The sequence below is a fragment of the Rhinoderma darwinii genome, chromosome 2, assembly GCF_050947455.1.
Source record: "Rhinoderma darwinii isolate aRhiDar2 chromosome 2, aRhiDar2.hap1, whole genome shotgun sequence".
Lineage (NCBI taxonomy): Eukaryota > Metazoa > Chordata > Amphibia > Anura > Rhinodermatidae > Rhinoderma > Rhinoderma darwinii.
Genome location: NC_134688.1, coordinates 72,825,281 through 72,897,369, shown reverse-complemented (window position 1 = coordinate 72,897,369; position 72,089 = coordinate 72,825,281).

Below are 72,089 nucleotides of genomic sequence, written 5' to 3'. Positions count from 1 at the left end.
ACTATAGGTCAGTGCGAGGCGCGTGAAAATCACGTGCGTTGCACGGATGTATATCATGTTCGTCTGAATAAGCCCTAACAATAAGGCCAAGTTTTTAGGCCTTGATATTGACTCGGACACTGCGTCAGAATCAGCGCCAAACAACTTCCAAAACCGCCCCCCATTGATTTCAGATGAAATCAATGGGAGCCAGTCGCGCAAAAAATAAAAAGCAGCACGTCCTTTCTTGCTGCGGTTCCGCCTCTGACCTCCCATCTAAATCAATCGGAGGCAGAAAATGCATTTTTCGCAGCGTTTTTTGTCTGCTGTCCTCAATCCAGGCGGGCAAAAAACGCAGCAAAAAATGTGGCAAGATAGTGTGGGCAGGTCAAAATCTGCCTCAAAATTCTTTAAGGAATTTTGAGGCAGATTTTTTCTGCCTGCAAAATACTCTGTGTGAACAGGGCCATACATAATCAGCAATTTCAGACACTTTACTTACTGTGTCAGAAGAGCTGCTGACTCCCACTCCAGTCCTCGTTGTCAGGCGATGTCTTCCAGGTCCAGTCTTCCAGGTCCAGTCCTTCACCTCCATCCAGGCTCCAGAAAATGGCGGGGATCGGAGAAAGCCTGCCGCCGCGGGCCCCCATGATGAAGGTGTGGTCTGCAGCTCACGACATTCTTTTGGTGAAAAGAATGGGCCCCATTGCAGGGGCCTGTTTTTTTCTACCAAAGGCAAGGGGCCGGGTCCCCCTTTCCATTAGCTTTGGCCGGGTCCCTTACACCAGTACCCCAAGAACTACCCTGGTCACAGTGGTACAAGAAATACTTCTTTGCTTTTTGAGTGGAAAAAATCAAGCGACCATTTCAATTCACAGCACAAAAGAAAGAGCTACGCCCTTGAAAGACCTTAGTGAAACAAGTAAAAACCCACAATTTCTTTTTGGTGGTAAAAATAGACTGCAATTAAAGCATTCTAGACGAATGACACATACCAGACAGGTGATTTTTGCATATCAGTGTATTTATCTTAGATCAACATCTTGTTAGCTGATACTTGCCATGACTCAGCAATGCTTTTCATTCCATTTAAAATCGTATGAGCTGCTTAAAAGATTTAATTTATGAAAATTGGCTTGAAGTAATTTTATGTACACCTACTAGGATGTTTTAATATGTATAACATGTAGGTACTGCTATGCTCAACTTTTCCCTTTGCAATTAGCGGCTTATGAAAAGTATTCAACAATTAAGAAAGCTTCCAAAAAAATAAGGTTAGATATTTATTTTTGTTTTAAAGGTACAAAAAAACTTTAAAAATATATAAAAAAATGACAAAATCCAATTCTATTTAAAACTGTTAGAAATATATAAAGAAGTCTTCTAAGGCCAGAAAAAATTGGTCTCAACATTCCTTCAGGCCTGCACTTTCTTGCCGCGATTTTTGCAGCATTTTTCACTTCGTTTTTCGCCCATGACCATTGACGGCTGCAACGAAAAATGCTTTATCTGTCTCCCATTGATTTTAATGGGAGCTCAGAGGTGGAAACGCGACAAGAAAGAGCTTGCTACTTTTTCTCCCCCGCGAGCAGTTAAAAAAACGCCTCCGTCTCGGATTCTCGGTTTCCACATCAAAATCAGTGGGCCTAAATGTGTCCTAGGAAATCAGTCATTTTCTCCTCCGCTTTATCAGAAACCTGTGTCTGGCTGTAAAACACGAAGAACAAGTCCCACCGCCTTAGTTAAGCCGCACCTCTTAGCATCTGTCAGTCTAAAAAGAGAAAAAAATCTGAGGGAAATGAAGATTGTATGTTAACAGAAGAACATGACTGTTTTCTTCCAGAACAGTGCCACTTTTGTAGATAGGCTGTCTGGTATTTCAGCTAATGGATAAGAGTAGAGCTGTTTCTGTAAGGGTATGTTCACACGACAGCGTCCGTAACGGCTGAAATTACGGGGATGTTTTCAGGAGGAAACATCCCCGTAATTTCATCCGTAACGGCATGTGCGGGCGCTTGAACGCCGTGTCCATTACGGACGTAATTGGCGCTGCTTTTCATTAACGGCTCCAATTACGCCCCAAGAAGTGACAGCTCACTTCTTTGACGCGGGCGTCTATTTACGCGCCGTCATTTTACAGCGGCGCGTAAATATACGCCTCGTGTGAACAGAAAAACGTCAGCCCATTGCTTTCAATGGGCAGATGTTTGTCAACGCTATTGAGGTGCATTTTTCGGACGTAATTCGGGGCAAAAACGCCCGAATTACGTCTGTAATTAGTGTGTGTGAACATACCCTAAGGGTCTACTCAGACAATGCGGTTGAGGTGCGGTTAGAACCGCATAAAAAAAAACACGTCTGAAAAACCAATTTTTAGCACGATTTGATACGTTTTTTTGATGCAGTTATTTTTTTCAATACATCGAAAAAAGCATCAAACCACAGTAAAAATGCATAAGGTTTTCAGATGCATATTTTTGATACAGTTATAACCGCACCTCAACCCCAACATGTGAGTTGACTCTAAGACTGGGTTCCGCAGGTCAAATATGCTGCGTAAAAACTATGACCTGGAACGTGCAGCACCTTCTGTCCGAAAAATCACACCACATTGTGGTGTGGTTTTGCGGACGGAATTTCTGCTGTGGAAAGCAGCGCTTGAAATAAAAACGTCAATACTTACCCCTCCCTTTTCTCTGCGCGTAGTCTGGCCTCCTATGATGACGTTGCATGCCATGTGACGCTGCAGCCCGTTATTGGCTGCAGAGGTCACATGGAGGCCAGACTGCAGGAAGCTTTTATTTTTTCCGGACTTGCGATTTTTGCGGGGTAATCGCTGGGATTACGCTGTAAAAGTCGCAACACTTGGCTTTCTGTTGTGGGCTTTGCATCCCCAATCGATTTTAATGGGGAAAACCCGCAACAGAAAGTCAATGAAGACACAGCATAAATTGACATGCTGCGGAATTAAATTCCGCATTGCATGTCAATTTATTAACGTTTACGCTGCAGTTTTTTTCCGCAGCGTGGGCATGGGATTTTCTAAATCTCATCCACTTTGTTGGTACTGTAAATGCTGCGGAATTTCCACACACAATTCCGTTGTGGAAATTACGCAGCGTTTACGCTATGTGGGAACCGGGCCTGAGGCCTCAGTTTTTGCGGACTGCGATTGCGGTCCGCAAAAACGGACCCATTCACTTCCATTGAACGTGGACACCTTTCCGTATCGATACAGCTGAGTGTCTGTGCCGCAAAACTGTGCCGGGAATTATGGAGCATGTCCATTCTTGGTTCACAATTGCGGCACAGACTCCTCCATAGAAGTCTATGGGGGAAGCCAAAATTGCGGATGCTACGGAGGTGCGTCCGCAAATACGGATAGCCATCAGCAAATACAGAAGTGTTACTAAGCGACACAAAGGGGATTTCCCATTCAGGCCCCATGCACACGACCGTAAAAAATCTCCATTTTTGCGGACCGCAATTGCGGTCTGCAAAAACGGACCCATTCACTTTCATTGAACGCGGACACCTTTCCGTAGCCCTACGGAAGGGTGTCCGTGCCGTGGAAATGTTCCGGGAATTATGGAACATGTCTGTTCTTTTGCATTTTGCGGGCCGTGCTCCCATACTTTGTATGGGAGCACGGCCCGAAAATGCGGCTGCCAGTTGGCGGCCGGCCGTGCCTGCAATCGCGGGCCGTGATTGCGGGCACGGTTGTGTGCATGGGGCCTAACAAGGCCTCTTTTTTTGGGGGGCGGATCCGTATATACGGATGCACTTGGAGTGTATTTGCGGATACCATTCAGCAGAAATGGGTACTTTGCTGATGATTTGCTGATGACTATAAAGCAATACGGAACCGTATTTAAGGTCAGTATTTGCGGATACGGTCGTGTGCAGGAGGCCAAAGGCTGTATTCACACGAGCTTTGTAAAATTCTTCAGTGTTTCATCAGGGAAAAACTGTACATTTTACTTCATAGTTCAATTGGTATTGTGTCACAGTGCATCCCGTGTGTCGTTTTCAATGTCAGTGTACAGTAACATCAGTGATCATCAGTTTAAAAATCAGACGTGAATCAGCCCATTGACTTTAAGGGTATGTTCACACGCAGTGAGCAAAAACATCTGAAAATACGGAGCTGTTTTCAGGTGAAAACAGATCCTGATTTTCAGACGTTTTTGTAGCAACTCGCGTTTTTCGCGGCGTCTTTTACGGATGTTATTAGAGCTGTTTTTCAATGGAGTCAATGAAAAACCGCTCCAAAAACGTCCCAAGAAGTGACATGCACTTCTTTGACGCGGGCGTCTTAGTACGCGCCGTCTTTTGACAGCGACCCGTAAAATGACACCTCGCCTGAACAGAACATCGTAAAACCCATTGCAAGCAATGGGCAGATGTTTGCAGGCGTAATGGAGCCGTCTTTTCAGGCGTAATTCGAGGCGTAAAACACCCGAATTATGTCTGAAAATAGGTCATGTGAACATACCCTAATGGGTCAGTGTTCAGTCCATGTGCTGTCAATTATACACTCGGACAGCACCCGAACGTGAACGTCACATGTCTGAATAGGCCCTAAATCAGGGGCATAGCTAAAGGCTCATGGGCCTTGTGGCAAAAGTCTTTCTTGGGCCCCCCAAACTTCTTCTCATGGCCTATGGCCTGCAGCTTTCAGCTGCAACGCTGGGTCTCCTAAGTGACCAAATGATGCAGCACTAGCAGCCAGGGGTGTCGCTAAGGTCTTAAAATGTCAGGGGCAATAGCCCAATACACATGTGTCCCCCCAAAAAAATGTGTGTGTGTGTGTGTGTATATATATATATATATATATATATATATATATATATATATATAATTATATATAATATATTAATTTGTTTCAGTAATTCAATTCAAAAAGTGAAACTCATATATTATATAGATTCATTACACACAGAGTGATCTATTTCCAGCATTTTTTTCTTTTAATGTTGATGATTATGTCTAACCGTTAACGAAAACCCAAAATTTAGTGTTTCAGAAAATGAGAATATTATAGAAGCCCAATTTCAAAAATGATTTTTAATACCGAAATGTTGGCCTACTAAGAACTATGTACAATATATGCACTCAATACTTGGTCGGGCTCCTTTTGCATGAATTACTGCATCAATGTGGCGTGGCATGGAGGCGATCAGCCTGTGGCACTGCTGAGGTGTTATCAATGCGGTGTGGCTTGGAGGCGATCAGCCTATGGCGCTGCTGAGGTGTTATCAATGCGGCGTGGCATGGAGGCGATCAGTCTGTGGCACTGCTGAGGTGTTATGGAAGCCCAGGTTGCTTTGATAGCGGCATTCAGCTCGTCTGCATTGTTGGGTCTGGTGTCTCTCATCTTCCTCTTGACAATACCCTATAGATTCTCTATGGGGTTTAGGTCAGGTGAGTTTGCTGTCCAATCAAGCACAGTGATACTGTGGTTATTATACCAGGTATTGGTACTTTTGGCAGTGTGGGCAGGTGCCAAGTACGGCTGGAAAATGAAATCAGCATCTCCATAAATCTTGTCAGCAGAGGGAAGCATGAATAGCTCGAAAATTTCCTGCTAAAAAATGATCGTTTTTCAAAATAAAAACCACTGCTGTTATCTACATTACAGCGCCGTTAAGATTATGTAAGAGATAGGGCACTTATAATCTGGTGACAGAGCCTCTTTAAATACAGGACCCCAACAGACAGTAATATTATACTTACCCTCCTCTTCAGCTCTGGCTACAGCGGAGGTCCTGAACTACCAGTGTCGCGACATTGTGCACGGCACACAACTTTGTGACGTCATGACACAAAGAGACGTCAGGACCTCCGCTGCGCTCCGGAACGAGGGGGGTAAGTATATTGTCAGTTACTATAGTAACAGGGGCCCGTGTAGTTTATTGCATAGGCCCCAGTTACTTTAGTAATTTTTAAACCGTTAGTGACCGCCCATTAGTGTTTTTACGGCGGCCACTAACGGGTTTTATTCCGATACAATAGCCTTTTTACGCCGCTGCATCAAAATAAATAATATAAAGCAGGGAGCAGTTAAATCTCCCTGCTCTCAGCTACCAGAGGTAGCTGAGGGCTGGAAACAGCCCTGCTTTAATGGGCGAGATCATTATCAGTATCGATCTTGCCTGTTTAACCCCTCAGATGCAACACTCAATAGCAAGCCCTGTATATGAGTGGTTTCGGAGGCAGGGAGCCCCCTCTCTCACCCCACCGGCACCCTGCGATAAAATCGCAGGGTGCTAGTGTCTTCTATGGCAGCCGGGGGCCTCATAAAGGTCCCCAGGTCTGCATGGCCTAGTAGATGCCTGTCCGTTTTACACAGACAGGCAGTAATAGACTGCAATACAGAAGTATTACAGTGTATTATAAAACCGATCAGATGATCATATAGTGAAGTCCCCTAGATGGAATAGTAAAAAAGTAAAATAAAGTTGAATAAAGTTAATAATAAATAAATAAGTGTAAAAAATTGAAAACTTTTTCAGCGTACAAAATGCTTTATTATTATTTAACAAAAAAGTTAAAAAGTAAAAAAGTTACACATATTTGGTATTGCCGCATCCATAACGGCCCCAACTATAAAGTTATTACATTATTTAACCCGCTCGGCGAACACCGTAAAAAATAAAATAAAAAACAATGCAAGAATTGCTCTTTTCTGTGATTCCTGCCTTAAAAAAAATTTGATAATATGTGATCAAGAAGTCACACGTACTCCAAAATTTTACCAATAAAAACTACAAGTTGTCCCGAAAAAAAAAAAAAAAAAGCCCTCATACAGGTGCATCGACAGAAAAATAAAAAAGTTATGGCTCCTCAAATATTGAGACAAAAAAACTAATAATTTTTGAAAAAAAAAAGTGTTTTTACTGTGTAAAAGTAGTAAAACATAAGAAAACTATATTTGGTATCGTTGCAATCATAACAACCCGCTGAATAAAGTTATTGAGTTATTTATACCACACGGTTAATGGTGTAAATTTAGGATGCAACAAAGTGTGGCAAAAAAAAATTCTATCTCCCCCTAAATAAAAGTTTAGAAAAGTTAATCAATAAATTATATGTACCACAAAATGGTGCTATTAAAAAATACAATTTGTCCCACAAACAACAAGACCTTATACAGCAATGTCGACGTAAAAATAAAAAAGTTATAGCTCTTTGAACGAGACGATTGAAAAAAGGAAAAAAGAGCTTGGTCATTAAGACCTAAAATAGGCTGGTCACTAAAGGGTTAATGGACGTGGTGCGGAGGGGCTGCGGGTCCCCCTGGCTTTGGGGTATGGGCGCAATTGCGACTTATAGGTACAGCAACTGCCCTAAATGTAATGTTACAGATCCACTGTCAGAATATTAGGCAGAACCTTATAATCTTCAGACCTCCTACACACAGATTTTTCTAATTGTTTAAACTGCATGAAAAGATGCGTGTTAACCCCTTCAGGACGCAGCCTGTTTTGGCCTTCAGGACACAGATGATTTTTTCAAGTCTGACATGTGTGACTTTATGTGGTAATAACTTCAGAATGCTTTTACCTATCCAAGCGATTCTAAGAATGTTTTCTCGTGACATATTGTACTTTATGTTAGGCCTCATTCACACGGCAGGGTTTCCCGGCCGGGTGCCGGCCGTTCATAAATCGGCCGGCACCCGGCTGCATTAGAAATAATAGACCCCTAATGGGGCTATTCACACGACCGATTTTTTGACGGCCGGGAAAACCGCCCGTCAAAAAATAGGACATGCTCTATTTTCGCCCGGGTACCCGGCCGCCCGGCTCCCATAGAAGTCTATGGGGCCGGGTAATACCCGGCCATCACCGGGATGTGTCCCGAGTGACGGCCGGGTTTCCCGGCGCTTGCGCTCTATCTCCTCCTCCTCACAGCGCAGAGTGCATGTGAGGAGGAGGAGTTGATGCCATTCTGACGAATGGCATCGCTGTACACGGTGTGGCAGGGCCGGGGTGTACAGCAGGTGGAGGGAGCGCTGCGCTGGCTCCCTTCTCCTGCTTGCGCCCTGGCCCGGCGACACCTTTGATGGCGCCGCTAGCAGCTGCAGCAGCTGCTGCTGCTGCTGCTGCTACTACTGTAGCGACGCCACTATAACAGAGCAGGGAGGTATCTCCCCGCTCTGCTATGTGCTAGCCGCACTTTAGCTCCTTGAAGGAGCAGAATCCCCGTGTGTTCGGGGATTCCGCTCCTGGACAGAGCGCTTGATGTCTCTGTCCATATCTGGGCAGTGACATCAGGGGAAACTCCTGAAGCGGAATCAACGAACACATGGGGATTCCCCTTCAGGAGTTGCCGCTGATGTCACTGTCCGGATCTGCCCGGCCCGGCACGGATGCATAACTTTATGCAAACCGGCCGGGCAGAATGGCCGATTTTACCGGCCGGCACCCGGGCTCGGACACGACCCGGTCGTGTGAATCCCGCCTTAGGCCTCATTCACACGACAGGGTCCGAGTGTCGGCCGGGAAAATCGGCCGTTTTTGGCCGATTTTCCCGGCCGGTTTGCATCCGATTTGCATGTTGGTGATGCCACCCTGCCCCCTGTAGGTAATGCCACCCAGCCCCCTGTAGGTGATGCCACCCAGCCCCCTGTAGGTGATGCCACCCTGCCCCCTGTAGGCGATGCCACCCAGCCCCCTGTAGGAATACCACCCTGTCCCCTGTAGGTAATGCCACCCAGCTCCCTGTAGGTAATGCCACCCAGCCCCCTGTAGGCGATGCCACACAGCCCCCTGTTGGTGATGCCACCCTGCCCCCTGTAGGTAATGCCACCCAGCCCCCTGTAGGTGATGCCACCCAGCCCCCTGTAGGTGATGCCACACAGCCCCCTGTTGGTGATGCCACCCTGCCCCCTGTAGGCGATGCCACCCAGCCCCCTGTAGGAATACCACCCTGTCCCCTGTAGGTAATGCCACCCAGCTCCCTGTAGGTAATGCCACCCAGCCCCCTGTAGGCGATGCCACCCTGCCCCCTGTAGGTGATGCCACCCTGCCCCTGTAGGTGATGCCACCCACCAGCCCCCTTTAGGTGATGCCACCCACCCTGCCCCCTGTAGGTGATGCCACCCACCCTGCCCCCTGTAGGTGATGCCACCCTGCCCCCTGTAGTTGATTCCACCCTGCCCCCTGTAGGTGATGCCACCCAGCCCCCTGTAGCTGATGCCACCAAGTCCCCTGTAGGTGATCCCACACAGCCCCCTGTAGGTTGCACCCATCCCCCCCCCCTTTCCAGGAGAAGTCACTGACTTCAATGTCCATATATGACTTCTCCTGAAGAGGAATTCCCTGCCACAGGTCGGGAATTCCGCTTCAGAAGTGAGTGACGCCACTGTGTCCATATATGGACAGTGTAGTCACTCACTTCTCCTGTAGCGGAATCCCCGGCCATAGAGTCGGGGATTCCGCTGCAGAAGTACGTGACTTTGCTGTGTCCATATATGGACAGTGTAGTCATGCACTTCTCCTGTAGCGGCATCCCCGGCCATAGAGTAGGGGATTCCGCTGCAGAAGTGCGTGACTTCGCTGTGTCCATATATGGACAGTGTAGTCACTCACTTCTCCTGTAGCGGCATCCCCGGCCATAGAGTCTGGGATTCCGCTGCAGAAGTACGTAACTTCGCTGTGTCCATATATGGACAGTGTAGTCACGCACTTCTCCTGTAGCGGCATCCCCGGCCATAGAGTCGGGGATTCCGCTGCAGAAGTGCGTGACTTCGCTGTGTCCATATATGGACAGTGTAGTCACTCACTTCTCCTGTAGCGGCATCCCCGGCCATAGAGTCGGGGATTCCGCTGCAGAAGTACGTGACTTTGCTGTGTCCATATATGGACTGTGTAGTCATGCACTTCTCCTGTAGCGGCATCCCCGGCCATAGAGTCGGGGATTCCGCTGCAGAAGTGCGTGACTTCGCTGTGTCCATATATGGACAGTGTAGTCACTCACTTCTCCTGTAGCGGCATCCACGGCCATAGAGTCGGGGATTCCGCTGCAGAAGTGCGTGACTTCGCTGTGTCCATATATGGACAGTGTAGTCATGCACTTCTCCTGTAACAGCATCCCCGGCCATAGAGTCGGGGATTCCGCTGCAGAAGTGCGTGACTTCGCTGTGTCCATATATGGACAGTGTAGTCACTCACTTCTCCTGTAGCGGCATCCCCGGCCATAGAGTCGGGGATTCCGCTGCAGAAGTGCGTGACTTCGCTGTGTCCATATATGGACAGTGTAGTCACGCACTTCTCCTGTAGCGGCATCCCCGGCCATAGAGTCGGGGATTCCGCTGCAGAAGTGAGTGACTTCGCTGTGTCCATATCTGGACAGTGTAGTCACGCACTTCTCCTGTAGCGGAATCCCCAATCCCCGGCCGGGGATTAGGGATTCCGACTCCTACAGCGAGCAATAAAAGACCCTCCTCCTCCTCCTCACATGCACTCTGCACTGTGAGGAGGAGGAGAGAGAGTGCGCGAGCGACGGTAGACCCGGCCATCACTCGGGACACATTCCGGTGATGGCCGGGTATTACCCGGCCCCATAGACTTCTATGGGAGCCGGGCGGCCGGGCACCCGGCCGAAAATAGAGCATGTCCTATTTTTTGACGGCCGGTTTTCCCGGCCGTCAAAAAATCGGTCGTGTGAATAGCCCCATTAGGGGTCTATTATTCCTAATGCAGCCGGGTGCCGGCCGATTTATGAACGGCCGGCACCCGGCCGGGAAACCCTGTCGTGTGAATCCCGCCTTAGTGAAAAACTTTGGTCGATAAATTCAATATTTATTTGTGAAAAACTTAAAATTGTAGCAAAAATTTGAAAAAATTTGCATTTGTCTATATTTAAATGTATCTACTTGTAAAACAGATAGTAATAACACACAAAATAGTTACTAGTTAACATTTCCCATATGTCTACTTTATGTTTGCATAGGTTTTTTCACGTCCTTTTATTTTTCTAGGACGTTACAAGGCTTAGAACTTTAGCAGCAATTTCTCATATTTTCAAGAAAGTTTCAAAAGGCCATTTTTCAGGGACCAGTTCAGTTCTGAGGTGACTTTGAGGGCCTTATATATTAGAAAGTCCCCATAAATCACCCCATTTTGAAAACTGCACCCCTCAAAGTATTCAAAACCGCATTCAGAAAGTATTTTAACCCTTTAGGAATTTCACAGGAATTAAGGAAATATAGAGGTGAAATTTACAAATTACATTTTTTTTGCTGAAATTCATTTGTAATACATTTTTTTCTGTAACACAGAAGGTTTTACCAGAGAAACGCAGCTCAATATTTATTGCCCAGATTCTGACGTTTTTAGAAATATCCCACATGTGGCCCTAGTGCGCTAATGGACTGAAACAAGGACCTCAGAAGCAAAGGTGCACCTAGTGAATTTTGGGGCCTCCTTTTTTTAGGAATATATTTTAGGCACCATATCAGGTTTGAAGAGGTCTTGTGGTGCCTAAATAGTCGAAACCCCCCAAAAGCGACCCCATTTTGGAAACTACATCCCTCAAGGCGTTTTTCTAGGGGTATAGTTAACATTTTGACCCCACAGTTTTTTTGCAGAATTTAGTGGAATTAGTCTGTGAAGATCAAAATCTCCTATTTTTCTGCCAAAACATTGCATTTTTTCATTTTTACAAGGAATAAAGGAGAAAAAGCAACCCAACATTTGTAAAGCAATTTCTCCCGATTACAGCAATACTCCATATGTTGTCATAAACTGATGTTTGGACTCACAGCAGGGCTCAGAAGGGAAGGAGCGCCTTTTGGATTTTGGAGCACAGATTTTGCTGGATTGGTTTTCGGTGCCATGTCGCGTTTGCAACGCCTTGGAGGGACCAAAACAGTGGAAACTCCCCAAAAGTGACCCTATTTTTGAAACTAGACCCCTCAAGGAATTTTTCTAAAGTTATAGTGAGCATTTTGACCCCAAAGTTTTTTTTGTAGAATTTAGTGGAATTAGGCCGTGAAAATGAATATCAACATTTTTGTCCACTAAAATGTTGCATTTTTTAATTTTCACAAGGAATAAAAGAGAAAAAGCCGCCCAACATTTGTAGAGCAATTTCTCCCGAGTACGGCAATACCCCAATACCCCATATATGGTCATAAATGTTTTTTTTTTATTAGAAATTAATTAACCCTTTCAGGACTGATCCTTTTTTTTTGCTTTTTCATTTTCATTTTTCACTCCCCGCCTTCCAAGAGCCCAAATTTTTTTCTTTTTCCATCAATAGAGCGGTGTGCAGGCTTAGTTTTTGTGGGAGGAGTTGTAGTTTCTATTGACACCATTTAAAGTACCATAAAATGTACTGGGAAACTGAAAAAAAATGATTTGCAGGTTGAAATTGGAAAAAAACTGTGATTCCTCCATAGTTTTTGGGGTTTTGTTTTTACGTCTTTCACCGTGCGGTAAAAACAACAACTTTAATTTTATTCTGCGTCTCAATACGATTACGGTGATACCAAATTTATATTGTTTTTTTTTATTTTACTACTTTTACAAAGAAAAGACTATTTTTAAAAAAAAAATTATTGTTTTGTATCATCACATTCTGAGAGCCATAACGTTTTTTATTTTTTTGTCGATTGAGCGGTGTGAGGGCTTATTTTTGGCGGGACAAGCTGTAGCTTTTATTTGGATCATTTTATGGTACATACAACTTCTTGATCACTTTTTCTTGCATTTTTTTTTAGAGCTAAGGTGACCAAAAAAATAAGATTTTGGCGTTTTAAATTCTTTATTTCTTACGGCGTTCACTGTGCGCAATAAATTACGTAAATTACATTTTACTTTATTCTTCGGGTCAGTATGATTACGGCGATACCATATGTATATAGTTTATTTTTATGTTTTGCAGCGTTTGCACAATAAAATTACGTTTCTATAAAAAGCCGGAAAAACGCTCACGTTCGTCTGAATCCGGCCTAAGTTTACGAGGACCCCTCATAGGCTTCCATACATTGCCTGGCCTCCGGATGCCATCACAAGCATCAGCAACCCCCACAATTGCATGGGGGCTGCCGATGTGCTACATACCCCCTAAATGCGGCGATCGCCGCTTTTTTTGTGTTAATTGCCTAAATCAGCAGCGATGAGCCGCTGATCGGCAACACTGGAGTGTCAGCTGTCGGGGACAGCTGACCTCCCGATTCCCGATGCACACCTTGTCGCCGACAGTGTGCACCGGGATCGACACAGTGACTTCCTGTCACTCTGACAGGAAGCCTATCAGGACCAGCCGGAGGTTGGTCCTGATGGGCTTCCGTCCATGGCAGACACGGAGGCCATTGTTTGGCTTCCGTTTGCCATGCTGACTATCGGCAAACCCCGCGATTTCAGACCGGGGTCTGCCGATATGCTAGTAACCCCTAAAATGCGGCCCTCGCAACCGATTGCCACATTTAAGGGGTTAATTCGCCTAAATCAGCGGCAAAGTACCACTGGCCGGCAAGAGTGAAGTGTCAGCTGTCGGCGACAGCTGACCTCCCGGTACCCGGTGCACACTGTCGCCGACAGTGTGCACCGGAAATTACTCAGTAACTATACGTCCTCGTGCGGGAAGTAACCTCCCATGACGACGTATAGTTACTTACTCGTGCGGATAGGGGTTAAAACGCCAGGTTTTTGTACGCGTTAAGGCCTTATTTACACGAGCGTTGCTTATCTCGGACGTGAAAACCGGTAGTTTTTCACGTCCGAGATGCATCCGTGCTCTGCGCTGCGGGACGCGATGTCACGCATCCCCCATACATTAGAGTCTATGGAAGGGAGGCGTGAAGCATGAAAAAATAGGACATGTCCTATTTTCTCACGGACCCTTCACACAGTCCGTTGAAACAACGGCTGTGTGTACGGCCACATTGAATTACTAAGGCCCATGGAACGGCCACTGTTTTAAACAGCCGTCACACGGACGTTTAACACGCTCGTGTAAATAAGACCTAATAGCGTTTTTCTATGGCATTATAGTGGTGTTTTTTATGGCATTAGTGTCATTTTTTACAATTCGAGCCCTCACCTGCGCACCTGTGTTTTTGTGGGCTTTATATTGCGCATTTGTATTGTTTGTTACTGTTGTTTTAATGTAATTAAAGAATATGAAGAATTAAAGTGTATATTTTACAAATATTTTTGGGTTTATTTTACCACTCTTGCCCATGGGCTGTGTCTGGTACAGCAGTACATCACCATTGACTTGCTTGAGACAGGTATGAGCCTAATGTCTATGTAAGCATGTGGGGGGGGGGGGCAGGAATCCTGGCATTTCTTTTGGAGAAGGGAAATGGAGAGTTATACCTTTAATATGGCCACAAGAGCAGGGCCATATAGTTTATAAATACCACCATATAGTGATTCATAACAGTACCCTAAAGTGCCCACATAACGCTTACAGGTATTGCTTATTGCCATAAAGTAAAGGCATAACTGTGCCAAAACAATGTCAGCGCTATATAGTGCAAAATAATAACACTATGAAGCACTTAAGGAGAACCTTTCACCTCCCCATACATGTGCAGCTGAGTGCAGCATGTAATGGGGAGGGCTGCACAAACTCTGGGGCACTTTAAAAAAAAATTCTACCTCCCTCCGTTATTTAGATATCGGTGCCGTTATATTTGGCGCCCGATATTTAAATAACCCCCTGAACAGTCAACGGGCCGTGTACTGTCAATGGTGCGTGTTACTATGGCTATGACACTGTCCAATCAGATATGGACAGTGTTACAACAAAAGCGAGGAGAGAGAGTGTGCGCACGCACGCACACTCTCTCACTATTCAGCTTTGAAGATCAGTCTTGTGCCGAACTGGCAAGGGGGCGTGTCACTGCTACGGACAGTGTAAAGAGCTGTGGAGAGGAGTGGGCGCATGCGCTCTCTCATCTCTTCAGCTCTTGTGAGAAATCAGTCTTGTACTTTGTCTGCCGAACTGGCAAGGGGGCGTGTCACTGCTACGGACAGTGTAAAGAGCTGTGGAGAGGAGAGGGCGCATGCGCTCTCTCATCTCTTCAGCTCTTGTGAGAAATCAGTCTTGTACTTTGTCTGCCGAACTGGCAAGGGGGCGTGTCACTGCTACGGACAGTGTAAAGAGCTGTGGAGAGGAGCGGGCGCATGCGCTCTCTCATCTCTTCAGCTCTTGTGAGAAATCAGTCTTGTACTTTGTCTGCCGAACTGGCAAGGGGGCGTGTCACTGCTACGAACAGTGTTAAAAGAGCGGGGGATTGCTTACACTGTCCGTAGCAGAGACACGCCCCCTTGCCAGTTCAGCACAAGACTGATCTTCAAAGCTGAAGAGTGAGAGCGAGTGCGCGCGGGCGCGCACACACTCTCTCTCCTCTCACTTTTGATGTAACACTGTCCATATCTGATTGGACAGTGTCACAGCCATAGTAGCATGCCCCCTTGACAGTACATGCCCCGTTGACTCCTCAGGGGGTTATTTAATTATTGGGCGCCAAATATAACGGCACCAATATCTAAGTAACGGAGGGAGGTAGAATTTTTTTTTAAAGTGCCCCAGAGTTTGTGCAGCCCTCCCCATTATATGCCGCACTCAGCTACATATGTATGGGGAGGTGAAAGGTTCTCTTTAAATAATAAAACAACCAACACTACCGTAGTATATTACTAAAGAGAGATAGAAAAAACACAAAGCGCACAATAGTGCATGACACTGTGATTTGCACACGTGTGAACAAGGTACTGATAGTGCTCACCTGGTGCGGTTATGCTGGGAGCATAACATCCAGTGTAGCAGATTCCAAAAAAGGTAGCCTCCACGGTAAAGGTAGCCTCCACGATATAGGTATCAGGATCAAGTTTGCAGCATAGGACCCGATTTGAGAACTTGAACTATGAAGTCTCAATGTGAATATGAAGGAATAAAAGCAAAAGCAAAAGACGGGTATCTTCCATGCGCTACTTATCGGGGTAGTCATCCATACAATCCAAATTCCTCAAGGATAGGATAATGATCAGTGATAAAAAAGGTTTATTGGATATAAAACACGACTGTTTAGCAGTGAACTGTTTCGAAACCGGACCGGTTTCTTCCTCAGGTAGCATACAAATACGTAACTGGGTGGGGTGTCGGTTAAATAACCGAATGAAAGGTCAATTGAGGGCAAGAACTACCGGGTCGGGTACACAGGTTAAACAGAAATACGTATCAAATGGTGCATATAGTTGCAAAACGATTGAAGTTAAAAAGTATATATGTATGTATATTAGTTAAAAACATGGTTATTTTCCATATATTATAAACGGAACATATCTAACAATTACATAAAACCCTAATTAAACAGAATAAACATTAGTAAAACGTATACATATATACATGCAATTATATATACATATATAAATATATATATGTATACGCATCGTCGAAAAATTACCATTGTCTAAAAAATTATTAAGAAAAAAGTTTTTTAAAAAAGAGATTTGTTTAAAAAGATTTTTTGGGAAAGATTTTGTTAAAAATGAAATGATTTTTTTAAAAATGAAAGAAGGCTACCATGGTATTTTTGACATTTAAGCGTAATTATCGTGAAGAGAGCTTTAGCGTATAAATAGGGTATCATCTTGTTTATAGTTGTTTCTAAAGGCAGTCTAGAGAATAATTTTCCTTCTTTACTCATTTTATTCTATTTTTATATATTTAGCTATATAGAAAAAATACTAATTTTTTCTTTACACTAGACTTGATGTTACTTTCAGAAAGTCAGATTTTGTGTTTTTTATCTATTATTATTAGAAAAAAGTATATATGTATATACACTTTGTTTCTCTTTTCTTCGGTGCGATCTTTGCCAGTTCTTGTAAAGGTTACATATATAAAATCACAAATAACGAATTTCTTAGTTATCTCTATGTACTAGGACTTATCCAGAGTAAATTCGTTTTATTAGATTATCATCTCCGTGATTTTATTCAAACCTTCAGGTTTTAGAGTCTTCAATTTATAAATCCAATACATTTCCCTCTTGCATAGTGAATCGTATCTGTCCACTCGGCTTACATTTATATGTTCAATTGGTGTAATATTAAAACACTTAAAATCATTATTATGAGATAGAGTACAGTGTTTGGAGATACTGTGCAAAAGGAATTTTTTCTTGCAGTTGGAACGATGCTTATTTAGTCGACAATGTAAAGGTTGAATGGTTCTTCCCACATATTGGAGACCACAGATACAGTCAATTAGATATATAACATAATTTGATTGGCAATTTAGCTGTGTTTCAATTTGATGTTCTTTTTTTGTTTGATTTGATCTAAAAATATCTGTAGTACATATACTAGAACAGCATAAGCATCTTTTTTTTCTACATTTAGAACTCCCCTTTGTGTATAGACATGGCATCAAAGTACTTTGTTGAACCATCTTTTGTTTTCCAGCAAAATTGATCCGACTCGGTGCTAAAATATTCTTTACAGTTTTTGCTCTTTTAAAAGTGATCATTGGTTTTATTGGTAGACTATTTTTTAAAAACGGGTCAGTGTGTAAAATATGCCAATGTTTGTTCATGATATCTTTTATATTTTTGTGTGCTGTAGTATATTACGGCGCTCGCCTCTTTCGGTCATTCTCATAGATATTGAATAGAGCGGTGGGCACAAGCTCCTTCTTACTGCGGTCAAGCAGTGAAGAGAATCTGGGGGTTTGATACACATGATCGGTGGGGCCCCCAGCGATCAGAAAAATATCAGGTTTATAGGTTATGGTTTAAGGGCATATGGAAGGGGTAGCCCTCGTGGGTGTAAAGAAAACAGCATTCTGGGGAATACTTTGGTTTTTCTCTCCTATTTTTTCTGTAAAATCACTGTGGGAAAATACAAAGCTGCGATGATCATCAGATAATGCATTATTGTGCTTTATGTCTGAATGGGAGAAAATCATTACTTCTAAACCCATCTTTAATCCTACTGATAAAATTCTGAAAGCTAGCGTTCCAAATTTAGCTTTTTTCGCACCTTGAAGAACCCAAACCCTATTTGATTTGTAGTTAGTTTCAAGGCTCTGACAGAAGGGGGGGGGGGGGGGTAACCACAACCAAACCTCATTTTTCAGCAGAGAGAGGGTGAAAATGACTCATAAGCCTGTTAAGTCACTTGTCAGAAATTTGCTTTGACAAGTATCAGTGCTTCACATTTTAATGATGCATAAATTATGTAATCATGATCTGCAGCCTTTGGCAGTATAAATCAAGATGGATTGGAATAATGAATTGCACTTTCTTTCTTTGTATGCCTGTGAATATCTATAGGACTTAAGACAGCAAAGATAAAAAAAACAAAGATGAAAATATGTATTACTGAAAGGAAATGACTGGTTTTGTGTTTTTTCTTTTATATATCTGAAACAAGTGAATATAATATATAGGGGAATGTTTTAACACAATGTAATACAATATCTAAATATTTTATGTAAAATTAAATTACATTTTTATCATTTGCCATACTATGCAGAATAATATACAGTATTTAAGAGTAGGATAATTACAATGGAATATGCAGTGTGTGTGTGTGTGTGTGTGTGTGTGTGTGTGTGTGACTTTTTGTGACAACCCTTTCTTAAGCCATAGGCTTTAATATACAGTTGCCCCCTCCCTTTACAGTTAAAACAGCTTCCACTCTTCTGGGAAGGCTCTCTACAAGATTTTGGAGTGTTTGTGGGAAGTTTTATCCATTCATCCAGAAGAGCATTTGTGAGATCAGACACTGATGTTGGACGAGAGGGCCTGGCTCGCAATATCCGTTCTAGCTCATCCCAAAGGTGTTGGATGGTGTTGAGATCAGGACTCTATGCGGGTCAGTGAAGTTCTTCCACACCAAACTCACCCAACCATGCATTTATGGACCTTGCTTTGTGGACTGGGGCACAGTCATACTGGAACAGAAAAGGGCCGAACCCCAAACTGTTCCGACAAAGTTGAAAGTTTACAATTTTCCAAAATGTCTTTGTTTGCTGAAGCATTAAGATATTCCCTCACTGGAACTAAGTGGCCTAGGCCAACCCCTGAAAAACATCCCCTTAGGCCTCATGCACACGAACGTAAAAACGCCCGTAATTACCAGCCGTAATTACGGACCGTAATTACGGGCCCATAGACTTCTATTGGCCACGGGCACCTTCTCGTATGCTTACGGGAAGGTGCACGTGCCGTTGAAAAATATGGAACATGTCCTATTTCAGGCCGTAATAACGGCACGGGCAGGCCCATAGAAGTCTATGGGGCTCCCGTAATTACGGGTGGCTACGTGTGTGCACCCGTAATTACGTGAGCGTTGCTAGGCGACGTCAGGGGATAGTCACTGTCCAGGGTGCTGAAAGAGTTAACTGATCGGCAGTAACTCTTTCAGTACCCGGGACAGTAACTACCGCTGGGGTTAATAGTATTAAAAGTGAACTTACCTGCTTCTTCCTCCAGTCCGGCTTCCCGGGATGACGCTTCATCCCATGTGACCGCTGCAGCCAATCACAGGCTAAACACAAGCTGCAGCGGTCACATGGACTACCGTGTCATCCAGGGAGGTCGGACTGGATGTCAAAAGAGGGACGCGTCAGCAACACAATGGTACGTATAAACTTCTTTTACTTACAATCGCTGCGGAAACTCTGCCCGAAAGGGCTGCCCCTTCTCTCTTTCCAGCACTGATAGAGAGAAGAGGCTGCCGATTAGGGCAAAGAAAACGGGTCCGTAAATACGGGTGAAATACTGGTGACACCGGACCCAGTGGAATACGGGTCGAATTTGTGTGACAAAGGACCCGTATTTATGCCAGTATTTACGGGAGGGAAACAATACGTTCGTGTGCATGAGGCCTTAGCATTATCTCTTCTCCACTAAACTTTACAGTTGATACAATGCAGTCAGGCAGGTAACGTTCTCCTGGCATTTGCCAAACCCAGGCTCGTCCATTAGACCATTAGACTACCATATAGAGAAGCGTGATTCATCACTGCACAGAACATATTTCTACTGTTCCAGAGTCCAGTGGCGGCGTGCTTTACACCACTCCATCTTATGCTTGGCATTGTGTTTTTATGATATAAGGCTGGCATGCAGTTGCTCTGACATGGAAAACCATGCCATGATGGTCCTGGCGCACAGTTTTTGTTCTTATGTTAATGCCAGATGAAATTAGGAACTCAGCAGAGTACTGATGACTTTTATTCACTATGCACATCAGCACTAGGCGACCCCACTCTGTAATTTTACGTGGTCTGACACATTGTGGCTGAGTTGCTGTGGTTCCTAAAAGCTTCCACTTTGCAATAATAGCACTCACAGTTGATCGTGGAATATCTTGGAGGGAAGAAATTTCCTGAACTGACTTGTTACAACGGCGGCACTGAATTTGGAGTGCTGTCTTGTCTTTTGGATTTGTTGCTGGCTATTTGGGACACTGGTCGTGTGTCTGAACAAGAACCTGTGCACCCAATACTAAAGAAAACGGTGCTGCTTCTACTTGTTTTTTCAATATATATATATATATATATATGTATATATATATGTTTCTCATAAGCAAGGGAACACCCATATAAAATGAAAATGGTTTGTCAGACAGTGATCCAATTTTAGACACAAGCTGTGAGGGAAGGAGGAAACCTGTTAGGCTATATCACCAACATTGCGTCCATCTCAAATTCAACTTCCATTTTTCAAATGGAAAAGTATTTGTGTGACACATCAAACTGCTAGAGTATTGCACCAGAAAAACAATGGTGTGATCCATGTTAAAGTATTTTTTTTCGTTCTTATATTAATATTGTGATGTTATGTGAAACCAGATACATGATCATAAGGTCTACAGAATGTGTTCAATATGCTGTCCACTATTTCCTATTCCAGATGATCCTCAAGTATTCTGTCCTTAAGATGGACAACATTCTGAATCTTCACAGAATAAACAAGAGCCTTGATATGACCCCACTGATAGAAATCCCAAAAAATTAAATAAGGAGAACGTGGTGACTACTCAATTTAAACCCCTACAATCAATCCACCTATAGGGAAACTGCACATCAAGAAAGTCTCTGACAATGCGTCTGTAATGAGACGGAGAAGAAATCATGAAATGTTCAATCCTCTGAGAACAATGAAGTAAACACTTCTTCATCGAACAACCTGAGTAATGGTCTGCTCTTAATGTTCCATCAATGTAGAAAGGTCCCACAATTCGGATACCTCATACACCATACCATACCGTGACTTTAGCAGAGGCAACCATGTTAGATGGATCAGTCCAGTAACAGTTTGTGTCCGATCAATATTGGTCATTCTGTTTGTTAACCTTACAATTCACCAATAAATTTATCACTGAACAGCACCGAAAAAACAAGGGTTTACCTGATGTTGCTGTGTCGCCCATTCTGCAAATTATATTTAACGTTCTCGGTCAGTTGTTGCAGCATCTGAATTTTTTAAGGGTGTCATTTATGGGTAGACAAAATTCACTGAATTGAAGTATAGCTAACCCCACATTCCAGAGACAAACGACAAGTGCTACGTTGCAGGCGATTGCTAAATGAGACTAGGACAGCGGTTGCTGTTGCTACATGCGTAGCAGTTTTTGGTCATCCAGCTTTCAGTTTATTGGCAACAGAACCTGTTTCTCAAAATGTAGCAAAAAATTTGGCAACTTCTTGTGGGTAATGGGAGGCCTGTTTGGGTGGCGTTGGTTGAAATCTTTCTGCGAAGTTATGTGTGCTTCGTTCCTTGGAAATTAAGACAATCTCTACATGTTCTGCTTGGGATAACATCATCCTTCACAGAAAAAAATTACTATTTTAACATGAGAACGAATAAAGTTATGTTAACATGAAGCACACCATTTTTTTTTTGGGTAAAATTCTCTAGTGTTTTATTTGTCCCCCTTTCTCCACAGCTTCTGTCAAATTTTGAATCACTTTCTGCAAAACAGTTTAGAATTTTTATAGGTATTCCCTTACTTTTGAGATACCCTGTACACAGTGTAAATATATATATATATATATATATATGTATATATATATATATATATATATATATATATATATATATATATACACACATATATATATATATATATATATATATATATATACACATGCTTGATAAAGGTCCTATTGTTGGACAGAAACGTCGCTGTTTGTTGGCTGAATAAACCACTTTGTTTTCACCACTTTGAGTGCTGCAAGATCTCTATTTTTTATACTACCTAGTCCTTGGATCTGGATAGCTTGCTTGGCACCTGTGCATCTTCTCTGGTGAGTGCTGCTGTTTTCTTTTGTTGCTATATATATATGTATATATATATATATATATATGTATATATATATATATATATATATATATATATATATATATACACTACTGTTCAAAAGTTTAGGGTCACTTAGAAATTTCCTTATTTTTGAAAGAAAAGCACAGTTTTTTCAATGAAGATAACATTAAATTAATCAGAAATACACTCTATGCATTCTTAATGTGCTAAATGACTATTCTAGCTGCAAATGTCTGGTTTTTAATGCAATATCTACATAGGTGTATAGAGGCCCATTTCCAGCAACCATCACTCCAGTGTTCTAATGGTACATTGTGTTTGCTAACTGTGTTAGAAGGCTAATGGATGATTAGAAAACACTTGAAAACCCTTGTGCAATTATGTTAGCACCGCTGTAAACAGTTTTGCTGTTTAGAGGAGCTATAAAACTGACCTTCCTTTGAGCTAGTTGAGAATCTGGAGCATTACATTTGTGGGTTCGATTAAACTCTCAAAATGGCTAGAAAAAGAGAGCTTTCATGTGAAACTCGACAGTCCAGTCTTGTTCTTAGAAATGAAGGCTATTCCATGCGAGAAATTGCCAAGAAACTGAAGATTTCCTACAACGGTGTGTACTACTCCCTTCAGAGGACAGCCCACACAGGCTCTAACCAGAGTAGAAAGAGAAGTGGGAGGCCCCGCTGCACAACTGAGCAACAAGACAAGTACATTAGAGTCTCTAGTTTGAGAAATAGACGCCTCACAGGTCCTCAACTGGCAGCTTCATTAAATAGTACCCGCAAAACGCCCGTGTCAACGTCTACAATGAAAAGGCGTTTCTGGGATGCTGGCCTTCAGGGCAGTGTGGCAAAGAAAAAGACATATCTGAGACTGGCCAATAAAAGGAAAAGATTAATATGGGCAAAAGCACACAGACATTGGACAGAGGAAGATTGGAAAAAAGTGTTATGGACAGACGAATCGAAGTTTGAGGTGTTTGGATCACACAGAAGAACATTTGTGAGACGCAGAACAACTGAAAAGATGCTGGAGGAGTGCCTGACGCCATCTGTCAAGCATGTTGGAGGTAATGTGATGGTCTGGGGTTGCTTTGGTGCTGGTAAAGTGGGAGATTTGTACAAGGTTAAAGGGATTTTTAATAAGGAAGGCTATCACTCCATTTTGCAACGTCATGCCATACCCTGTAGACAGCGCTTGATTGGAGTCAATTTCATCCTTCAACAGGACAATGACCCAAAGCACACCTCCAAATTATGCAAGAACTATTTAGGGAAGAAGCAGGCAGCTGGTATTCTATCTGTAATGGAGTGGCCAGCGCAGTCACCAGATCTCAACCCCATAGAGCTGTTGTGGGAGCAGCTTGACGGTATGGTACACAAGAAGAGCCCATCAAGCCAATCCAACTTGTGGGAGAGCCTTCTGGAAGCATGGGGTGAAATTTCTCCCGATTACCTCAGCAAATGAACAGCTAGAATGCCAAAGGTCTGCAATGCTGTAATTGCTGCAAATGGAGCATTCTTTGACGAAAGCAAAGTTTGAAGGAGAAAATTATTATTTCAAATAAAATCCTTATTTCTAACCTTGTCAATGTCTTGACTATATTTTCTAGTCATTTTGCAACTCATTTGATAAATATAAGTGTGAGTTTTCATGGAAAACACAAAATTGTCTGGGTGACCCCAAACTTTTGAACGGTAGTGTATAAATATATATATATATATATATATATATATATACATACTGAGTGGCCACTTTATAAGAGACCTGCCCTGCCCTTTCACGATTAGAGCTTCCCTGTATGAAAATAGAACACGTTACCCTGGAGTGCAGCATAAAAACAAGTGAGAAAGTGAGTAGTATGGGAAAATTTAGTGATTTGAGCAACCGATCCGTATCCTCAGGATAGGCCATCAATATCTGATCATTGTGGTCCAACTCTCGGCATCCCTCCCGCTGATCAGCTGTTTTGAAGGGGTGCTGCATTCCCTTCATTCTTGTCACTGCTGCATACTATAAAACACTGACATACTTGAATCGGACCCCCACTGATCAGATATTGATGGCCTAACCTGAGTATATCAATTTTTCCTCACTGGAAAACCCCTTCAATAGTGGGAATGGGGACTGATAAAGCTTTTATTCACAGGCACATCACCAAAATTGGGCACAGTAGTCAGTTCCCCATCAATAGGTTGGAAAAACACAATGCTCCATTGATGGCTTTGTTTTTTTTCTGTTTCTTTTAATATCATTGTTTATTTGAAAAATATCACATGCATTATACAAAATACCAAACAAAAACACATTTCATTAATACAGTTAGAGGGTTCTCTCAGAGTGATCGCCTCATAGTGAGACCTTAGGTAGGAAGAACCCGCCTAGTGACAGAAAAATTAGCCCCATCAGACAACAATAAATAGATTTGTCGCATCTCATGCAACATACTGATGCCGGGCGGCGTCAGGACATTGTATGTTACACAGCACTCAGGATGTTGAGTGTTGTGCCGCATTTAAGACTCTGACGCTGCTCGACGTCAGGACCTTGTATGAGCTAAAGCATGCTGAGAGAACCAAGATGGAAGAAGTGAAGAGCAGCGGTGAGGTAAGTATATATTTTTTTATTTTATGTCTGAGGGTGGGGAAGTGGTTGGCGCACGGCCGCTGTCGATATGACACAATTGTGGTAGACCGCCAGTGGAAAAATGCAAAAGATTTATCAAGAGCTGTACGCCTCTTAATAAATAGGTTGCATCATACTCTAGCTGAGCAGAAAGCTAAGACTGACAAAGACAGAACAATCTGTGATAGCATCAGCCATGGACCATGGGCATCATTTAAGAATATAAAGATACATTGAGCCTCATTGATAAAACCCATATCAATTTGTTTTCACACATGATGTTCAATATATATATACACACACATCAAGAGCTGGAATACATACACCGTTGAGCCATAACATTAAAACCAATGACAGGTGTAGTGAATAACATTGAGTACCTTATTACAATGGCATCTGCCATGGAATGGGATGTATTAGGCAACAAGTGAACAATCAATTCTTGAAGTTGGATTCAGTAAAAATTGGCAACAGTAAGTGTAAAAATATGACAATATGGTCAGATTATTACTTTGACAAGGTCCAAATTGCGATGGCTAGATGACTGGGTCAGAGCATCTCCAAAACGGCACGTCTTGTGAGGTATTACCAGTATGCAGTTGTTCGTACTTACCAAAAGTGGGCCAAGAAAGGAAAACTAGTATACCAGTGACAGGGTCATGGCCACCTAAAGCTCATTGATGTGCATAGGAAGTGAAGGCTAGCCTATCTGGTCCAATCCCACAGAAGAGCTACTGTAGCACAAATTGTTGAAAAATGTAAAGCTGGCTATGATGCAAAGGTGTCAGAACACACAGTGAATTCCAGCTTGCTGCGTTTGGGGAGGACCAGTCAGAGTGCCTATTCTGATCCCTGTTCATTGCCAAAAGCGGATACAATTGGCACGTGAGCATGGACCATGGAGCGATGGAAGAAGGTCTGAAGAATTATGTTTTCTTTTATATCATGTGGACAGCTGGGTGCGTGTGCGTGAGTTACCTTGGGAAGAGATGGCAGCAGGATGCACTATGGGAAGAGGGTAAGCCGGCAGAGACAGTCTGATGATCTGTGTAATGTCCTGATGGCTGTTACTCTGACACATACCATATACCTAAACATTGTTGCGGAACTTTTTGTATAAAATTGGTAACCGTGACTCTTCAATCCGCCCCAAATGTGGAGAACAAGGCGTAGGTCTAGTTCAGCTCTGGTGGCGTTACCCAAAATTGTTTCGTTTTTGGCAAAAAGTTATAGAACTTATCGCCTCAATTTATGATCTTCCTGTGCAATTGTCTGTTAATAACTGTGTGTGGGGGCTGTGGGAATCCTCTCTGGGTACTTGGCAGACCACTATGTTTAGCAATTTATTATTATATATATGGCAAAATACTGTATCGCCAAAAGTTGGCTGGCCAAAAATTCTCCACAAGTATTAATTTGGAAGAAATTAGTTAATGAGATGATCTCTTTTGAAACATGTGACTTCAGGAAGAACCCTGGTAGGGAAATTACAAATCTTTATGAGTGTTGGCGTAATTAAAATGTTTTTTTGTTTTTTTCCCTCTCTATCTTCCGTCTCGTCACCCTCTTATGGGGTTGGGTTAGGGGATTAAGGGAAATATAATAAGCATTTTGTATGTACTACTGTATCATTTGCAAATAATGTCTGAAAATTTGGTTTGGTACTCGTGGTTTTGCATATACAGCAAGATAAATATGTACCTTTTCCATCTTTTGCGCTTATAGTAGACATGGTTTGAAATATATTGTACAAGTGGTTTTGTATTTACAGTAGATATTTCCTTTTGAAATAAAAAAAAATAATAATAATAAAAGAAAAACATTGTTGCGGACTAATTACACCTCTTCATGGCAACGGTATTACCTAATGGCAGTGGTCTCTTACAGTAGGATAATGTGCCCTGCCACATCAGGAATGCTTTGCGGAACATGACAAAGAGATAAATGTGTCGACCTGACATCTTAATTCCCTATATTTTAATCCGACTGATAATCTGTAGGATATGCTAGAAAAATTATCTCAATGAAGAAAAATAAAGATGAGCTGAGGCCTCACCTCACAATTTATAGGACTTAAAGGGGTTTTCCGAGATAAAGTGACCATGTGTTATTGCTTGTAATTTATTAATGTAAATATATTTGTATTATACTTATATTTTCCAAATTGGCCCCGTCTCCAGATGCTGCCGTGGGGTACTTGATGGGTGATGTCACTCTCTGGGCGCTGTGTTGATCTTCAAATCTTTTCCGGGTATACCACACGTCACTTATGATGTGCCGTGTATGGGCTGTACTGCTGTACACCCCGTAACGCGCATGCGCGGTCCCCACTGTTATCTCGATAACAGCAGGGACCCACGAGAACAGCAGGGACCACGCATGCGCGTTACGGGCTGTACAGCAGAACAGCCCATACACGGCATGACACAAGTGACGTGTCGTATGCCCAGAAAATAATTGAAGATCAACACAGCGGCCAGAGAGTGACGTCACCCGTCAAGTATCCCACGGTAGCTTCTGGAGACGGGACCAATTTGGAAAATGTAAGTATATTACAAATGTATTTACATTAATAAATTACAAGCATTAACACATAGTCATTTTATCTCGGAAAACCCCTTTAAAGGATCTGCTGCTAACATGTTTAGGTGCAAAGCAAAAAGCACACTGCGAAAAAAAATAGTGAATCCAGCCTTAGGCCTTAGGCCCCGATTACAATAATGTAATGGCTTCTATCTTAACAAAGATAGATCCAGGGTTTTTTTTCACTAGAAGAATTCCATAGCATGCTGCGTTTTTCTGGCCATCAAAAAGGAACGGTGACCTAAAGGAAACAAGTATACACACTTCTTTTATATTTCTAAGAAAAAAAATGCAATCTGTAAGTAAAATGATTATGATATTGATGCTACTTGTCTATCCGCATGTGGCTTGCATATTCAGACTATTCTAATATCACTTATTAACAATGAACTAATTCCAGTACTGGTACATAATCATACCCCATGTCTATTAGGCCTGTTTTGTGTAATTTAACAAGTGGCTATATAGATTGATAGAGCAGATCCTTCACCACGCACTGACTTTCCAACTGTAGACTATGTGATTAAATGCTGTCCCCACTATTCCTAGAATCAGCCGTTAATTACAACACTGGGAAAGCATAAGTAGATATTGAATTAACCCTTAATATTCTCAGCTATTGACTCGGGTTAGGAAAACCTATAATTGAATTCAAATTCATTCCACCTCAAGATTCTTTCAAAAATAAGTTTGCCTAAAAGCCACATTTAGGTAATTCAACATTGTTTGATTTATGCCGTAATTTTCAGACCTTTAGTTAGTACAAAGGTAATTTTGCTAATATGACTTTTCTATGAAATCTGTATTTTAAATCATTTTTGTAAAATTACTTTCCACAGTACAGATGTTCTTTTCTAAGCAGGGGACAATTGTAAATGATGTTTAATAGAGGAAATAACAGTGAGAGTCATTTATAGCCAAAGTAATTAATCTGAGTGCTTTAGCAGTAAGGCTCTATTTATCCAGCAGTGCACTTTCTGTATATGAGCCAGGAAAATCTCCCGACATATACGCCGAACGTATGGCTTTGGGGTATGCAACCAGGGCCGTAGCTAAAGGCTCATGGGCCCGATGCAAAAGTTCATATTGGGCCCCCCCCCTGCAAACTTCTCATGGCCGACGGCCTGCAGCTTTCAGCTGCATCGCTGAGTCTCCTAAGTGACCCAACAATGCAGCACTAGCAGCCAGGGGCATCACTAAAGACTTAAAATGTCAGGGGAAATAGCCCCAATACATATACCCCCTAAAAAATGTGTGTGTGTATAGGAGACAGCATATCTATAGCACTACGACCCTATAAACTATGAAAAGAATTAGATACAGTGGCTTAGAAGACAGTATCATACATGATTGGATTAGATACACAGCTCCGCAGACAGTATCACACATGATAGGATTAGATATAGGGCCCAGCTCGCTGACATTGCGGCACCAGCGCTGGACCCAGGAAAGGTAAGAATAATAATTGTTTTGCTCTTTTATGTGTTACTAATTATTTTCTTGTGTTTTTTTACAGGTTCGATCGTTGGACTACGTCGGATTCGAAGACTACTTCAATGACAGCGTTTTTTTATTCTCAATAAAATGGTTAATGAGGGTTGTGTGTGTTTTTTATTTCAATAAAATATTTTTTCTGTGTCCTTGTATATTTTTTAAACGTTATTATTAACGCCTTAGTAATAGCCGCTGGCTGATTGACAACCTCTATTACTAAGGCGGGGCTTAATGTTATGCCGGTGCAGAGGCTAACACTAACCTCCATTATTACCCCGGTACCCACCGCTACCAGGGGTGCCGGGAAGAGTCGGGTTTGATCCAGTACCCGACCATCTGTAGTGACGGTCGGCACCGGGGCAGCTGCAGGCTGGTATTATAAGGCTGGGAAGGCCAAAAACAGCGGCCCTCCCCACCCTGGTAATGCTAGGCTGCTGCTGCTGTGTTGTATCTGGCTGGTTATGAAAATTGGGGGGGACCCCACATCGTACTTTCCATTTATTATTATTTTTTTGAAAATGACGTGGGGTCCCCCCATTTTTCCTAACCAGCCAGATACAATAAAGCAGCAGCAGCCTAGCATTACCAGGGTGGGAAGGGCTGCTGTTTCTGGCCTGTCCCAGCCTGATAATACCAGCCTGCGGCCGCCCCGGTGACCGACCATCGCTACAGATCGTCAGGTACTGGATCGTACCCGGCTCTTCCCAGCACCCCTGGTGGCGGTGGGTACCGGGGTAATAATGGGGGTTAGTGTTAGCCTCTGCACCGGCTAAAACGAAGTCCCGCCTTAGTAATGGATGCTGTCACTAAGCCAGCGGCCATTGCTAAGGCGGCAGTAATATAGTTTTAAAAAATCAACAAAAAGACATAGAAAAAATATTCTATTGAAATAAAAAAACCCACACAACCCTCATAAACCATTTTATTGAAAATAACAAAAACCGTAATCGAAGTAGTCCTCGAATCTGACGTAGTCCAACGACTGAACCTGTACAAAAAACCACAAACACAACAAAAACGATTAGTAACACATGTGGTAGGCTTAGATACAGGGCCCATGTGTGATACTGTCTGTCAAGGTAGGCTTAGATACAGGGTCCAGCAGACAGTTTCACATATGGGCCCTGTATCTAAGCTTACCATGTGGTTATGCAAGATGCTTAGATACAGGGAGCCCCAGCAGACAGTAATGTTATACAGTATAAGATTACGGTCTGCTGGGGCCCTGTATATAAGCCTACTGTGCAAAGGGGCAGCTGAGGTGAGTGGACGAAGGCGCTGGCGTCTGCTGCAGGGGAGGCTGGGGCCAGCATTTGCCTACTCGTGACTGCGACTGTCAGGAGGGGATTGGATATGACATCCCGCAGCCATGAACATTCCAGTATCCCCCCTCTTACGCCCCCTCTTCTTGGGACCAGAGCAAGAGAGAAACTTCTTCAGAGGAGCAGGAGCATTGAGGTTCTCCTCTGGCTCCCAAGACCTTTCTTCAGGGCCAAACCCCTTCAAATCCACAAAATAAAAGGTCTTTCCTCTCACTTTTTTGGTGTCCAGGATCTCCTGAACCTCAAAGGCGTCTGAAGGGCGGCTGGAGGCAACCACAGGGCTAGGAGTCTTGGTATAGCGGTTCAGGACCACCGGCTTCAGGAGGGAGACATGGAAGGAGTTGGGAATCTTGAGGGTAGGAGGCAGCCGAAGCTTATAGGCGACAGGGTTGATCTGCTGTAGGATCTCGAAGGGTCCGAGAAACCTGGGAGCAAATTTGCATGATGGCATCCTTTGTCGGATATTCCTGGAAGACAGCCAGACCCTCGTGCCAGGAAGAAACTGAGGAGGTTCTCTTCTCCTTGTGTCAGCCTTCCATTTCATGCGGGTCAGCCGCTGGAACCACGGAAGTATCGGGCACCGGGAGAGAAATTCGTTGGTGCTGGCCGTAAACAATGAAGAACGGCGTATTCCTTGTGGACTCGCTGGTGTGATTATTGTAGGAGAATTCTGCCCATGGGAGCAACTGCACCCAGTCATCATGCTGCTTGAAAATGAAGTGACGTAGGTAGTTCTCCAAGATCTGATTGATCCTCTCGACCTGACCATTGGACTGAGGATGGTAGGCTGAGGAAAAGTCCAATTTCACACCGAGGAGTCCGCAGAGGGCTCTCCAGAACTTCGAGGTAGACTGAACCGATCAGACACAATATGCTGCGGCAAGCCGTGCAGGCGGAAGATGTGCTGGATGAACAGCTTGGCCAGCTGAGCAGTAGAAGGAAGACCGGTCAGAGGAACGAAGTGGGCCATCTTCGACAATCAGTCCACCACCACCCAGACAGCACTGCATCCAGCAGAGAGAGGCAGATCCGTAATAAAGTCCATAGCTATATGCTGCCAGGGAGCATTAGGCACAGGCAATGGCTGGAGCAGACCAGCAGGTCTGGAGTGAGCGGCCTTGTTGGCTACACATACAGAACAGGACGAAATGAAGTCCATAATGTCATTGGGCAGCGTGGGCCACCAGAAATGATGAGCAATCAGATCCCAGGTCTTACGGACCCCCGCGTTACCTGCCAGTCTAGAGGAGTATTCCCAGCGGGGGATTCTTCCACGATCAGCCAGGCGCACAAAAGTCCTCCCTGGAGGAATGTCCCTGTCGCGAAGGGTTCATGGACCCACTAGGCCGTACCGTCTTGGCGGTATGGCAGTTGGCCAACAGGACGCCAGTCAAAGTCTATAGTTCGTATAGGGTACCTGTGGCAGCTCGGACAGTAGCGAGGCAGGCTAGGCAGGAACTTAGCAGCAGGTGGACGTCAGGTGTGGAGAGGCAGGTCAGGCGTGGAATATAGCACAGCACAGCTACAGCAAGCACAACACTAGATTCAGGATACAGGAACAGGGAACAGGAACAGCAAACACTAGGCGGCCATTTGCAAGACAGACTAGGGAAACAACAACAAAGCTCAGGCATAAACTAGGGGGCTGGACCCCTCTTATAGTCCAGAGTACTCACAGGTCAAAGGTCAGAAACGAGGTCCGGTGCGCGCGCTGCCCCTTTAAGAGCGGGCACGAGCATGCGCGCGCACCCTACAGGATCCGGCATTGGTGAGTAGACGCGAGCGCTGGCTTCTCCTGAGGAGGAGGCTGGGACCAGCGCTTGCCGACTCGTGGCTGCGGCTGTCAGGGGAGGAACGGAGCTGACAGCCCGCAGCCACGGACATGACAGTATCCCCCCTCTTACGCCCCCTCTTCTTGGGACCAGAGCGAGAGAGACATTTTTTCAGAAGAGCAGGAGCATTAAGGTTCTCTTCTGGCTCCCAAGACCTCTCTTCAGGACCAAATCCCTTCCAATCCACCAAATAAAAGGTCTTTCCTCTCACTCTTTTGGTGTCCAGGATCTCTTGAACCTCAAAGGTGTCTGAAGGGCCGCTGGCAACAGCCACAGGGTTAGGAGTCTTGGTGTAGTGATTCAGGACCACTGGCTTCAGGAGGGATACGTGGAAGGAGTTGGGGATCTTGATGGTAGGAGGCAGCCGAAGTTTATAGGCGACAGGGTTGATTTGTTTTAGGATCTCGAATGGTCCGAGGAAACTGGGAGCAAACTTGCATGACGGTACTCTTAGTCGAATGTTCCTGGAGGACAGCCAGACCTTTGTGCCAGGAAGAAACTGAGGTGGTTCTCTTCTCCTTGTGTCTGCCCTCCGTTTCATACGATCCACTGCCAGCAGGATAGAGGATCGAGTTTGCCGCCAAATTTGTAGAAAGTCCTTGAAGGCTGCGTCAGCAGCTGGTACCTTGGATGAATCAGGAACTGGGAGAGGTATTCATGGGTGTTGGCCAAGGACTATGAAGAACGAAGAGTTCCTTGTGGACTTGCTGGTATGATTGTTGTAGGAGAATTCAGCCCATGGGAGCAACTGCACCCAGTCATCATGTTGCCTAGAGACGAAGTGACACAGGTAGTTCTCCAAGATTTGATTGATCCTCTCGACCTGTCCATTGGACTGAGGATGGTAGGCCGAGGGAAAGTCTAATTTCACACCGAGAAGTCCGCAGAGGGCTCTCCAGAACCTCGAGGCGATCAGACACAATATGCTGCGGCAAGTCATGCAGGCGGAAGACGTGCTGGATAAACAGTTTGGCCAGTTGAGGAGCAGACGGTAGACCGGTCAGAGGAACGAAGTGGGCCATTTTTAAAATCGATCCGCGACCACCCAGACAGTGCTGTATCCGGCAGAGAGAGGCAGGTCTGTAATAAAGTCCATCACTATATGCTGCCAGGGAGCATCGGGCACAGGCAATGGCTGGAGCAGACCACAGAGCAGACCACAGAGTAGACCACAGAGCAGGAGGAAACAAAGTCCATAACATCTTTGGGCAGCGTGGGCCACCATAAATAACGGGCAATCAAATCCCGGGTCTTACGGATCCCCGCGTGACCTGCCAGTCTTGAGGCATGTACCCAGCGGAGGACTCTCCTTCGGTCAGCCATGCGCACAAAAGTTCTCCCTGGAGGGATGTCCCCAACTTGCAGTGAATTAACTGAAACAATACAAGACGGGTCGATAATGTTCTGGGGCATCTCCATAGTGTCCTCCGTCTCGAAAGACCTGGATAAGGCGTCGGCTCTCACATTCTTGTCAGCCGGGCGATAATGGAGCTCAAAGTGGAACCTGGCAAAGAACAGTGACCACCTGGCCTGACGAGGATTCAGCCGTTGGGCTGTCTGGAGGTAGGTGAGGTTCTTGTGGTCCGTAAAAATCAGGATGGGGTGAGTTGCGCCCTCTAGTAGATGTCTCCACTCCTCCAGAGCCAAATTGATGGCCAGTAACTCTCAATCCCCAATCGAGTATTTGCGTTCTACGGAAGAGAAGAGCTTAGAGAAATATCCACATACCCTAGACTTGCCCTTGGAACCTCTCTGGAACAGGAGTGTACCAGCATCGACAGAGGACGCGTCCACCTCCAACGAGAACTGTAGGGAAACGAATGGATGATGGAGGATAGAGGCTGACGTGAAGGCACTCTTCAGGCTATTGAATGCGGACTCTGCCTCAGGAGTCCACACCTTGGCGTTCATGCCCTTCTTGGTGAGGTTAGAGATAGGAGATGCTAGTGAAGAGAAGTTTGGGATGAATTGTCTGTAAAAATTGGCGAATCCCAGAGAGCGCTGTATGGCCCTCAAGCCTTGAGGACGTGGCCATTCCAGGATGGACTTTACTTTTACGGGATCCGGCTGAGGTGAGTGGACCTGAGCATCTCCTGAGGAGGAGGCTGGGGCCAGCACTTGCCGACTCGTGGCTTCGGCTGTCAGGAGGGGATTGGAGCTGACAGCCCGCAGCCATGGACATTACAGTGACTATATACAGTACCACAACAAAGCTCAATACATATATACATCCCCAGAACGAAGCTCATTACATATATACATCCCCATAACTAAGCTCATACATATGTACAGCACTAGAACCAAGCTCATACATATATAGAGTACCACAAACAAGCCCAGTACATAAATACAGCACTAGAACCAAGCTCTGACGTATATATAGTACCACAACCAAGCTCAGTACATAAATACAGCACTAGAACAAAGCTCAGTACATAAATACAGCACTAGAACCAAACCCATACATATATACAGCACCAGAACCAACCTCAGCACATAAAAACAGCACCAGAACCAACCTCATTACATAAATACAGCACTAGAACCAAGCTCAGTAAATATATACATCCCCAGAACCAAGCTTGGTACATATATAGCTTCCCCTATAGATAGTGCTCGACGTATAGCCCACCTCTGTAGATAGTGTCTCACATATAGCTCCCCCTGTATATAGTGTCCCACATATAGCCCACCCCTGTAGACAGTACATATAGCCCCCCTGTAGCTAGTGCCCCACAGGTAACCCACCCCTGTATACAGTGTCCCACATATAGTCCATCCCTATAGAAAGTGCCCTAAAAATAGCTCCCCTATAGATAGTGCTCTACATATAGCCCACCCTGTATATAGTGTCTCAAATATAGCTCCCCCTGTATATAGTGCCCCACATATAGACCTCCCCTGTAGATAGTGCCCCACATCCCCACATATAGACCCCCCTGTATATAGTGGCCCACATCCCCACATATAGACCAGACCCCCTGTATATAGTGTCCCACATCCCCACATATAGACCCCCCTCTATATAATGCCCCACATCCCCACATATAGACCCCCTGTAGATAGTACCCCACATCCCCACATATAGACCCCCCTGTATACAGTGGCCCACATCCCCACATATAGACCCCCCTGTAGATCATGCCACTCACAGTTTTATTAGAAAAAAAATAAAAACTTTACATACTCACATGATCCCGTTCCGGCGCCGTCCAATGGCAATGCAGATCTGCTCTCTTCTGAGCGTTCAAAGGCGCTGATTGGCAGGGCAGGATGACTTGCCCCGTCAATCAGCGCCTTTCAAGCACGGAAGCGGCAATGACGTTATTTTGCCCCACAAATCAGCGTCATTGTAAGGTGCTGAATGGTCAGGCCCGGCCCGGCCATTCGGCGCTAATGCATGTATTTGTACCTGCGTGCTATAGACGCAGGTATAATTACTGCAAACTGGGGTCGTTGTCGCTAGCACTGGAGCCCCCTCTGGTGCTAGCGACGCCTACGGGCATGAGAGGGCCTGTGTCGACCTGGCCCATACATGTTAGGGGCTCGGCAGTGCGGGCCCCGTATTACTGGCGCTACCGCTGTAGCAGCCATAACGGCTGCTAGCGTCACCACCAGGCATATGGGGGGGGGCGTGTCGGCTGGCGGCACAGGCCCCCTCAAGCCGCGGGCCCCAAAGCAGCCGCCACGGCTGCTACCGCGGTAGTTACACCACTGCTTTGACCATCATGCTGAACATGCACTGCAAATGCCATTAAACGTGTTCTCAGGTTAGAAGAATTGATAGGAAAAGAGAATTCTAAGGAGCTTTATCCTATTATGTAAATTTACATGTTTGTGTTTTCTACTCAAGTAACGTGGATAATATTCTTTAGGAGAGAAGTATCGTATACATAATGTATAGAATTTGTGCAGTGTATATGTTTTTCCCTGAAAGTATTAAAGGCTTGGACTGTTTTTTACTATTCCTTGGTTATATAGTTTGCGCAAAATATGTGATGTAATGGATATCTTTTCAAATTGGTATATAGTCGAAGAAAAGTCCATGTGGTACTTTAATGATATTTAATGGTACTTTAATTGTAATATATTATTGTGTACACATTTTGGCTTTGACAAAGATAAATGTTTTCTTTATGTTCTAATGTCACTTTGTATTCTACAGCTAAAGAACATCCAGAATATCTACTAATGTAACTTTTTCCCAAGTGATTAATTGGGTGGGGAAAGTAACTAATGCCCTCTTCACATCACAGTTTGGTCTTATGTCGGAGGTACACATCGGGAGGACTCCCGATATATACCACTGATGGAAGGTTGCGACGTATCCCACACATTGGGACACTGGCCGTGAGGAAGCTCCTGAAGTCACTGTCCATATATGGAAATTGACATTAAGAGCTTCCTTAGGGTTGGTGTCCCCAGGCAGAGGAAGTATCAGGAATCGTTCTGCCTGCGGAGTATGGCCTGGGGAAACTCCTGACGTCACTGTCCATATAGTGGCATCCGTCACCCATACACTCCCATGTTAAAAAAAAAGTGTATACTGTGATGTATAGGTTTTTGGCGTAATCCCTCAGGATGGAATATCCTAGTCTAAACTCTAGAGGACACTATTTGGGCCTCTGTAGGGCTAATGTTGCCCTATAGACACATTTATCCCGTACATCTGAAGCTTTCCCGATGTACACGATAAACGTAGGGGGCAAACGAGACGTCAAGAGGGCCTAACTTTCTGTTTATTTGTAGTAGAAAAATCTAAGCTCCATAGTTCTATATGATATCACTTATTAGAGTTAGGACAACAGATATTAATATTCCTGGTGACGAAGTATGGAATAGAAATTATGCAGTAGTACTGCTCTCATCATGATTGGAAAACGTACAATGTGTCACTATTTGTAGACTCTAAATGTAGATAAGTATTTTTAGTTTACAAAAGGCAATATTTTTGTTCTGTTTTGTTATATTTGGACTAGAACAACTCAAATTTGTATGATGTTTAATTTGGTTATAAATGCGCATTTATGTGATGTTGTGTTTGGAGCTCCAGTTCATATTAGGAGTTCGAACAAACTCGTGTTAATGGAAAGGAAACCGTGTTTTTCCGATGGCCCTTTTTATATTGTTATTGTTTATGTCTGTATTGTTATATGGTCCCCAGTGACAAGCTGAACGGCTGAACAGCCAAGAATTGACAAGAAGAAGGAAGTTACAAACAGCCAGAACAAAGGGGGCGGCAATTGGTGATGTAGAGGGAGGAGGAACATGGAAGGAGGAAGGCAGACACATACAGCAAACTTAATAGAGACTCTTCTGATCCTTCCCTAACACAGACAGCATCATATGCCATCCTAATGTTAAAAACTTTTCTTCCTTTGAATTTATTTATATGTAAAGAATAAAAATAAATGTCGTGCCTGGTTGACAATATTTTTTAGACTCCAAGGTTTATATTGAATGTATGCCAACAAATTATGAGGTATTTTGTTATATATTGAAATATTGGATGCATACTGTACCACTTATACTGCATGTGTGTAATGTCCACAGCCGCGGCCATGGACAAGTGAGTGCCGGGTGGTATCTCCCTACTGAGAGACGCCGGCACTCACCTCCGCATTACTGCACTGGTTCCCGTAGGGTGCCTGCGCATGCTCGTGCCTGGCCTTAAAGGGCCAGTGCACACACATGGGTAAAATCTGTAATTAGCCCATGATCACCCTGGACTATAAAAAGGGCTCTGCCCTTTCATTCATTGCCTGAGCGTTGTTGTATTTACCCATGTTAATCCTGCAAATGGTCCCTTAGTGTTATCCTGTTCCCAGTGTTCCCTTGTCCTGCTACCTGTATCCCGTGCAACCTTTGTTCCTGTGCCTTAGAAAGTTGAAGTCGTGTTGTACCCCTGGTCAAGCCTGCTGCGTTACACTACGCCTAGTGTCTGCTGCCAAGGTCCCGTCTGTGCCGAGCCTCCATTACTGTCCGAACGACTACAGGTACCCTTGTGCTTGGACTATATCAATACATTGACTTGGTACACTGTTTGGCCAGCTGCTATCCCGCTACGGCGTTATGGCCCAGTGGGTCCTCATACCCACAGATAGTGACAGTGTGTTTATACATCCCTGTGGGCAGAACAATAGTTCTTTGTGTATATTGCCATTGTTGAAGTGCTTGATGCTTAAAATACTTAACAGATAAATTGAGGATGATTTATTTATATACACACAGTAGTTTTATCCTGCAATGAGGTCAACTAGATTAGGTCTATATAGCAAAATAATAAAAATTCATTAAGGGACCATTAGGAACATGTCTTTGCTATAGCAGAAAACCCAAAAGGTTACTCTGGGCAGTGTTGCACTGACAAAATTGAAAATTGCTCATTTAAAGAAGGGGTGGTGAAAGTGCCCAGGACTGAGATCTGAACCAAGTTTTTAAGATTCACCCCATACCGCCTCCTGCCAGAATATTGGGAACTGTTCAAGTGAAGACTATACAATAGAGCCCGAATACCTGATAATTTGAGACCAGAAAGCACAGTAGGCACAACTTTTGGTGGCATGTACTGCCCGACAACAAGACTCTAGCCACAGGTCTGCCACTGGGTGCCTCAAGAAAAGCCTTTCAGTTCGCACTGGTGTTGCCCGGGGGTGGACTTTTTCTGCCATGTAATGGTATGCAGTAACCAAACAACCAGCAGGGCTGATGAACTTACAAGTAAGGGAGGGCCATACATGAAAGCTCCCCCCCACCCCCCGAAGAACAGAGCTGTACAAAGTGTGACCTTGAACAACCACAGCTACCACAGAAAGGGATCGCTCCACTCTGCACTTGCAACCCTGGCCACACCTGCACTTTCTCTATTCAGCAGCACAGAAACAGGAGGGGGTAAAGACTGTGACAGACCATCAACATTGCAAAGGATAGGAACAGATTTATACTTAGGGTCTGTACTTTAGCCAACCAGGAAAAGTAGGGAAGTCACCTTGGCAATGGGCAATTGGAGATAACGGGCACAATAATACCCTGTGCTTCCTTGCACCAGAGACCCTGTAGACTTAGAGTCTAAGAAGATCAGAAAATAAGTAGACCTCTACAAAAAGAGACATTTGTATTTATATTTTTTGTGCTTGTGTCTAACACACAGGTTTTAGATTTCTGTATCTTTCCTTATATTTTAAGTCCAATTATGACCAAATTTATTTCCTTTTAGAAGCAACAGGAAAACAAAAGGGAACAAAATAAGAGACAAGTGCTTAGGATTTATTTAAGAATCCGATAGGTATAATTTTTTTGATACAGCTTCATAAAGTTAGAGGGATATTGACTCAAAATTATATTAGCCACATTAACCCCTTGGAGACCAAGTCAATTTTGTCTTTGTGGACACAGCCCTTTTTTTCACACCTGACATATCTCTCACTTTATGTGATAATAACATTGGAATGGTTTTACTTATCCAAGCGATTCTGAGATTGTTTTCTTGTGACACATTGTACTTTATGTTAGTTGCAAAATTTGATTGATGCATTCAGCGTTTTTTTTGTAAAAAAAAAAACACCAAAATTTACAGAATATTTGGAAAAATTAGCATTTTTCAAAATTTAAATGTATTTGCTTGTAAGACATATAGTAATTCCACACAAAGTAGTCACTAGTTAACATTTACCATATGTCTACTATATGTTGTCATCATTTTTTTGAATGTCCTTTTATTTTCTAGGACATTACAAGGCTTGTAATTTTAGCAAGAATTTCTCACATTTTCAAGAAAATTTCCAAAACCTATTTTTTATGGACTAGTTTAGTTTTGAAGTGGATATGAGAGGCCTGTATATTAGAAACCCCCATAAATCACCAAATTTTACAACTGCACCTCTCAACGTATTCAAAACATTATTTGGAATGTTTCTTAACCCTTTAGGAGCTACACAGGATTTGAAGCAAAGTGGGGTGAAATTTACAAATGTCATTTTTTTTGCAGAAATTAAATTTGAATACATTTTTTTGTATTTTGTATTTAAATTAAAAATCTACACGTTTTTGCTCATATTTTTTTATTTTCACAAGGAATAAAGGAGAAAAAGCACCCCAATATTTGTAAAGCAATTTCTCCCGATTACGATAATACCTGATATTTGGTCATAAACTGCTTTTTAGACACAGAGCACAGAAGGGAAGGAGCGTCATTTGGCTTTTCAAGCTCAAATTTTGCTGGAATTGTTTTCTGGTGCCATGTCGCATTTGCAAGGCCCCCGACGGATCAAAACAGTGGAAACTTCCCAAAAGGGACATTTCAGAACATACACCCCTTAAGGCAGGGGTGGTGAACCTTTTGTCTGCCAAGGGCCATTTGAATATTTATAACATCATTCGCGAGCAGTACAGAATTATCAACGTAAAAATTACCCTGTTATATTTGGTAAAACATTTAATTAACATATAATTAACTCACATAATGTGATGGCTGGAACTGCTTCTCTTTGTTGAGGCGTGTGATGTTAGCCGGTATTGAAGATGTTGCTACTGCGTCGGTCAGTCTGGAGTGGTCGACTCTTTGGTAAGTTTTGAAAAGAACTGCTCGCAGCAGTAGGTAGCTCCGGCTTACTTAAAGGGGTTTTCCCACCAGGGACATTTATGAGATATCCACAGGATATCTCATAAATGTCAGATAGATGTGGGTCCCACCTCTGGAACCCGCACCTATCTCTAGAACAGGGCCCCCTAAACCCAGTTCTACCCAGTTCAATCTTTGTGTTCCTGCTGATATTTGACCATGAAGAAGAAAACAGCGTAGCTCGCTGAGCTGCGCTGTTTCCATAACTCCCATAGGAGTGAATGGCCATTATGGAAGCAGCGCAGCATGCGAGTTACGCTGTTTTCGTAACTACTATTCAGATCTATGGGACTAACGGGAACTACGCTGTTTCCTTCTTTATGTTCAGAAATCACAAGCTTCAGCACAACACAAAGAGGTAGAATAGTGTTTAGGGGCCCCGTTCTAGAGATGGTTGCGGGTCAGGTGACCGGACTGGTCCACTCTTGGACCAGCACACACTAACTTCACTCAGACTGCCGCCGCCATACTTGGCTCTGTCTGCACTTCTCCTGCTCCTAAATGTGAGTGAGTAGTGTGGACGGAGCCAAGGAGGGAATGACACGGCGGCAGCGGCGGTCAGAGTGAGGTCGTGGCGTGCTGTGACAAGAGTGGACCAATCCAGTCACCTGACCTCACGTCACTGACATGAGGTCAGTTGACTGGACTGTGCTGGCCCGGGAGTGGACCAGTCCAGTCAAATGACCTCACGTCACTGACTCACACCGACCTCACTCAAACCGCCACTGACAGAGCCAAGTAGCGATTGACGCGGTGGCATCGTGGTCTGAGTGAGGCCGGACCAAATTATCCCGCGGGCCTTATATGGCCCGAGGGCCAGACGTTCCCCCTTCCTTCCTTAAGGAATTTTTCTAGGGGTATAGTGATCATTTAGACCCCACACGTTTTTTGCTGAATTTATTTGAATTGGGACGTAAAAATGAAAATCCAACTTTTTTCCAATAAAACTTTTTTTAATTTCCACAAAGAATAAAGGAGAAAAAGAACACCAATATTTGTAAAGCAATTTCTCCCGAGTGCGGAAGTACCCCATATGTGGTCATTGGGTTCTTGGTCACCTCTCTTACCAAGGCCCTTCTCACCCGATTACTTAGTTTGGTGGGGCGACCAGCTCTTGGAAGAGTCTTGGTTGTTCAAAACTTCTTACATTTAGGAGTTATGAAGGCCACTGTGCTCTAGGGAACTTTCAGTGAAGCAGAAATTTTTCTGTACCCTTTTCCAGATCTGAGCCTCCATACAATCCTGTCTCTGAGCTCTACAGGTAGTTCTTTCCTCTTCATGGCTTGGATATTGCTCTGATATGCATTGTCAACTGTGAGACCTTATATAGACAGAAGTGTGTTTTTCCAAATCATGTCCAATTTGATGATCTAGAGAAATGGGAGGCCCCCAGAGCTAAATTTCAAGTGTCATAGCAAAAGGTCTGAACACTTTTATGTCTATGCGAAATTTTGGTTTTTCATTTTTAATCAATTTGAATGATGGGTAAAAACGTGATTATTTTTTTTATTTTAGCACAAGGCCTCAATATAAAAAAATTTGAAAAAAGTGAAATGGTCTGGAGACTTTCCGAATGCACTGTACCTGGATATATGGCAGGACTCCGGAGTGAACCATTCCTATTTGAGGGTTATTTTGCTGATTTTCACAGCATTGGCACACAATGGCAGTGCTCTGATGTTAATAAAAAAACAAACCTCCAATCAGTGACTTCTATTTTGGAAAGTACACCCCTCAAGGCATTTTTTAAGAAGGTAGTGAGCGGGAGCGAGGCCTGTGAGCAGTCGCAGGAAGTGAGAGCTCCTCGTCTGGCGCTTCATGTATTGACAGTTTATCCTGCTAAAACCATAATGTCGGTGCATGTTGGAGTCCTGCATACCAAGCACAAGACACAGGGAATGCAGTGATGTTTCCAAAACCCCGAACCTCACGATAAGACAGAAGAAATCTGGGAGATTGTGCCTTACAAAATGGCCAGGCAGCTGAGACAAGCGGAGAGGGCTGCGGACACGGCAGCGAGGCTTGAACAATTGGCAAGACAGTCTATTTGTACAACATGTACGGATCCGGCAGTACTCGGGATATCAGACATGATGGCAGATGATATTATCGGTGAGGACAAGGATATGGCGGAGAAAGAAGGTGGGAGTGAACGGAGTGCAGAGTGTGATTTATTGATGCCTCAAGATTCTATGGCAGCTATTTCACTGCCAGATAAACCCACGGGTTCTTCTGATTCAGAGCCTACTCTGGGGGACATTTTGCTGGCAGTCAATACATGCAATGTGAATGTTTCTACAATACAGTAGTCACTCAAATGGGAAAGGTGTTGGCAGATATCACTTTTCTGAGACATGATATTCAAAAGATCTCTGAGCGAACTGCAGCAGTGGAGGGGAGAGTAAGTGACATGGAGGATGCAGTCACACCTGCCCTGCGAGACATACGGCATCATGATTCAGCTATTGCGGGTGTTATGACTAAGGCTGGCGACTTAGAAAATAGACTCTGCAGAAACAATGTACGCCTTGTGGGGGTACCAGAAAAAATAGAGGGTACAGACTCTACATTGTATTTCGAATCCTGGATGCTAAATACGTTCGAAAAGGGGACTTTATCACCATTGTATGCTGTAGAAAGGGCTCATAGAGTAACAACGCACCCATTGCCAGAAGGTGCACCACCTAGAACCGTTTTGACTAAATTGCTACATTCCTGAAGAAAACTGGAGAGATGCCTGATATTGCCATAAATGTATGTAAAATCACCTTTTATCCGGATTATTCTACGGACATTCAAAAGAGGAGTGTGAAATTTATGTATGTCAAGAGACGCCTCAGAAATCTACAATTGCTGTACACCATGCTTTCTACCTGAAGGTTCTAAGGTGGACTCGTGCCCCCACCTGACAATGTTGCTCAGGTGGTTTCATCTTAATATGTGTCACGGCGCGGGGTGTGGACCCACCGGGCCGTACTGCGTAGCGGGGTAGCAGCTGGCCAACAAGGTACAAAACAATGTCTATAGTTCTGAACGGGTACCTGAGGCAATGTAGACAGTGGCAGGAGCACGACTTGACTTTCACAGCAGGTGACGCCGCGGATGCAGCGGGAACACACGACTTGACTTTCACAGCAGGTGACGCCGCGGATGCAGCGGGAAGACACGACTTGACTTTCACAGCAGGTAACGATAGCACGGGATACAGGGTACAGGCAGCAGGAACGGGTAACACTGGGAACTGGAAAACACTGGGAGGCCTTTAGCAAGACAAACTAGGGTATACAACAACGCTCAGGCAAGGAACCAGTGGGCAGAGCCCCTAATTATAGTCCAGCAGCCATTTGGGCTGATAATTGATAGGTGACAGCTGGACGAGTACTGGCCCTTTAAGGCCGTGCGCGCGCCCTGTGGGAATCAGTACGAGGACCCGGAAGACAGTGCCGGCGTCTCCCTGGAGGGAGCTGACGCTGTGAAGAGAGATGTCCATGGCCGGGATCGTCAAGAGCTAAGTCAGGACGACGACCCCCGGCCCTAGATGTTACAGTATCCCCCCTCTTACGCCCCCTCTTCTTGGGGCCAGAGCGGGAAAGAAATCTCTTCACGAGGACAGGGGCATCGTTGTTCTCCTCTGGCTCCCAAGACCTCTCCTCTGGACCAAATCCCCTCCAATCCACCAGGTAAAACGTCCTGTATCCTACTTTCTTGGTGGCCAGGATCTCCCTCACTTTGAAAGTTCCGGATGAACCTCCAGGAGCCACTGCGGAACTAGGAGTCCTGGAGTAGCGGTTCAGAACCACGGGTTTTAGCAAAGAGACGTGGAAGGAGTCAGGGATCTTGAGGGTAGGAGGCATTCGAAACTTGTACGACACAGGATTGATCTGTAGTAAAATCTCGAAGGGTCCAAGGAACCTTGGAGCAAATGTGCAAGATGGCACCCTCAGCCGGATATTCCTGGAAGACAGCCAGACCTTTGTACCTGGAAGAAACTGGGGAGGTTCTCGTCTTCTAGTGTCTGCCCTTCTCTTCATGCGGTCCACCACCAGCAGAATAGAAGATCGTGTCTGCTGCCATATCTGCAGAAAGTTCCTGAAGGTAGAGTCGGCTGCAGGCACCTGAGACATAGTAGAGCCGGGCAGGGGTATTCGATGATGCTGTCTGTGTACTATGAAGAAAGTACTGGAGGTGGTGGACTCACTGGTATGGTTATTATAAGAGAACTCCGCCCACAGGAGCAGCTGCACCCAGTCATCATGTCTTCTGGAGACAAAGTGCCGCAGGTTGTTCTCCATAATTTGGTTAATCCTCTCAACTTGTCCATTGGACTGAGGGTGGTAAGCTGAGGAGAAGTCCAACTTTACACCGAGTAGGCCGCAGAGTGCTCTCCAGACGCTCTCGATCCGAGACAATATGCAGAGGTAATCCATGCAGACGGAAGATGTGTTGCATGAAGAGATCAGCTAGTCGAGCGGCAGAAGGCAGACCAGTCAGGGGAACAAAATGAGCCATTTTACAAAAACTATCCACCACCACCCAGATCACACTGCATTCCGCAGAGAGAGGCAGATCTGTAACAAAATCCATAGCAATATGCCACCAGGGGGCATCGGGCACAGGCAGTTGTTGGAGCAGACCGGTTGGTCTGGAGTGGGCAACTTTGTTGGCTGCACACACCGTACAGGAGGAGACAAAGTCCATGACGTCTTTGGGCAGCAAGGGCCACCAGAACTGACGGGCAATTAGGTCTCGGGTCTTACGGGCACCTGCATGTCCTGCCAGCTTGGAACTGTAACCCCAGCAAAGGATTCTTTCTCTGTCTGACAGCCGTACTAAAGTTTTTCCTGGAGGAATGTCTCTGACCTGCAGAGGGTTGACAGAGTAGATGCAGGAAGGATCGATAATATTCTGTGGGGACCCCACAGTGTCCCCTGTCTCAAATGACCTAGACAAGGCATCGGCCCTCACATTCTTGTCGGCAGGTCGGTAATGGAGTTCGAACTGGAACTGTGCAAAAAACAATGACCATCTGGCTTGACGAGGGTTCAGCCGTTGAGCCGTCTGTAGGTAGGTCAAGTTCTTGTGGTCCGTGAAGACCAGGATAGGATGAGCTGCGCCCTCCAGTAGGTGTCTCCACTCCTGCAGAGCCAGCTTGATGGCCAGTAACTCCCCATCTCCAATCGAGTAGTTGCGCTCTGCAGAAGAAAACAGAACTTTCGAACCCCTCTGGAACAATAGTGCACCGGCACCAACAGAGGAGGTGTCCATCACTAATGAAAACTGTAGGGATACATCAGGATTGTGCAGAATGGAAGCTGACCTGAAGGCCTTTTTTAAGGTTTCAAATGCGATTTCCGCCTCTGGAGTCCATACCTTGGCATTCATACCCTTCTTAGTGAGGGTGGAGATGGGGGCTGTCAGAGAAGAGAAGTTGGGAATGAATAGTCTGTAGAAGTTGGCGAATCCCAGGAAGCGTTGAATGGCCCTTAAGCCTTGGGGACGTGGCCACTCCAGGACAGCCTTGACCTTTTCATTGTCCATCTTGAGACCTTGATCAGAGATAATGTAACCCAGGAAGGGTAGAGACTTCTCTTGGAACACGCACTTCTCCAACTTGGCGTAAAGATGATTCTCTCTTAATCTAAGCAACACCTGGCGGACATGGCCCTGATGAGTCACAAGATCTGGGGAAAAAATCAAGATATCATCGAGATACACCACAACACAGACGTAGAGGAGGTCACAAAATATGTCATTCACAAATTCTTGAAATACTGTGGGGGCGTTACACAGGCCGAAGGGCATGACCAAATATTCGTAGTGTCCATCACGTGTGTTAAATGCTTAAATGTCTTCCACTCGTCTCCCTGACGGATCCGGATTAGATTGTAAGCCCCCCGCAGGTCAAGCTTCGAAAAAAAAATTTGACCCCCGTATACTATCAAAGAGCTCATAAATCAACGGCAAGGGGTATCTGTTCTTCACCGTGATCTGATTGAGACAATGCAGGGTCGAAGGGATCCATCCTTCTTTTTGACAAAGAAAAACCCAGCTCCGGCCCGGGGATGAAGACCTTCGTATGAAGCCCCTCTCCAGATTTTCCTTAATGTAGGCCAACATAGACTGGGTCTCTGGCAAGGAGAGAGGGTATACTCTACCGCGAGGAGGGGACGAATCAGGAACCAAGTCGATAGGACAGTCGTATTCTGTGGTTGCAATATCTCGGCCTCCTTTTTGTCGAAGACATCAGCAAACTGAGAGTAACAAGGAGGCAACCCTGTCAATGACTGAGACGAAGAAGGCTGGGATGGATGAACATGACCCAGACAGCGGTCTAGACACTTGGGACCCCACTGAAGAACCTCTCCGGAGTTCCAATCCAGGACTGGGGCGTAAAGACGGAGCCAAGGCAAACCCAGCAGCACGGGGTTGACGGCCTTGGGCAGGACATACAGGGAGATAAGCTCAGAATGAAGAGCTCCCACTTGGAGTCTCAATGGCTTGGTCACAGACAATACTGGGTCAGGCAAAGGCAGTCAATCTACCAGGCAATTGAAGAAGATCCACGAGGTCTTGACAGATGAAATTGGCTGCGGAGCCAGAGTCCAGGTAGGCAGAGACTGGATGAGTTCTCTCGCCAACGACGATGGTCACAGGAATAAACAGCTTGGACAAGAGTTCTCTATCAAGTGCAGTAGCACCCAGGGTTGTATCTCCAACCAATCCCAGGCATTGGGGTTTCTTAAGCCTCTGGGGACACAGACGCACGACATGGCCAGCAAGGCCGCAGTACAGACAGAGTCCAGAGGTGTGCCTGCGCTGTTTTTCTTGATCGGACAGTTTAAGCCGATCCACCTGTGACGGTATCTCGGGCGCAGCAGAAGAACAAGGCAAGAGGGGTTGCTGGAAGTTGGACGCCAGTCTAGGAAACCGTTTTTCCTGAAGAATCTCTCGGGATCTCTCTCTGAGCCTTATGTCCACATGGGTAGCCAGTAGAATCAGATCATCCAGGGCAGCTGGGAGATCTTGAGCAGCCAGTTCGTCTTTGATCTCAGGCGATAGGCCATGTCAGAAGGATGCTACCAAGGCCTCATTGTTCCAGGACAATTCTCCTGCCAGAGTCCGGAACTGGATGGTGTATTCGCCCACGGAGACGTCCTCCTGACGCAGGTTAAGGATAGCAGTGGCTGCCGATGAGACTCGTCCAGGCTTCTCAAATACGGAACGGAACAAACCCCTGGAAGTCCCTGGTCTCTGAACCCTGTCGTTCCCAGATTGGATTCGCCCATGCCAGGGCCTTGCTGGCGAGTAGGGATATAATAAAGGCGATTCTGGCTCCGTCCGAAGGAAATGCTCTGGTGTGCAGAGTGAAGTGGATTTGGCATTGGTTCAGGAACCCCCTGCACGAACTTGCGTATCCATGAAACCGAGGTGGCAATGGCAGCGAGAACCGAGATTCCGAACTGGGGCTGCCAGGAGGTGTAGCAGGAGGGTCGATCGGAGGAGCTTTACTTGGAGTGGTGACGGAAGTAACTAGCACACCAAAATGCTGTGCCATGGAGTCTACTGCCACTATGAGTTGATCCTGTCGTGCTTGCAGATCCTGCAGGTCCGCCTGCATGGCTTGGGAGGATGACAGGCTCTTGACTTGGCCAGCGGGGTCCATGGCCTGAGCGTACTAAGACAGTGCCGGCGTCTCCCTGGAGGGAGCTGATGCCGTGAAGAGGGATGTCCATGGCCGGGATCGTCAAGAGGTATGTCAGGACGACGACCCCCGGCCCTAGACGTTACAATATGTATCTGTTATTTGCAGTTATTGGGGGGAAAGTTTGGGGGGATTGTTTGGTGCACCTGGAACAGGGATGTATTCTCAATGCTGACACATTTTGCTGATATATGTTATGTGCTGATAATGTATACAGCTCGGGGGTGGGGCGGGTCTGGTGATCTGCAGCAGCGTTCTGGTCTAGATATCTATAAGTACGATGGCTGAACAAGTGGTCTTTCTATCCTGGAATGTAAGGGGAATGGGAGATCCGATTAAAAGGAGGGCTTTATTCGAATATATTAGTTACAAAAACCATCAGTTGCTAGTTTGCAGGAGACCCACCTTATTAAAGAAACGGTACATCCAATTAAATGTACGTGGATTGGTTCTGCCTACCACACTACCCATACAGGATCTCTAAAGGTGTAAATCTCCTACTACATAAAACGGTTCCATTTAAATGTCTGGATTAAGAGATAGACGGAGAGGGCAGATATATATGCTTGCATTGCACCATTTATGCCATCGAATGTGTCTTGATAGCGATATATGTGCCGCCTCCTTACTCTGTGGTCGTGTTAAATAAAGTTATTTTATTTGCTGCTAGATTCCCCAATGTGCCCTTACTTATGATGGGAGACTTTAATAATATGGTTCATGGGTACTGGGATAAACTGCGAGTTGACCCTGCTTCTAGGGGTGATGGGTTTACTCATTTTGGTAGTTTGGTAGAAGAAGTCTCACTGTTCGAGATCTGGAGGCTCAAACATCCCCAAACACAGGCTTTTTCTTGCCATTCCAGTACTTTTAATTCCTTATCCAGGATAGATTATATGTTTGTCAATGATCTTCTTTTATATAACCTACAAAAGAAGATGCCTGAAGACGAGAAGTATATGAAATTGAGAAAGTACTTTATTGAAAAACAACATATAGACGTACAAGGATAAAAAACGAATCCATAAACCAACAGGTTAAAAGGACATACAGGCCATGCAGCTCATGAGGTAAGTAATGTATAAATATAGATGCATGAAAAAATGCCTGGTACTAGACACTATCGCTGTGACATTTATCACTATGACAAATGAACTCCTGCCCAACACAGTTAGTATCAACATAAAGTAAAGAAAAACATAATGAGATGATTGTTAAAGCAGGTATGTGTGAACAAGGCAAAAGGAACAAATTGCTAATGAATGAACGAATTGTGATGGGAGAACGTACCCATAATAAGTCCAGGACTGGAAGCACAGCAGTATGTCCACCCCAATGCGCGTTTCGGCGCTAATGCCTTCGTCTGGGGGTAGTGCTGGACAATGTACGTGCCACTTTAAAAAGGGGAGGCCAGCCAATAAAAACAGAGTAACCAAAGTGAGGGGTCCCAAGAACGAAAGATATAAACATCTATACCTCGCTGTCTGAATACAGGTCGCTGCCTCGAGGTGAAGCAAGATGGCCGCGCCGCCGGAAACACCGCCGATGAGGGGCCGGATTCAGAGACACGTCACCGCGTCAGCTGACACGGTCACGTGAGTCCGAGATCCGACACGTCACCAGCGATGGAACGGAGGCCCGTCACTCGTCCACCCAAAGGAGCGACACAGCGAGGAAAGGGTAACCCTGGGATACAAAGACAGGATATATTGGCTGGTATAAAAAATATATGAAGAAATGTTAGGTGTTTTGGCCGAAATCAACTGTGCAACCATACAAAAAATATATATATTTTTGATGTATTAAAATAAATTAATAAACAGATGCAAAAAGAAGTGTGTATAAGTGCATAGCATAGAAATGAATTGTAACAATACTCCACAACAAGAAATACAATATACATATATGTGCCAAAATGACATGTGGAGAATGAAAAAACAAAAAACAAAAAACCGTGTGGGTGACATGTGTGTATATATGAAAGTGACGAACAGCGCCATCGACAGAAAAAGAAAAAACCATCGCATGGGGCAATATAATTATAATATGATGAAAAATAAGGAATATTGAACAGTGAAATTAATAGAAAAATGTGTGTAAGTGAACGTGTACAGTGGGTAGTAAAGGTTAATAAGGTAAATGAATAAATGTAGAACATTGATAAAAATGTGTGAGTGAAATAAATGGATGAACTAAAGTAAAGTGAGGTGTTAGTGCAAAATAAATATATGTATGTAGTCATAACAAGAAAAAGTGCACATAAAGTATTGTGATATATAGAATATTAATATTTATTGTGTTAGAAAACATCAAGAATAGTTACAGTAGTGTAATTGCGATGCATAATAAAAATTAATATTTATTGTATTAAAAAACGTCAAAAAATGGTTGTAATAGTATAATTGATGAACACAATGAAGAGGCCAGATGAATAATGGTTCAAGATGGAAATCCCCAAGAAACGTGGACAAGCAGAAAATCCAGATATGCTGAGAAAGATCTCAATAAAAAGAAACTAATCTGTCAAATACAAATAAAAAAATGTTAAAATCACAGAAACACAAACTCTATATATATACACATATCTATGAATATGCTAATAAAAGAAACCAACACCACTAAAATTACTGGCAATCAGAGAAATGATGAGAATCCCATGGTCTCATTGAGACCCTTGGGGTGCATGGTTTGGAGCCTCCAAATCCATTTGCACTCCCTCTGTAATAGACGCTTTTTAATGTCGCCCCCACGCATGTCCAGATTAATGTGATCAATACCCCTCACCTTAAACATACTGGATTTACAAGCATGGTGTAGGCGGAAATGTCTGGGTATTGTTTTAAGTTGTTCAACATCGTCTGCATTTTTCGCGTTTTCAATATCCCTAACATGCTCTCTGACTCGCAACCGTAATTCACGGGTGGTCATGCCAATGTATATCTGCGGGCACGGACAAGTTGCATAGTAGATGACCCCTTTGGTGTTACAAGATATGGGCCAACAAATTTTGAAGTTGTTGGTACCACTAGAGTCCACAAAAGTATTTGACCGTTCTACATTGGGGCAGCTAATACAGTCACCACACGGTTTGCAACCCCATTTGGGTCCTTTTGTGCCAAAAGTCTTGCCAGGTTTAGTAGGTGAAAGATAGCTGTGTACCATGGCATCACGCAGATTGGGAGCTCTGCGTGGCGCCATGGCAGGGTAGTGTGGAAGAACCCTCTGTAAAATGGAGTCGGTCATCAAAATGGGCCAAAATTTATTCAAAGTGTCCCGCATCTCAGCCCAGCGTGAGTTGAAGGTGGTAACAAATCTCACCTTTGATTGTTTACGTTCCTTAGGAGTGACCTGGAGTAGTTGTTGTCGACTCACTACTGATGCACGATGACGGGCTTTACGTATACAACGTTGACTGTAGCCTCTCTGGGTGAACCTGTCTCCCAATTCATCAAAACGTGATTTAAGGTCAACTTCACTAGAACAAATCTTCTTGACACGTAAAAAGCGTCTATTACAGAGGGAGTGCAAATGGATTTGGAGGCTCCAAACCATGCACCCCAAGGGTCTCAATGAGACCATGGGATTCTCATCATTTCTCTGATTGCCAGTAATTTTAGTGGTGTTGGTTTCTTTTATTAGCATATTCATAGATATGTGTATATATATAGAGTTTGTGTTTCTGTGATTTTAACATTTTTTTATTTGTATTTGACAGATTAGTTTCTTTTTATTGAGATCTTTCTCAGCATATCTGGATTTTCTGCTTGTCCACGTTTCTTGGGGATTTCCATCTTGAACCATTATTCATCTGGCCTCTTCATTGTGTTCATCAATTATACTATTACAACCATTTTTTGACGTTTTTTAATACAATAAATATTAATTTTTATTATGCATCGCAATTACACTACTGTAACTATTCTTGATGTTTTCTAACACAATAAATATTAATATTCTATATATCACAATACGTTATGTGCACTTTTTCTTGTTATGACTACATACATATATTTATTTTGCACTAACACCTCACTTTACTTTAGTTCATCCATTTATTTCACTCACACATTTTTATCAATGTTCTACATTTATTCATTTACCTTATTAACCTTTACTACCCACTGTACACGTTCACTTACACACATTTTTCTATTAATTTCACTGTTCAATATTCCTTATTTTTCATCATATTATAATTATATTGCCCCATGCGATGGTTTTTTCTTTTTCTGTCGATGGCGCTGTTCGTCACTTTCATATATACACACATGTCACCCACACGGTTTTTTGTTTTTTGTTTTTTCATTCTCCACATGTCATTTTGGCACATATATGTATATTGTATTTCTTGTTGTGGAGTATTGTTACAATTCATTTCTATGCTATGCACTTATACACACTTCTTTTTGCATCTGTTTATTAATTTATTTTAATACATCAAAAATATATATATTTTTTGTATGGTTGCACAGTTGATTTCGGCCAAAACACCTAACATTTCTTCATATATTTTTTATACCAGCCAATATATCCTGTCTTTGTATCCCAGGGTTACCCTTTCCTCGCTGTGTCGCTCCTTTGGGTGGACGAGTGACGGGCCTCCGTTCCATCGCTGGTGACGTGTCGGATCTCGGACTCACGTGACCGTGTCAGCTGACGCGGTGACGTGTCTCTGAATCCGGCCCCTCATCGGCGGTGTTTCCGGCGGCGTGGCCATCTTGCTTCACCTCGAGGCAGCGACCTGTATTCAGACAGCGAGGTATAGATGTTTATATCTTTCGTTCTTGGGACCCCTCACTTTGGTTACTCTGTTTTTATTGGCTGGCCTCCCCTTTTTAAAGTGGCACGTACATTGTCCAGCACTACCCCCAGAAGAAGGCATTAGCGCCGAAACGCGCGTTGGGGTGGACATACTGCTGTGCTTCCAGTTCTGGACTTATTATGGGTACGTTCTCCCATCACAATTCGTTCATTCATTAGCAATTTGTTCCTTTTGCCTTGTTCACACATACCTGCTTTAACAATCATCTCATTATGTTTTTCTTTACTTTATGTTGATACTAACTGTGTTGGGCAGGAGTTCATTTGTCATAGTGATAAATGTCACAGCGATAGTGTCTAGTACCAGGCATTTTTTCATGCATCTATATTTATACATTACTTACCTCATGAGCTGCATGGCCTGTATGTCCTTTTAACCTGTTGGTTTATGGATTCGTTTTTTATCCTTGTACGTCTATATGTTGTTTTTCAATAAAGTACTTTCTCAATTTCATATACTTCTCGTCTTCAGGCATCTTCTTTTGTAGGTTATATATTTATGTTTTGGATGCTTATGTGGGTACACGCCCCAGGATCTAGCTCATATTACATCAATTAATTTCTTGCTTGCTGACAGCCGCAGGGTACTTCTGTTGGGCTATTTAGATCCATGCTGTGTTTTTCGGTTATATTATTTGTTTTGTTTCTGTTTTTTACAGATAACAGCAGCAATCCAACTATGGATTTTCGGGCCAGGGAATTATCATGGCTCTCCCAAATTTCAAATGTTTTTAGAGATGGATCCCTAACCGCAGGTGCTGGCAGTCAGAGAGATGTTAGGGAGTCCCAGAATTATTTTAAAAACCTCATGCACAAAAGGATGAAAATATGGTGGAACCGTGCTTTTTTGCAAAACTATCTCCAGCATAATCTCATTCCAAGGGGCCTGCGTGTTCAGGTGTTTCCATCGTTTCCCATCGAGGATGTGAATTTCACATCCTCGTGGGAGAATAATTGCAACGCCTGTTCACGTAAAATGATGGATCTTCTTATTGACTTAAACTCTAAGTCGATAGATACTATGGACCTGGAGTTGGAAACAATTCAATCACGTTTCAAATCTGAGATGACCAAGGAGAATTTAGAGATTTTCAATGTACAGCTGGAGCAACAATGCACCATATGGGAGAAGGAAATAGAGTCTATTAAGACCAAAAAACTGATTCGTGATCATGATGATTACGTACAGAATAGGATGTATAGATGGAATCGTAGAACGCCCGTTGCCAACATCAGCCGTTCGTCATCTATTTCATCCATATCATCTCCCAGCGACCAATACGAAATGACCACACGTAACACGGTTCCTGGTCGTACTAGCACCAGACTAAAACGTAAAGTCAATTACAACAATTCTGTATATCCAAAAAGAAGGGCCAACAGAGGAACGGATTACCATCCTAGACAAGTGAATCCAAACTTTAATCCGGAAACTAATTCAGGCCATCAACATCTAAAGGTAATTAATCTATCTAAGCATTCACTTACTCCCAGTGACATGTCTTTGTTGGCAAGGGGTTTGACTTTCTCCCCTGCTTCTTCCTTTGACCATTTTCTGGCAGTGAAGGATCTACAGTTGTTCGGGAGATCCCTGATTTTTAAGAGGTGGTATTTCAAAGAGGATGATATTACCTTCACAACAGCACAGGAACAAGAAACATTACGTGCACTGGAAGATTTACTCAATCAGGATGATTCCTTACCTAAAGGTAAGATACCCGAGTGCATAGTGAATAAATCCACAAAATTTCCCCCTCTTGCCATTTGTCCAGCAGTGGATCTGTTCGTGAAACTTGTCTCGGATGAGTGGAGTACGATATCTCGTAAAATCAGTTATGATAATTTAAACCAACTAGAGAGGGACAGTCTTGCTAAAATTAAATCATGGAATGATGTTGTGGTGAAACCAGCTGACAAGGGGGGTAACGTAGTACTGTGGCCACGTCAGTCATATGTTAACGAGGCTAACCGTCAATTACGCAACTCAGTTTGCTATCAAAAACTTACTTTTAACCCCCTGTCATCTTTCAGACTTAAGTTTCACAAGATTTTGCAAGATGCTTTGGAAAATGGCACTATCACGAAACTACTGAGTGATTCTCTTTATGTACCAGAACCTACCATACCAACTATGTACCTGTTACCCAAGATCCACAAGGATGCTAAAAATCCGCCAGGTAGGCCTATTATCTCGGGTACTGGGGGTCTGACTGAAAAGGCATGCAAATGGATTGATTTCCATCTTAAACCCTTGGTAGAATGTTTGCCGTCTTATCTGCGCGACTCGGCTGATTTATTGCTGAAGATTGAGGGGATCCATTTAGATCCGGACCATTTATTGGTCACTTGCGATGTCGAGTCCCTTTATACCAGCATCCAACATAGGGACGGCCTTCATGCAGTGGCAAATTTCCTACTTATGAGTGATATTGAGAAGGAAACTTCTCAACTCATTTTGTCTCTTCTTGATTTCACTCTTCATCACAATTTTTTCACCTTTAATGGTTCTTTTTTCCTACAGCTCCAGGGCACGGCTATGGGGGCAGCTTGCGCACCCTCATATGCCAATTTGTTCCTGGGGCTGTGGGAGAGGAACCTTTTCATGTCAGATCATGAGCCATCGATGAGCCGTGTCCTGTTCTGGGCACGGTTCATTGATGACATTTTCATGATCTGGCAGGGTACTCCAGATGATCTTTCAACGTTTATCAATGTTTTGAATAGCAATTCCCTCAATATCAAACTCACCTTTAAATGGAGTTATTCAAATATTGATTTTTTGGATATTCTAATTAAAAAGGACATTGATGGTCTTTTGCAGACGGACCTCTTTCGGAAGGAGACATCGACTAATTCACTCTTGCATGCCACCTCTTCACATCCTCGACATACTATTGATGCGATCCCAGTAGGCCAATTTTTACGTGTCAAGAAGATTTGTTCTAGTGAAGTTGACCTTAAATCACGTTTTGATGAATTGGGAGACAGGTTCACCCAGAGAGGCTACAGTCAACGTTGTATACGTAAAGCCCGTCATCGTGCATCAGTAGTGAGTCGACAACAACTACTCCAGGTCACTCCTAAGGAACGTAAACAATCAAAGGTGAGATTTGTTACCACCTTCAACTCACGCTGGGCTGAGATGCGGGACACTTTGAATAAATTTTGGCCCATTTTGATGACCGACTCCATTTTACAGAGGGTTCTTCCACACTACCCTGCCATGGCGCCACGCAGAGCTCCCAATCTGCGTGATGCCATGGTACACAGCTATCTTTCACCTACTAAACCTGGCAAGACTTTTGGCACAAAAGGACCCAAATGGGGTTGCAAACCGTGTGGTGACTGTATTAGCTGCCCCAATGTAGAACGGTCAAATACTTTTGTGGACTCTAGTGGTACCAACAACTTCAAAATTTGTTGGCCCATATCTTGTAACACCAAAGGGGTCATCTACTATGCAACTTGTCCGTGCCCGCAGATATACATTGGCATGACCACCCGTGAATTACGGTTGCGAGTCAGAGAGCATGTTAGGGATATTGAAAACGCGAAAAATGCAGACGATGTTGAACAACTTAAAACAATACCCAGACATTTCCGCCTACACCATGCTTGTAAATCCAGTATGTTTAAGGTGAGGGGTATTGATCACATTAATCTGGACATGCGTGGGGGCGACATTAAAAAGCGTCTATTACAGAGGGAGTGCAAATGGATTTGGAGGCTCCAAACCATGCACCCCAAGGGTCTCAATGAGACCATGGGATTCTCATCATTTCTCTGATTGCCAGTAATTTTAGTGGTGTTGGTTTCTTTTATTAGCATATTCATAGATATGTGTATATATATAGAGTTTGTGTTTCTGTGATTTTAACATTTTTTTATTTGTATTTGACAGATTAGTTTCTTTTTATTGAGATCTTTCTCAGCATATCTGGATTTTCTGCTTGTCCACGTTTCTTGGGGATTTCCATCTTGAACCATTATTCATCTGGCCTCTTCATTGTGTTCATCAATTATACTATTACAACCATTTTTTGACGTTTTTTAATACAATAAATATTAATTTTTATTATGCATCGCAATTACACTACTGTAACTATTCTTGATGTTTTCTAACACAATAAATATTAATATTCTATATATCACAATACTTTATGTGCACTTTTTCTTGTTATGACTACATACATATATTTATTTTGCACTAACACCTCACTTTACTTTAGTTCATCCATTTATTTCACTCACACATTTTTATCAATGTTCTACATTTATTCATTTACCTTATTAACCTTTACTACCCACTGTACACGTTCACTTACACACATTTTTCTATTAATTTCACTGTTCAATATTCCTTATTTTTCATCATATTATAATTATATTGCCCCATGCGATGGTTTTTTCTTTTTCTGTCGATGGCGCTGTTCGTCACTTTCATATATACACACATGTCACCCACACGGTTTTTTGTTTTTTGTTTTTTCATTCTCCACATGTCATTTTGGCACATATATGTATATTGTATTTCTTGTTGTGGAGTATTGTTACAATTCATTTCTATGCTATGCACTTATACACACTTCTTTTTGCATCTGTTTATTAATTTATTTTAATACATCAAAAATATATATATTTTTTGTATGGTTGCACAGTTGATTTCGGCCAAAACACCTAACATTTCTTCATATATTTTTTATACCAGCCAATATATCCTGTCTTTGTATCCCAGGGTTACCCTTTCCTCGCTGTGTCGCTCCTTTGGGTGGACGAGTGACGGGCCTCCGTTCCATCGCTGGTGACGTGTCGGATCTCGGACTCACGTGACCGTGTCAGCTGACGCGGTGACGTGTCTCTGAATCCGGCCCCTCATCGGCGGTGTTTCCGGCGGCGCGGCCATCTTGCTTCACCTCGAGGCAGCGACCTGTATTCAGACAGCGAGGTATAGATGTTTATATCTTTCGTTCTTGGGACCCCTCACTTTGGTTACTCTGTTTTTATTGGCTGGCCTCCCCTTTTTAAAGTGGCACGTACATTGTCCAGCACTACCCCCAGACGAAGGCATTAGCGCCGAAACGCGCGTTGGGGTGGACATACTGCTGTGCTTCCAGTCCTGGACTTATTATGGGTACGTTCTCCCATCACAATTCGTTCATTCATTAGCAATTTGTTCCTTTTGCCTTGTTCACACATACCTGCTTTAACAATCATCTCATTATGTTTTTCTTTACTTTATGTTGATACTAACTGTGTTGGGCAGGAGTTCATTTGTCATAGTGATAAATGTCACAGCGATAGTGTCTAGTACCAGGCATTTTTTCATGCATCTATATTTATACATTACTTACCTCATGAGCTGCATGGCCTGTATGTCCTTTTAACCTGTTGGTTTATGGATTCGTTTTTTATCCTTGTACGTCTATATGTTGTTTTTCAATAAAGTACTTTCTCAATTTCATATACTTCTCGTCTTCAGGCATCTTCTTTTGTAGGTTATATATTTATGTTTTGGATGCTTATGTGGGTACACGCCCCAGGATCTAGCTCATATTACATCAATTAATTTCTTGCTTGCTGACAGCCGCAGGGTACTTCTGTTGGGCTATTTAGATCCATGCTGTGTTTTTCGGTTATATTAATGATCTTCTTTTGCCCAGGATTCGATATGTGGGGTATTTGACTAGGGCACTGTTGGATCGCTCACCTGTTTTTGCAGGCAGATTTTTCACATACGGCTAGGCAGGGTCTCCAGATGTGGAACGTAAATGCATTTTGGCTTCCGTTCTAGGATGGTGAAGTTATCTCGCGTAATTTTTCTGAATTTTTTGGTTATAATGTTAATACAGCCTCTTGTATCATAGTTTGGGATGCTATGAAGGCATCTACTAGGGGGATACACAGGGGTGAGATCCGGCCGGTTCGTCCCAGTTCCCCCGAATCGGTTGTTAAAATTACAGCCGGTTCGCAGAACCGGGTGAAGTGGGAATCCGGAACTGGTCCCCTGCACTCAATTGTATTCGCGTCCTTAGGACGCAGATACAATTGAGCTCACTAGTGCTGCCCTGGCGAGGCACATGATGCCTCGCCATTCGGTGCTTTAGTGATGATGCAGTCGGCGCGATGACATCATCACGCCGCTGCGTTGTTCTGCAGGAGGAGGACTGGCATCGCTGGAGGATGGCGCGGCAACGGGACAGGTAAGCATATAATGTTTTTTTCCTTTTATTGTGGGCAGTGTTGGGGGCCTTAACTATAGGGGACAATAACTACAGCGGAGTACTATATAGGGGACAATAACTACAGGTGAGGACTATATAGGTGACAATAACTACAGGGGAGGACTATATAGGGGACAATAACTACAGAGGAGGACTATATAGGGGACAATAACTGCATGGGAGGACTATATAGGGGGCACGAACTACAGGGGAGGACGATATAGGCGGCACGAACTACAGGGAACGCTACTATCTGCAGAGGACACTATGGGGAGCACTATCTACAGGGGGCTTTATGAGAGACACTATAGAGGGTTTTATATTGGGAAACTATCGGGTAGACCAGCGTTCTTAGAACGCTCGTTGCCAATAGTTGCCCTGTGTAAACAGGGCAGTGATCAGCAGATGAACAAGCAAATGCTCAATCACCTTCTGGTCGTATCATCTTAAAAAAGTAAAATATTATCGTTGTCGGCAGCACATCTCCTTTTGTAAACAGGGAGATGGGCTGCCGACATGATAATAATGTATGGGGACGAGCGGTCGGAATAATGACCGCTCGTCCCCATCCATAGCTCCGTGTGACAGGAGCAAATGAGCGCCGATCAACGATGCATCGACCAAATATCGGCTGGTGTAAAAGGCACTGTGTGTGGTGCATTACTTTACAGTGTTTGACACAAGTTTATTCATGGACACAGTGCATAGTACCATTATATTCAGGGGCACGGTGTATAGTACTATTATATTCAGGAGTACGGTGCATAGTACTATTATATTCAGGAGTACAGTGTATAGTACTATTATATTCAGGAGTACAGTGTATAGTATTATTATATTCAGGAGTACAGTGTATAGTACTATTATTTCAGGAGCACAGTGTATAGTACTATTATATTCAGGAGCACAGTGTATAATACTATTATATTCAGGAGCGCAGTGTATAGTACTATTATATTCAGGAGCACAGTGTATAATACTATTATATTCAGGAGTACAGTGTATAGTACTATTATATTCAGGAGTACAGTGTATAGTACTATTATATTCAGGAGTACAGTGTATAGTATTACTATATTCAGGAGTACAGTGTATAGTACTATTATATACAGGAGTACAGTGTATAGTACTATTATATTCAGGAGCACAGTGTATAGTACTATTATATTCAGGAGCACAGTGTATAATACTATTATATTCAGGAGCGCAGTGTATAGTACTATTATATTCAGGAGCACAGTGTATAAAACTATTATATTCAGGAGTACAGTGTATAGTACTATTATATTCAGGAGTACAGTGTATAGTACTATTATATTCAGGAGTACAGTGTATAGTATTACTATATTTAGGAGCACAGTGTATAATACTATTATATTCAGGAGTACAGTGTATAGTACTATTATATTCAGGAGTACAGTGTATAGTACTATTATATTCAGGAGCACAGTGTATAATACTATTATATTCAGGAGTACAGCCTATAGTACTATTATATTCAGAAGCGCGGTGTAATGTAATATATACAGGGGCACAGTGTATGGTACTATTATATTTAGGGGCACAGTGTATAGTACTATTATATTCAGGAGTACAGTGTATAGTACTATTATATCCTGGAGTACAGTGTATAATACTATTATATTCAGGAGTACAGTGTATAGTACTATTATATTCAGGAGTACAGTGTATAGTACTATTATATTCAGGAGCACAGTGTATAATACTATTATATTCAGGAGTACAGTCTATAGTACTATTATATTCAGAAGCGCGGTGTAATGTAATATATACAGGGGCACAGTGTATGGTACTATTATATTTAGGGGCACAGTGTATAGTACTATTATATTCAGGAGTACAGTGTATAGTACTATTATATTCTGGAGTACAGTGTATAGTACTATTATATTCAGGGGTGCAGTGTATAGTACTATTATATTCAGGAGTACAGTGTATAGTACTATTATGTTCAGGAGTACAGTGTATAGTACTATTATATTCAGGAGCACAGTGCATAGTACTATTATATTCAGGAGTACGGTGTATTGTACTATGATATTCAGGAGCGCAGTGTATAGTATTATTATATTCAGGAGCACAGTGTATAGTACTATTATATTCAGGGGCACAGTGTATAGTACTATTATATTCAGGAGTACAGTGTATAGTACTATTATATTCAGGAGCACAGTGTATAGTACTATTATATTCAGGAGTACAGTGTATAGTATTATTATATTCAAGAGTACAGTGTATAGTATTATTATATTCAGGAGCACAGTGCATATATACAGCACCAGAACCAAACTCAGTAAATAAATACAATACCAAAACCAAGCTCAGTGCATAGTACTATTATATTCAGGAGCATAGTGTATAGTACTATTATATTCAGGAGTACAGTGTATAGTACTTTTATATTCAGGAGTAAAGTGTATAGTACTATTATATTCAAGAGTACAGTGTATAGTATTATTATATTCTGGAGCACAGTGCATAGTACTATTATATTCAGGGGCACAATGTATAGTACTATTATATTCAGGAGTACAGTGTATAGTGTTATTATATTCAGGGGTACAGTGTATAGTACTATTATATTCAGGAGTGCAGTGTATAGTACTATTATATTCAGGAGTACAGTGTATAATACTATTATATTCAGGGGCACAGTGTATAGTACTATTATATTCAGGAGTGCAGTGTATAATACTATTATATTCAGGGGCACATTGTATAGCACTATTATATTTAGGAGTACAGTGAATAGTATTATTATATTCAGGAGCACAGTGTATAGTACTATTATATTCAGGAGTACAGTGTATAGTATTATTATATTCAGGAGCACAGTGTATAGTACTATTATATTCAGGAGTAAAGTGTATAGTACTATTATATTCAGGAGCACAGTGTATAGTACTATTATATTCAGGAGTACAGTGTATGTCACAGGAAATGCGAGCGGATATGCTGGACCTCCTGTCTCGACAGGACCAACTCCTCCAGGCGGTGAACATTCTTGCACGTCGGCAGGAGGCACAAGCTGCCGTTCCTCCTACTACACCTCCTGGCAATGTTGATCCTCAGACTACACCTCTTGGCAGTATTGACCCACATGTTTCATTGCCACTTCCTGACCGTTATGATGGAGAAGCAAGTACCTGTCGTGGTTTTCTTAATCAATGCCAGATCCACTTCAGCCTGTATTCTAGGACATTTTCGTCTGATGGTGCCAGGGTCGCTTTTATAATCTCTCTCCTCACTGGCAAGGCTTTTGCATGGGCGAACCCCATCTGGGAGAGACAAGGACCAGAGACCTGTGACTTCCCTGCCCTCCTCAGGACTTTTCGCATGGTGTTTGAGGAGCCTGGACGGGTCTCATCTACAGTGGCCTCTTTGATTAACCTGCGCCAAGGAGACACCTCCGTGAGTGAGTACGCCATCCACTTCCGCACCCTGGTGGGAGAGCTGTTATGGAACAATGAGGCTCTGGTGGCTGCATTCTGGCATGGACTATCTTCCAGAATTAAAGATGAACTTGCCGCCCGGGATCTTCCGTCTACCCTTGATGACCTCATCCTTCTGTCTGCCCGGATTGATATATACGGTCCCATGAACGCCTCCAAGAGATTCAAAGGGAGGGAACCCTTCCTAGTCTGTTCCCTACTTTGCAGCAACCACTGCTGTCCTCAGATGTTGATCCTCCTAAAGGAGTCGGTAATAACGGACCAGTATAAGTTACCTACCCAAGAGAGACAACGCAGACGCACATCGGGACTCTGTCTTTATTGCGGCCTCGATGGCCATCTTGTGCGCCTGTGCCCTCAGAGATCCAAAAACCTAGGGTTGCTTGGAGTGACGACCTTGGGTAGAGATGGACTTCCGTCTAAATTGTCCATACCTGTGACCATATTGTCCGGCGAGAAAACGCATCAGGTCTCTGTCGTATCTGGACTCTGGATCCGCTGCTAATTTCATCCGCAGAGATCTGGTGGACCTTCTGCAATTACCCACCACCCCTCTGAAGAGCCCGTTGACAGTTTCCTCAATGAATGGACTACCTCTGCCAGACCCTGTTATAGCTGTGACCAAGCCGCTGAGGCTCCAAGTGGGAGCCCTTCACTCCGAACTTCTGCCTTTCTATGTGCTATCCAAAGCTGTTAACCCTGTGTTGCTGGGCCTGCCTTGGCTCCGACTGCATGCTCTAGTTCTGGAGAGGTTCTCCAGTGGGACCTTGAGTGTCAAGGTCATTACCTGGTGAGGATTCGTTCGGCTCAGCCTTCGCTGCCTCGGTCATTGGCAGGATTGCTGGGTCATTATGCTGCCTTTTCGGATGTCTTCAGAAAGTGGGAGGAGGAAAAATTGCCCTCACATCGGGCGTATGACTGCCCTATTGAACTGATTCCTGGTGCATCCCTTCCCCATGGTAGGGAATATCCTCTCTCCTTGCCAGAGACTCTGCCCATGTCCTCCTATGTGAAAGAGAACTCAGAAAGGGACTTCATACGAAAGTCTTCCTCCCCGGCAGGAGCCGGGTTCTTCTTTGTCAAAAAGAAAGATGGCTCTCTTCGTCCTTGAATCGAGTACCGAGGTCTCAACCAGATCACGGTGAAGAATAAATATCTCTGATCTCTGAACTGTTTGATCGTATACGTGGTGCAAACATTTTTTCTAAACTAGACCTGCGTGGGGCTTACAACCTAGTCCGGATTCACCAGAGTGATGAATGGAAGACTGGATTTAACACCCGTGATGGACACTATGAGTATCTAGTAATGCCCTCCGGCCTGTGCAATGCTCCCGCGGTCTTCCAGGAGTTTGTGAATTACATTTTCCGTGACCTCCTCTCTGTTTGTGTTGTAGTCTACCTTGATGACATCTTGATTTTCTCCCCAGATCCTATGACGCACCAGAGACATGTCGGTCAGGTTCTGCTACGGTTAAGGGAGAATCGTCTGTACGCCAAGTTGGAGAACTGCGTGTTTGACAAGGATGCTCTACATCGTCTCGAATCGTGGTCTCGAGATGGATCCTGAAAAGGTAAAGTCTGTCCTGGAGTGGCCACGCCCTCAAGGCTTGAGGGCCATACAGCGTTTTTTGGGATTTGCTAATTTTTACAGGCAGTTTATTCCGAACTTCTCCTCACTGACTTCTCCTATCTCTAACCTTACAAAGAAGGGTATGAATGCCAAGGTGTGGACTCCCGAGGCAGAGTCCGCATTCAATAGCCTGAAGAGTGCCTTCACGTCAGCCTCTATCCTCCATTATCCGGATGTCTCTCTGCAGTTCTCGTTGGAGGTGGACGCGTCCTCTGTCGGTCCTGGTGCACTCCTGTTCCAGAGAGGTCCCAAGGGCAAGTCAAGGGTATGTGGATACTTTTCCAAGCTCTTCTCTTCCGCAGAACGCAACTACTCAATTGGGGATCGGGAGTTACTGGCCAACAAATTAGCTCTGGAGGAGTGGAGACATTTACTAGAGGGCGCAGCTCATCCGATCTTTATTTTTACGTACCACAAGAATCGTTCCTCTGACCGGTCTTCCTTCTGCTCCTCAGTTGGCCAAGTTATTTATCCAACACATCTTCCAAATGCATGGCTTGCCGCAGCATATTATGTCTGATCGGGGGGTTCAGTTTACCTCAAGGTTCTGGAGAGCCCTCTGCGGACTTCTTGGCATGAAGTTGGACTTTTCCTCTGCCTACCATCCTCAGTCTAATGGTCAAGTTGAGAGGATCAACCAGATTTTGGAGAACTACCTACGCCACTTCATCTCCAAGCAGCATGATGACTGGGTGCAGCTGCTCCCATGGGCGGTGTTCTCCTACAATAATCACACCAGCGAGTCTACTAGGAATACACCGTTCTGCATTGTTTATGGCCAGCACCCACGAATTCCTCTCCCGGTGCCTGATACTTCTGAGGTACCTGCAGCTGACTCCACGTTTATAAACTTTTTGCAGATCTGGCGGCAGACTCGATCTTCCATCCTAATGGCAGTGGACCGCATGAAACGGAAGGCTGACACAAGGAGAAGAGAGCCTCCTCGGTTTCTCCCTGGCACTAAGGTCTGGCTGTCGTCCAGGAATATCCAACTGAGGGTGCCGTCATGTAAATTTTCCCCCAGGTTCCTCGGACCATTCGAGGTCCTGCAGCAGATCAACCCTGTCGCCTACAAGCTTCGGCTGCCTCCTACCCTCAGGATTCCCAACTCCTTCCATGTCTCCCTCCTGAAACCAGAGATCCTGAACCGCTATTCCAAGACTCCCAGCCCTGCGGATGCCTATAGCGGCCCTTCGGACATCTTTATGGTCAAGGAGATCTTGGACACCAAGAGAGTGATATTAAAGACTTTTTATTTAGTGGAATGGAGGGGGTTTGGCCCTGAAGAGAGGTCCTGGGAGCCAGAGGAGAACCTCAATGCCCCTACGCTTCTGAAGAAGTTTCTCTCTTGCTCTGGTCCCAAGAAGAGGGGGCGTAAGAGGGGGGATACTGTAATGTCCGTGGCTGCGGGCTGTCAGCTCCAACCTCCCACTGACAGCCACAGCTACGAGTTGGCAAGCGCTTGCGTCCACTCACCTCTGCCGGATCACAGGTCACGGGTCAAAGTTCATCAACGAGGTCCAGTGTTGAGCTTCGTTTTGGTGCTGTATTTATGTACTGAGCTTGGTTCTAGTGAGTATATATGTACAGAGTTTGGTCTGATGCTGTATATATGTACTGAGCTTGGTTCTGGTGCTGTATTTATGTACTGAGCTTTGTTGTGGTGCTGTATATATGTACTGAGCTTAGTTCTGGTGCTGTATTTATATGCTGACCTTGGTTTTGGTACTGTATATATGTACTGAGCTTTGCTCCAGTGCTGGATTTATATGCTGAGCTTGGTTTTGGTACGGCATATATCTACTGAGCTTGGTACTGGTGCTGTATTTATATGCTGAGTGTAATGTCCGTGGTTGCGGGCTGTCAGCTCCAACCTCCCCCTGACAGCCGCAGCCACGACTCGGCAAGCGCTGGCCCGAGCCTCCTCCTCAGGAGAAGCCAGCGCTCGCGTCTACTCACCAATGCCGGATCCCGTAGGGTGCGCGCGCACGCTCGTGCCCACTCTTAAAGGGGCAGCGCGCGCACCGGACCTCGTTGATGAACTTTGATCCGTGAGTACCCTGGACTATAAGAGGGGTCCAGCCCCCTAGTTCTATGCCTGAGCATTGTTGTGTTCCCTAATTTGTCTATGTGATGGTCTCCTAGTGTGTTACCTGTTCCATTCCCTGCTCCAGTCCCTGCTCCAGTCCCTGTTCCAGTCCCTGTTCCAGTCCCTGTACCTGTTTCAGTTCCTGTTCCTGTTCCTAGCATTTCATACATTCCCGGTCTTGCACTGAGCTGTGCCAAAGTCGTGCCGTGCTGCATCCACGTCTGACCCTGCTTCCCCTCTCCTGACGTCTGACTGCTGCCTAGTACCAGCCGAGCCTGCCCTGCTGCTGTCTGAGCTGCCACCGGTACCTATACGAACTATGGACTTTCACCTGCTCCCTGTTGGCCAGCTCCCTTGCCGCCAAGGCGGTATGGCCCAGTGGGTCCACAGACCCTTCGTGACACTGAGCTTGGTTCTGGTGCACTTTATATGTACTGAGCTTGGTTCTGGTGAGTATGTATGTACTGAGCTTCATTCTGGTGTTGCATTAATGTACTTGGCTGGGTTCTGGTGCTGTATATATGTACTGAGCTTGCTCCTGGCATCGTATCCGTGCATTAGCCGGGAGAGTTGTCGTGGCTTACTGCGCACGCCGTACTGTCTTCCACCCTTCTCACAGTCCACAGCCTAACTAAATGGGCTGAGCAGGCTTAGGATATTGAATGTGCGCATATAGGTCTAAACGTAATGGGTAAGTTTAATATAATGAGTGTCGGTAGGTAGGTAGGTAGGTAGGTAGGTAGGTAGGTAGGTATATGTACGCTTATGTAATTATATACATAGTGTGGAAATCCTCACTAAAACATTCTGGACAGGGAATTTCTTTGTTTAGAGTCCACTTTAATATAGGGCGCATTTGGAATATTGTAATTGTTTTATTTTACTATTAGAATCATTTTACATTGCGCGATACACTGCAAAACACCGCGACACCCCCCCCCCCCTGACGCGTATATCTCCGTACTCGGGAAGTCACTGAACTACAGGAACCATATGGGTTAGTAACATTCTATACTGTGCCCTATATTTTTCACTTGCCTCTTTTTCTTGTGGCTATACTTGTTGGGAAGACTCGTCTTGCTCTATGTGGGCGTATGGAAGCACTTTTTTGGTCACTACTATAGTCCAGCTTACAATTACTTACCTAGAATATTACTATGAGTCTGGCTGTGTGTACGATGCAATTTATCTAAATTATATACTCTGGCTTTTTGCCTTTAATGCTACTTAATCGCATTCAATTTTTGCTTCAGCCCTAGCTGACATGTCATTATTTGTCAGAAAGACCCTTTTCTTCCCGTAGCTGCATCTATAAGGAGTGGTTCCTCTATGCCACTTGGGAGGTGTACAGGTCTTGGATTTGCAGTCTAGTTTTAAATTATATGTAATTAGTATTGTCCTAATAAAGTTTATTTTTCTATGCCACTGGCAAACTTTATCCCAATAGTGTATGACACCTTTGTTCTCAGTGTTTTCTCTAATCAGTATTGTAGTCACTGTGTGATCTGCAGCGAGATGATTATGATATGATATTTTTTTTGTGAAACAGCATCTCCCAGCATATCCTTACCATTGTTCGGGCCATGCTGGGAGCTGTATTTTTACGCCGTACAAACCTATACGGCAGGGGTTGCACTAAATTGAGCTGTATTTGTTCTAGTGTTGTATATATGTACTGATCTTGGTTCTGATGCTGTATGTAAGTACTGAGCTTGGTTCTGGTGCTGTATATACATATGAGATTGGTTTTGGTGCTGTGTATATATGTAATGAGTTTTGTTCTGGTGCTGTATATATGTACTGAGCTTGGTTCTAGTGCTGTATATATGTACTAAGCTTTGTTCTGGTTCTGTATATATGTCAGAGCTTGGTTCTAGTGCTGTATTTATGTACTGAGCTTTGTTCTGGTACTGTATATGTCAGAGCTTTGTTATGGTGCTGTATATATGTACTGATCTTAGTTGTGGTACTGTATGTATGTACTAAGCTTTGTTCTGGTGCTGTATATATGTACTTAGCTTTGTTCTAGTGCTGTATTTATGTACTGAGCTTGGTTGTGGTACTGTATATATGTCAGAGCTTGGTTCTGGATCTATAGTTATATAGGATATATTTATAATAACAAAATTGCAGGGCAGATGGAATTGTTCTCAATTCATTGTAAATTTAATGGGAATCTGTCAGGTAATTTTAACCCCTTGAACCGCCACCATGCGGTCATACATGACCTGACAATATTTCCAAACATTCCCTTGTATGTTTTTTTCAGATGCAGCAAAATCCTTAAAATCCACTTTTAAAACGACACACACTATATGCTAATTACTTATTAGAGGGTCATGGGGCGGTGCTGCTATCCTGAAGAGTCACATAGTCCTGCCTCCAAACCCACCTTTCTATGTTTGAGTGACATCTCCCTGGCTGATACAACTTTCTCGGATGCGCCATTGCCTTGTGGCACTATACACAAAGGGGGTTGTGTGGCACTATACACAAAGGGGAGCTGTGTGGCACTATACACAAGGGGGAGCTGTGTGGCACTATACACATGGGGGAACTGTATGGCACTGTTTACAAGGGGGAGGGCTGTGGTGCAATCTATAGGGGTCTGTGTGCTGCACTTTCTACTAAGGGGGGCTATGAGCACTGTATACAAGGGAGTGGGGCTGTGTGGCACTATATACAGTGGGAGATGTACAGCGCTATATACAGTGGGGGCTTTATGGCGATATCTACAGGGGGGCTGTATGGCACTATCTAAAAGGGGGAGGTGGGGGCGCTATCTACAAATGGGGTGTTACACTGTCTATAGGCGGGGCTATATAGCACTGTCTACAGGGGGGCTGTATTGCACATTCTACAGGGGGCACTATTTATAAGGGGGGCTGCTTGTGGCATCCGGGGGGGGCCCGGTCAAGAGTTTGCTATGGGGCCCAGTTTTTCCTAGTTACGCCCCTGACTACACCCCAGGGTGACTTAGTAATAGACACAGCACAAATACTTGAGATTTTTCATATCTTCTATAGGGATGATTATAAATCTAGATTGCTCATGTCATCTGACCAGATACAACTATTTTTTTCCGACATACCCCTGGGAGTACTTTCAGAGACTGATAGAGATTTCGTAGAGGTTCCGTTGACATTGGAGGAGCTGAAAGATGCTACTATGTCTCTAGCTAACAATAAGGCATGTGGGCTAGATAGGTTACCGGGGGAATTATATAAACAGTTAGGGGATGTGCTACTTCCTTAATTACTGAAGGTATACGAAGAAGCCTTTTTGTCGGGTTCCTTGTCAGATTCCATGAAGCAGGCTATAATTGTGGTTCTGGCGAAAGCAGGAAATGATCCACTTTTACCAGACTCTTATAGGCCGATATCCCTACTCCCATGTGAAGATTATTGCAAAGGCGTTGGCTGTGCGTTTATCCAAAATAATAACATCATTGATGCATCCGGATTAGACTGGCTTTATGCCAGCAAAATCAACTGCTATTAACTTTAGGAGATTACTTGAATTTGCAGATACCAGTGGATAACCCCGAAAGACAGGCTATATGCTCTTTGGATGCAGCAAAGGCCTTTGACAGTAAAGAATGGGCGTATTTGTGGCACGTCATGAAATGTATAGGATTTTGTGAAAGGTTCATAGCATCCGTTCAACTATTGTATGAGGCTCCACTGGCCCGTGTGAGGGTCAATGGGGGATTGACCGAGGCGTTCGTGTTGGGCAGGGGCACACGACAGTGTTGTCCCTTGTCTCCCCTGCTCTTCACAATAGCCATAGAAACTTTAGCGGCGTGGATTAGAGTACATCCAGGGATAGGAGGGTTCAGGTGAGGTAAATTGGAGGAAAGGATAGCTTTATACGCCGATAACTTGCTTTTATTCCTCGGAGATGCAGGACACTCAATGGATGTTGTGATGTTAATTATTGAACAGTTTGGAGCGTACTCCGGTTTGTTATTGCCGTTGGATGAGCCCCTCATCGCTCTGGAAAGTGAGCGGATGCCATTGTGATGCTCAACCATCATTAAGTATTTGTCAGTGAAGATTTCAACCAACAGTATTGACAGATTATGAGCATCATAATTTAGACCCTTTAATTGTGAGATTTCGAAACAAACTACACGACTGGTGTGAGATACCCTTATCTATAGTGGGCCATGCTAATCTCATAAAGATGGTGTGGATGCCTCAGTTGCTCTATCTTCTCCATAATGCTCCGATTTTGATACCCTAACACTTTTTTATCGTTAGTAGGTTGTTCAGAGATCTTATATGAAAGCGGGGACATGTACATATTAAATTAGACACCATGCAAATGTCTAAAAGCGACGGTGGATTAGTGGTTCCTAATCCTGGGATTTATTATTTGGCAGCACAGTTGCAACATCTTCGGGGATGGGGGCTAGATGATCACGAATCGACTCGAGACATGCTAAAAAACTTCATACACTGTGATAATCTTTTTGCAGCGCGTGAGACTAATACGTTTTAGATACATTCTAGACAGTTTCTTACTGTATACCAATTTCATAGAATATGGAAGGGGACGAAGACCCTTCTGGGCATAACAGGACATACTCAAATCACCCCCAATTGGGATAACCCGGGCTTATCAAAAGTTGCTAATTTGGAGGGTTTTGGCAGATGGAAATATAAGGCTATTAGATGGTTAGCTCAATTGTACAAAGAAGGGGTAATGAAACAATTTTCTGATTTACAATCTTAATTCACCTTGCCGAGGTCTTCTTTTTTTGAATACCTACAGTAGAGACACACTCTGGTGGCAGAAATCCACGTAGGAGACTCAGTTCTGTGCACTAATAATCCTGTTGTTACTATTGTGGGTTCTGCGGAGAAATCGAAAGGTCTTATATCTATTGTATATAAATTTCTATTGGAAAAGGAACACTCCAATTCCCCTTTAAGCATTAAAGAAAAGTGGGGGAGAGATCTCGGTCCCATAGAAGATGGGCAGTGGCAAAAGATTGTAGCATATATGCCCAGATTGACGCTTAGTGAGGCACATAGAATGTCACAGTTATATCTACTCCATAGGGTATATAAAACCCCCAAGTTCTTATTTGACATTGAACTGAGAGACCCTCCCACGTTCAATAAATGTAAGACTGCGAGCGCTGACCTTATACACGTGATGTGGTTGTGCCCAGAACTTGAGCATTTTTGGACTGAAGTGGTGGATGTTATTAATTCAGTTTATTCTATTAATATTCTAATGTCGCCGTATGTTTGCATCTTGGGATATGTAGATGACTCTGAAGTGTTTAAAACGGTTATAGCTCATGCTATACATGGCAAGGAAGCTGATTGCCCAAAAATGGTAGCAAGAAATACCCCCTACACGTCAAGAATTTGTAGATAAAATA